Here is a 71,725-nt window from a genome sequence, read left to right on the forward strand (position 1 = left end):
AATTGATGATATTTTTCCTGCGTATTAAATTTTATTTACTTGATTATGGATTATATTTAGAAAAAGTATTCAATTATTCTTTAGATTCCAAAGTTTAAATTTTTGGACAACCTGAATTGTTTGAATTGAGGTTTTAATTCTTCTTTATTCTTCTATGCTTACCAGAAATGATTTTTTTTTTCTTACTCAAGTTGATTTCATTATAGTTTAAAATTTATTTTATACTTTTATAAGGGATGTTTGATAATTTAAAACCAATAATTATTCCATGAGTTAATTAATCTATCTATCTATCTATCTATCTATCTATCTATCTTTTCAATTATAATTTAAGATTTGAATGGTTTTATTAAATATTAATTAGATCTGTTAGAAATATAAATGCTATTTTATAAAGATTTAACTGTTATTATATTTAAAAAAGTAAATATTTCAAAAATTAATTCATTTTTTATGTTTTTTTTATTTTTAAAATATTATTGAAATTTAAAGGTTCTCCAATATCTATATGTATTATAGTAATTTAAATAGCTATTTTTATATTATAAAACTCAAATCATTGAGATTCTAAAAATATAGGTGTGAAAACTTATTTATTTTTTTAAAAGAAAATATGATTACATCATATACATAAAAAAATTTGTATAGAATAACTCAAGATTTAAAAAACTCTTAAATTTTATCAAATTTTCATAAAATAAAAACTGTATTAAATTTACTTATATCTTTCATATTTTTATTAGGATAATTAAATAAACTGTATTTTATTATATATCATTTAATCTTTTTTGAAATATATAATTGAGAATATACTATTTTTTTACAAATAACTTTTAATTAAAACCAAATTTTAACAGACTAATTTTACTCACAATTATGAAATATTAATAAATAGTAGCAAAGATTATTAGTAAAATTAATTTATAAAATAAAAAAATTCTAATTTTTCCTATTTTTGTAAAAAGTATGTTTTTAAAAATAAAAAACTAATTAAAAAATGTTTACTTCTTATTTTTATTAATTTATCAAGCTCTAAATATAATTTTTCATTGTTTTTTAATTCAATTAAAATAATTGATTTAATTTATCTTATTTAGAACTTGGTAAAAAAAAGAAAAGCATAAAATTTAATTTGAAATACTTAAAAACTTTCAAATTATGAATGAATAGAGAATTTTATTATCTAAATATCTTTTAGGTTTAAAATAGTCAAAAATATCTTCATTTTATTATTAACAATAATTTTAAATCCATTTTATTTACTCGACCAAGAAATGATGGTTGAATCTTAGTATGCAATTATTTTTATTTTCATTCTAATAATAGATAAATAAGTATTTAGTTATTTGTATTTTTTCCCTTTCTTTCCTTTTCTTTGTTTATAATTAGTTTTTCTTCATCTATGGTGAGTAAGTAGTAATTTGTAAAAATTTAAATTAAAGATCTTTCATCAATATAAATATAATCAAGCAATTAAAGAAATATATTGTAGCAATTATTTAGATTCTAATTATTCAAATCACTAATTTTCATATAATGATATTATTATTAAATTAATTATGAAGAATGTGTAAACTAATTAGATGTTGTCACATAATAGTATTTATAGTTTTCATGGTAAATAAATGGTTAAAAATAAAAAATTCTATACTTGATAACAGATTATGAAAATCTACTTCAACCTTATAAATTACTATGATAAAAATTTTTCATTAAAAGAAAATCTTTAAAGCATCATAATATTTTTCTTAATAATCAGTATTTTGTTTCTAACTGAACAAATAGCCAATAAAGGAATATCTTGAATCATTTACATTTAATACATTATTTTGTATTGAAATTATTGTAGGAGACTGATTATATTAATTAAATTAAAATTTATGATCACTTTTTGATATTTAATAAGTAAGTATTAGCCTTACATTTTATTTTGGATGAACTAATTTCTAATTAAAAATCAAATTTTTTGTCTATTAATTCTGATAGATATTTTCAAATATTGGTGTAATTAATATTTGATAAATTTTGATTAGTATTTTAAAATATAAGCTTGAACTTAATGACTTTAAAAGCTGCTAGTCTTAATTAAGTTGATTATATTTTTATATAATAAAAAATACAAAGATTTAAAATAATATGAAATAAACCTGCTATCAAAACTTAGTTTTAGGCCTTTTACTTATTGCCTCAGTTGCTACTGCTGAGTCTCTTTTCCCTCACGACTAACAAGTAAAAATTATAGATGGAGAAGAATATGTGCATACTCCTTTTGGCTTGATGTTAAGAGAATGTGTTCAAAATGTTCCATCAGGTTCTTATATTTAAGAAACTGAAGACGGTGTACTCATTACTCATGGCTAAAGAAATTTTTCTAAAAGACTCGAAAGAAATGAAAAATGTATAAAAAATGACCTAACAAGAAAACAAAGAGAATCAGTAAAATATGATGGTTGGATAGATTCTGCTAGTTGGGATATTCCTGAAAATACTAAATTAAGTAAGTTTGAATCTTTTTATTCTGTGCCTAGTACTCCTCTTGGTAAGAATGATTAATATATATACTATTTTATTGGAGCTTAAAATAACGATAATAGTGGTTCAGGTCTCTCGATTATTTAACCTGTTTTGAGCTATACATTAGATGGGTGGTATTTTTAATCATGGAATTGCTGTCCTAGTGGATAGGCTATTAACACTGAAGCCGTTAAAAACATTACTCCTCGTGACCAAGTTTATGGTTCTGTTGAAGTAAATAACTCCTAAATTACTATTATCTCTTAAAATAAGTATGGAGATTAATCACTACTTACTGTTGATACTAATGGAAGGAATTTTGATTGGGTAACTGCTGCTTTGGAAGTTTATCACACAATCGAATGCAATGATTATCCTTTTGGAAAAATGACTTATTCTTAAATGAATATTACCCTTTCTGATGGAACTTAAGCCATACCAGAATGGGAAAAAACTGGATTTACAGAATGCGCTGGATAAACTAAAGTCCTTAATCCAAAAACTGTTACCATTTAACATAATTTCCGTGATTGAAATCCATAGAATAAATTTATATAATTAATTATTGATTAGTAACCAAAATTTATCATAAAAATAAATTGTTTTTTCTATATATTAATATTTTTTTAAAAAGAAATTGATTAAATTTGATAAATTAAATTGGCAATTAAATGTTAAATAATATTAATTGATTGATTTATTTATTTCCAAATATTTATTCTTTCTCAAAGTAATTTATTCATTTAAAACTAGCTTTAAACCATAAAACAAATTAAAAAAGGATTTGATATTTTTTAAATATGTCTACATATATATTTTGTGAAACTTAATTGGAATAAGTTTTTTTTAAAATTCAAAATTGTATGTTAGATATATTATATATTTGAAATGTGAACCCACTTTGAAAATTATTTTCTAAATTATCAAATTTAAAAAAAATAAAAATGTAAAATATTTTCATTTTTGAGTGTTACTATAATATGACCTATTAATGAGAAATTATCTAATATTAAAAAATAAAAATTGATTAAACACTACCATATCAAATTACAAATTAATAAATAAAAATTCTTCAAGAGCTATTTCTTCATTATGACTATGGTTTATAAAATAATTTATTTTATTTTTAAAAAATATTCAGAGGAATTGGTTTTATAATAAATAATACAAATTTCTCAATATGCAATTTAATTCAATAAAAAAATGAGATAATAGTGTAATTATAATATTATTAAAAAATTTATATCAAAGGTAATATTTTAATGAAGATTTATTTGGAGTGAATATTATTAAAATTAATAATTTCATTAAATGTAAAAATAAAAATAAGACAAATGAATTTACATAAAATTAATTACTTAATTATAATTTAGTTATTTTTAACAAAATCTCATTGAAGTAAATAAAAATTTTAATAAAAAAATTACAAAAAAATTGAAGACAAAATAAAAAAATCAATCAATTAAAAGAATACTGAGAATATCTTCAACTATTTAATATATTATATTAATAATTAAAGATATTTAAAATCTATCAAATTATGTTTTATTGATCATCTTGTTATTATTCTTGAGATTAGTTTAAATCTTTTTGAATATTCTCTTAATTATGCATTACGTCGCTTACGACTTATTAGTCTTATTAATTACTTTCAATAGAACCGTTTCCATTCTACTTTTATTAAGCTTCACTTTATTATTTTTTAATGAGGGATAATATAAAAAGAGATTTTGTAAAAATGCTTAAATATTATCCACTATTAAATATAATACCCTTTAAAATGTTGTTATTTCTTTCTATCTCTTACTAGAGGTCAAGGTACTCACTAGGATCTTTGAATTTGTAATATAGTGCCAAAAGTAAAAAAGTTGTCTTAAAATTACAAAAATCTTTTGGATTGTCGCCTTCTCTTTTCTTCCAGATGTCATATGCTTGCTTTAGTCTTTTTTCTTAATTTTCAAAATCATAAATTTTAAGCTTTTCCATTTCTGTTTCTATGTATTGAGGTATCATTTATGCTATGTATTTATCATGGAAGTCTGTTTTTAAATGAGGATCTACATTTTCAAGTATAGAAATAGATAGTTTATGATCTTCTACATATTCTTTGTGTTACTATCTATTTTCATATATTTTAGTTCTTTAGCGAATCAATCCACTAGTTTGTAAACCATTTTTATCAAGTCCTTTTGCTTTAATATAAGCAAGAGCTTCCTCAATCACAAATTAAGCAGTATCACTATTTCCTAAAATCATTTCTGCAGTACATATAAATGAATATAAGTTTGCATTATCCTCAGCATCATCAGGTGAAATTTAAGCCTTAATTTCATAGAAAGCTTCTAATCCTAATTTAGTGAATTCTTTTCTCTCTAAGTTCATTGTGTAACTCAAAATACAATTAAATTCATTCAAGCAATTTAATTTGAGTTTCTTTTTTAATAAAATAATCTCTTTGAGCAACTCAATTGCCTTAGCTGTTTACGATTTATCCAAATTATTATATGTAGCTACTAAAGTTTACAGAGCAAAAAGAAGAATTTTTTCTTCAAACATATCTTTAAATAGTTAAATATTCTCATCTTTTTACATATCGACCTTCGCTTATTTTTCAGTATCATTTTCTACAGCAGTCTCTTCAGTTGTTTCTTCTTAATTCTATACTTCTTCTTATTCCATTTTTTGACCAATTATTTAACTGTCAGAATTTTCGATTAATTCAGTCTCTTTAATGGTAGCTTGACTCATATCTTAAGATTGTTCTGATTTATTTAATTCGTTAACAAAATTTTAGTTTTCCATATTGTTTCAATTGAAGCCTTTTTTAATTTTTTGTTATAATTTATTAATTTATAAATAAATATCAAAGAATTTTGTATTTTAAGAGCATTAAATTAAAATAGAAACTTTTTTAAATATCTTAGGGTACATTCACTTGACGTGTCTATTATATAATAGTACCACTCCTCGTCCATACAATTAAAACAGCTTAAATTGATTTCTAGTCATTAAAATTGATATATTATAAGCAGTATTTAGATTACTTATTTTTGAGTTGAAGTTTCAAAGGATAAGCTTTGGTGTGGCTATTATGATAAATATCAAATATTTTTATTATCCTAAATAAATAAGGCGCAATATTTGTATTGATATTCTTATAAAATATATCTATCCAATTTTCTATATAAAAAAAAATTTGCTAAAGCTTCCAATTAATATTCTAATTATAAATTCAATAATTTTGATTTAAACAAAAAAATTTTGAATACAAAAGTTTAATGAGTGATTAAAATTAATTGCTGTTAAGACAAAAAATTAAGTTATTTTATAGAGAAATATTTTAAAGTGAAATCAATGTTGATTAATCTATAAGAAAAATGAAACAAATACAAGAATGGATAAACATAGACTTTTTAATAGATTTAAATTTTTTAACATTGATTGAAACTTATTTTGATTGAATATATATTATTGATTAATAGATAGATTAGATTTTTTTAATTTAACTTTCTAATTTTTTTCTTGCTTATTATTTTATTTTTAAACATTTTAATGTTTCTTTTAATTTTTTACAAGCTGATACACTCACTATCTTAATAATTTTTTTTTCACTTGTCTTTCTTATTTTTATCTAAAGTCAATAAAATGATATATGAAACGATGCAAACAAAAGCCCCTGAAAAATAAGCTACTATGAGTACTAAATTTTTTTAACCAAAAGGAGAAGATGTTGTTAACAGTACATACTTGTAACCATTAAAATCGCTTGAGTTATATTCTAATTTTGATAAAGAAAATGTTGAGGTTTTATAATTTAGAAAAAAAATATTTTTACAATTATTAACTACTATTTTATAATCTCCGCTTGGAAGATCTTATTTTATTCTGCCCCATAGCTTTTTAAACTTTCCCATTCCAGAAGTTCTCATCCAAACCATGAAATGCTCTTTTTAAATAAATCATATTTTTAATATTAATTAATACAATTTAAAATGCTTAATATTTATACCATCTGTTACATCATGCCATGCTTGAGTTTGTGCATTACTTGTAGGCTTATAATTATATTCTATATCTACATCCCAAGCTATATCATTTTCAAATATTTGAATACTCTAAGTTTCCTGGTACATCTTGAAAGTATCTTCATTATTTTTTATGTAAAAAAAATAATTCATTATTTGTTTTTATGATTTAATAATTATTTTAGCAGATTTATGAATAATTAATAGTTGCTTTTTATAGTAAAAACTAATTAAATAATTACCATTAAAAAAAGTTTTAGCAATTAAACCGCAAGGGATAGCAGGATCATTTGGATTCAAAGGAGTTCCACCTATACTTAGTACTTTACCCATATCAGCATTTGTTACAAAAGGAGCACATGATACTAAATCTGATAGAGACCTATCTTATCCCCTTAATTGTTAAATATCCTAAATGTGATATTAGTTGAACTTAAATATATTTTATTTTTTTTAATATATCAAAAAAATACTTTTGATTAGTAGAATTTTCTATGGGTTTAAAAGAAGTTGTCAAGTTAGTAGTAAAAAAAGATGGGCTGTGACATATATGAAGGTATATTTATGTTAAAAGTGCAAGTTGTACCAAGAACGCATTAATTATCATAGCGCACAGTTACCTAAACAATCTAAGTGTAATAGTAGGTAAAAAGAGATCCAAACAATATGAAAAACAAAGCTATTTATTAAATAAATGATTAATATCCTCATAACAAAATCATTTTTGCAAAATCTTAAGGATCTTTATTAAATTGATGTTTCTGCAATCAAATATCTAGTCCTAATTAATGCATCAAAAATGAAAATTTTACTGAGTAAAATAAATAAAAGTTTGTTTCTTTTATATTTAGAATTAAACTTCCACTTTCTTAAAGCTGTATTTAGAAAATCGTCGCCATCATCTTTAAGCGCCTTATTCATTGTACCAAATGTATTATTTTCTGTCATTTTTATTAATCTTTATAATTTTTTGTTCCTAACAAATGGAAAATAAATAACCTATAGAGAATTATTAACCTTAATAATTAATTTATTTTTCTTGAATAGAAGTCTATTAATATAAATTTAAAAAACAATTAGAAATTAGGTTATCTACTATCTAATAAATGCATAGCAAATCCCTTTGAACGTTAAATTAAATTAAAACAATAATGTGAGCAAACACAAATAATATAATTATGATAATTAATATATAACATATAACTTTTAAATTAGTTCTAAATTCTATTAAAATAAATATATTCCCAATTTATTAAAATCATTTAGTGTTACGAGAGAGAGACATTTATTTAACTTAGATAAAATTTATATTATTTAATCAATTATAAGTAATATGAATAAGAGATATTGAGTTAAGTTTATTTAATAATTTAGTTTTTATTTAAATTTAAAGATATAATTAATCAAATACATTTAAATCATTTATCTTTCTTTGCCTTGTTGAAAAAATACAAAGAAACTACTGAAATGATGCAAATAAGAGCTCCTGAAAAATAAGCAACAATTAGAACAATATTTTTTTAACCAAAGGGAGAAGAAGTAGTTATTATAAAGAATTTCTATCCGTTATATTCAGATGTATTATATTCTTAATTTAAAAAAAATGTTAATATTTATTTTTTAAATTAATTAATTTTATTTTACAGTTGTTTATTGTTAACTTATATACTCCAGCTGGCAAGTCCTATTTTATTCTTCCCCATAATTTCTTAAATGTTCCCATTCCTGATGTTCTCATCCATACCATAAAATGCTCTGATGTTTAAAAATTTTTAAATATGTTAAGAAAGCCATGGTGAATAAATAAATAATAAATATGATTACCATCTGTCACATCTACCCAGGCCTTTTGTGGAGCATCACTTGTTTATTTATAGTTATAATCAATATCAACAGTCCAAGCTATTTATGATTGATCGATTTAAATAAGAGTCCCATTTTAACTTTAAAGTTAATATGTATCTTTTGATATAAAAAAGTTAAAGAATTAATTTAATTTAGCTCAATAAAATAAATTGTATTATTTATTTTTTTGCAATTTCTTTTTTGTTTATGAAAATATTATTTTTTTAAATTTATTTATATTTTATAATCATTAGAACGCTCTTTAAATTTATTTTAAAATTAAAATCTAATCCTTTTTTCTAATTATTTACACTTAATTTTAATCTATTGCGAAAATATAAATTCATTTTTTATTTAAATATTAAAAAATAAATTAAAAAATATGATTTTTAAAAGTAGAACAAATAAAAAAGGTTTTATAATTATTTTTGATTTACCATTAAAATAAAGCTTTGATAATAATCCACAAGGAATAGCAGGATCTTAGGGATTCAAAGTTTATCCTGTAAAGCTTAATGTTTTCCCCATATCTTGATTTGTAACATATGGAGCACATGAAGATAGCTGTGAAATAGTTCTATCTTCACCTTTTAGCTGAAGAGTATCCTTTTTAATGGTTTTATTAAAATATTGTTTCGTTAATCATTTCAAGTATAAAATATTTAATTACTTTTGATTAGTAGAACTTTCTGTTTGTTTGATAGAAATTATCAATCTCATAATAGAAAAAAATAGGCTAAGTCATTTTTTATGTAATATCTATTTAAATCTAACAGCGGGTATTTAGTGAGCATTGATTGTCATACTATTCTTTTATTTACTGTATTTATGTATAGTAATATGTAAATACTGATCCAAACGTTAAGAAGAATACAACTAAAAGTTATTTGTTAAAAAATATTTAATTTATATTAATGGTTAATTCATCTTTAAAAAATTTAAACAAATGATTTCCTTATTATCTATTGTTGAAAATAATGTTTGCTTTCTAAATTTATTGGTACATATATACATTTTAAGTAAATCAAAAATAAATTTACGCAAACAAATAAATATTATTTGGTTTCTTTTATACTTTGAGTTGAATTTCCATTTTTTTAACGCCATATTTAAAAAATCATCCCCATCATCCTTTAGTGCTTTGTTCATAGTAGCACCAAATGTATTATTATGATCAGTCATTAATCTAATAAAATATTTTAAATTTAATTATTCTACTTTTCTTCTATCTATTTTATTTTTAACAAATAAAACTAAATCAATTTAACTAGAAAGAATGTTTAGTATTTCTTTATTAATTAATCAAATAATTTCTAACTAATTTAATTTTTTTACATCTTCACACAAAGACAATGCGAACTCTATTAAAATAGTATAATTGTTATGGAAATTTTAATGAGCACCAAACTTTATTAAGTCAGATATTTTGATAGCATATTAATTGTCTTAATTCTTAAAAATTATGTTTTGGGAAATTGATTAGCAGAAAACTCTATTTTGAAGTTATTAAATTATTTAAAATTGTTTTCAAGAGTAATTATTATTTTTGAGGAAATTGCATATGTTCATTAAAATTAATTAAATAAATTCTTTAATGTTTTTTAATTATAGTCAGTATAAAAAACTTAACAAAAATATCATCATTTATTATTTACAACATAGTAATTCATTTTTTTTTTTAATTAAGTAAAGATATTAAAACAAAAATAAATTAGAAAGGAAATTTAAATTTGAAAAATAATATTTTTTCTAAAACAGTATTAAAATAAAATATTTTTATTGTTGAAATTCTATAAAATTAATTTAATTAATTATTGGAAATTAGTTAAGAGTTTATTAATATACATATTGTATAAGTATTTATTAACCCAAAGAGATAAACCTAAAGAATTATGTATAGAAGAAGCAAATAAAATATGATATTTTTTTAATTTTCCTAATCTATTTACAAATAAAATAAAACTAAATATAGCTGAATTTAAAATTATTTTATTTTGATAAATAGATACAATTTTTATTTAATTAATGATGCATTTAATAGAATTTTTATTGGATGAAATAAATATGTTAAGATATATCATATTATTCTTCGTAGGGTAAATTTCTCATATTTTTGTAAAAAAATTTGATAAAAGCAAAACAAAAATTTAGTAAGAAACAAATATTATATATTAATTAAATTTCTTTTTCTTAGATTTTAATAACTTCTTAGAATATATGATTAAATAAGATAACTTTTAGAACGATAAAAATATCTACACAATTTGTTTAACATTTAAAAATGTTGACGAAAACTTATTTAAAGATTTTCATTCAATAGCTAGCAAAATTTAAGAAGATAAGATATTTTAAGGAAAGAAACATTATGAAAAAGTCATGATAATCAGCTTAATAGATGAATTCAATGATCTTTAGGATAAATACTAAATAGGACAACATACTTAAGGAAGTATAAATAAATAACTAGATAATCTAATGTAAGCAAATAATCACAATGTTTAGTTCGGATAAATGAAAAAGAAGATTACTAAGATATAAGTTTTTTAAAAGAAAAGTGATAATAATCCTGATAAAATTAATATCCATATGCTTCTGTAATATAGTTAGAAAAAATGTGACCAAAATTTAATATAAAAAATAAAAAGAATGCTAAAGGCAGATTCTTATGAGGAAAGATAGTATATCAGAAGTTCTATCTATAAGAATTTTTACAGACCACACACAGACATATTTTAGTATCCTACTTAAAACAAAATTGTCTTAAATAACTTTTCATACGGTATGTAAAAGAATCCTTCAAGTGAGTTCATAAAAATTTGGGATTTAAAAGAATTAAAAGATTTGTATGAAGAAGAAAAAGAAGGATGCTAAGGAGTTTGTTTTGTTGAATTTATACACAAAAAAAACTTTAAAGATGAAAATTAATTCTTTATTTTCTTTACATTAAAAGTGTTGGATTATTACATTCCATTCAAACTTTAAGTGCAAGTGGAGAGCATTTATACTAGAAATCTATTCTCAAATAATAAAGATGACTTTACTCTCTTTTTAAAGATAGCAGGTTTTCCTAAAATAAGCAAAAGCTTAGAAGTTAACAATAAATTTTACTATCATTATGATTTTTTGAACTGGGAGAGATATAATAATTTTTTATTGGGTAAAATATAAGAATAGAGTAATTTAATAAAAATGTAAATACTTCAGCATCATGTCATTTAAATAAATGCAAGCAGAGAGTATATTTTAGAAAACAAAGAAGCCTTTGCTAATATAATTTCATACTTTAAAGAATAAAATAAAGTTTAATTTCATGAACAATTATCACCAAAATCTTAGCCTCAAGATTTGCTATACTAAAACTATTTTACCAAAGTTATAGAATTTCTAGAAGATCTCAAAAATAAAAAATGCAAACAGTATGTATCTATGTTTAAAAAATCTTTAGCTAAGCTAGTTATGTCTAAAATACTGGATCTCCGTATGCTCAATGATTATAATATACAATAAATTATTAACAAAAATTTTCAAAAAGTCACACTTTTGTTTAGACTAATGCACTTGAATCCTTCCATTTATTAAGTAAAAAAGTAATTAAAATTTATTTATATTTAAAAATTAATTAAAAATAGATTTAAAATCGTGATTTCAAAGCCTTTTTAGATGAAAAACTAAAATAATTTAGCGATTTAAAAGATCTTAAAAACGAAATCAATAAATCTTTATGGATTCCTGAAAATTTTTGTTTAGTAAACAAAATAATTATTACTCCTTCAGTTGTTATCTATGGAAACGAAGAACTTGTTCCTTTATCATCAAGTTTTTAAATTAAGAAGTTTTATGAAAAGAATTCTATAATTTATTTGCTGGATGAAGATTTGAACTTATTTGACTTCGAAGAGACAAGTGATAAATTTTTTAAAAGTACTTTTGAACAGTACATTAAGGATGATTCTTTTCGAATAGAAGATTTTGCTGGATATAAGATCGATGCGATAACAAGTAGGTGTATGAAAAGAAATTGCTTTTTTGCAACTTAATCTGAGAATCATGATGACCTGGAAAAAACCTTTCTTGATTATATCTAAAATAGTAATGTCAATTGTACTCAACCAATTTACACTTTTGAAATAGATAACATTGAAATTCAAGGTCAACATTAAGAAATTGGGTATCTTAACTTTAAATTACTAGACAAAATTCTTACAGGTGCTGATTTTGATTATAAAAATATGAAATTCTCATCTATTTTTGTAAACTATAAGCTCAATAATGGTGTGAATAAATTGTGCACACTCTTTTATCATGAGATAATGTAAAATGAAGGCTATCAAATAAAATTTACATTTAATCAAGAAGAAAAAAATCAAATATATGAAAAAGCTACATTATAAATATTTAGTATAAATAAATGCAAAAATAAAGGTTTTATCAACAAGACAAATTTAGGTGATTTTCTTCAAAGTAAAGATTTAATACTCTAAAAACTTAATGAGCCAATCTAATAAGATAAATTTGAAGGTCTTGAGCTTTCATTATAACTAAATGAGGTTAAAATATTGCAAAAAATAAATCAACTAGAATCTTATCTTTGTTAAAATATATACCCAATCTAAGACAGTTTTATTATTACAGGTAGAAAAGCAATAAAAATAAAGGACATATTTGAGACCATATATGATTAAACTAAAAAAGAACTTACTAAAAACTTCACAATAGAATAAATTTAGTTAAAGGTTGTTTTTTTTTTTTTAATTTTGTAGAGATTTCTTTCTTCTAAATTTTTTCCTATTACTAATTTAAACTTTCCTTTCAGATATTCATACTAATTTACGACTAAATTACTTTGTCTTTATTTTCAAACGATTTATAATTTATTTAAATTAAATAGCTTCCTCAACATTAAAAATTAGAAGTAAAGAGGGTTTTAGTAGCAAAAAAAAGAGGAACTTTTGTTGGCAAATTTTATGTATTTGATGTGTTACAAGGTGAATATAATTATTAAAGTAACGAAATTAAAATAGATTAAAGTATCATTTTATTCCATACAGATTTTTAAGAATATTATTTTTGGCCTGAATTATATTCTTAAAGAGAAGATGTTTTTGAAAATAATTAAAGAGAATATATTGTAATTATTAATCCTAATCTTATAACAAACGAAATAAACGAAATGGAGGAGTTTACAAAATCAAAAATAAAGGAAATTTAAAATAGAAGTAACGATAAAAATTTTTAGGGGAATATTAATTGGTTAAATCAAAGTATGAGTGAAAATGAAGGCAGTAAGCAAAGTAAAAGTAAAGGAAAGATTGAAACTAGAGGATAATAATTTCTAAATGGAATAATAAAAAATAATATTAAATCTTAAGCTATGCTTCTTTTTTATGGTGAATAAATACAATAACAACAGCAATAAATAAATAATTAAAGCAATTAGTAAGACTAATATTAATATAATAAAGAAAGTTATTTACATGAATTGTTTGACGAATTAAATTTAAATGAACCTCCATTTAATTTAGATAAATTTAAGAAAGAAAAGAAATACTATGATTTCTACTTTCTCTTAAAATCTTAGCTTAATCACATCGTCTATTCCTTAAATTTATAATATAAAATCAAAAACAAGTAATCAAAATAATAAAATGAGAACCTAGAAAAGAATAACTAAACATTAAATTTAATTTATGAACTCTATGAAGAAATTCAAAAATAGCTTTCTGATTTAAAAAATTAAATAAAAACAACACAAAACAGCTTTTTCTAATTGCACTAGTTTAGAAATATTTTTGTAGAAAAAGAACTATCTCTCCCTTAAGAACTCATAGAGAAATGTATTAAAGTAATTCATTATTTTTGATAAATTCCTTCATATTTATTTAATCTCGTGGTTTTTTTTATCCAGATTTACAATACAAAATAAATAATATATACCTTATATTATCATTACTTAAGGTTTTTATAAAAAACCATTTTCCTAGTTTTAATCTATTAAATTTTTCTAAAATTTGAATTTTATTCCTTCATTAGGCTTACCTTAATTAATGAGAATTTAAGGTGCTTTCAAATCTTATCATTTAATTTAGGTTTTTTTCCATATTAAAATTGTTTATTTCAAAAAGTAAATGATTTCTAATTTACTATTTAAGAAATAGTTTTTAAAAAAATTTAATAATTGAAAAATAAAAAAATTTGCATTACATTTTTATAAATTTAACTTTGATATGAAAAGTTTTTATAATTTAAATCTTAAAAATGATAAAACTTTAAATCGTTTTACTTAACTAAAAAATAGAATATGATGATTTTCTATAAAAATTTAAACTAATTATCAATAAACTACATTCTATAAAGGACTGATGTCAATCAAAGGAATGATCTATTTAATAACGACCATAAAATGTAAAATTCTTAGGCTATTTCTAGCGGTTATTACCTTAGTCTTCATGAATTAATAAAATTGTATAAAAATAATTTGATAAAAGATATTTCCTAAGATTTTGTGGATTACTTTAATAATTATTTTAAAGAAGAGTTATAATAAGAAAAATGCATGTATTTATATAATGAAGCTATGAACCCTGTTATTTATGTAAAGAACAAAGTTAAAATCTAATAATAGTAATAAAAAAAAATGAAAGATAAAGCTATCTATTTACTCAATGAGGCTATGTACTTAGTTAATTTTTACTTCATTACCAAAAATAAGAAACTGGATCAACATGATTTAAGTTAATTTGAAAGTGACTTAAAAGATTTATATGAGTTATCTAAGGATTCTTTAAAAAATCAAAATTTCTACTATTGTGTTCTTCCTAAAATAATTGAGTTGATAGGCTACAATCCAAGATTTTCATAATATTTCGTAATGAAAAATATAAAAAATCAAATATAAAAAGATATAAAATAAGAAGAAGAAGACGAAGAAGAATTAGAATAAGAAGAGTAAGATGACAAAAAATACAAAGAAGAATAACAAAAAGAATACTTTCCTATAAATATAAATGATATAAGTGCCATTAATTCCCTCAACTAAAGTGATGCAAATATTTCTCTAATGAGTATCTTAGATTTATCTATAATACAAAACCAAAAATGATTGTGAATAAATTTATAATAAATAATACATCAAACAAACTTAACAGATTTAAAAAAATTGTTGATCATTTTATTTTATTAATATTTTTTTCATTCAAAAACTATTTTTCCAAAAAATAAATTAATTTTTATGCTATTCATTCATTATTAATTTTTTAAAAATAAAACTTAATTAGGAATTTCATAAAATTTGTAATTTAATACTTATAAAAATATATCAAATGATCAATTTTGAGTAAATATTTTATTTTATTTCTTTGTTTTTTTCTATTCAAATAAAGAATTAAGAATGAATACTCAAATATAAAAACATAAATAAGCTTTTAAAAGACCATTTATACTTTTTTTAATTTGACCCTACTCACTTATTAACATAGAATAAAATTAATTAATTATTTATTTATTGCTCAGAAGCATTCTGTTATTGAGTAGCTTACTTTTCCATTGTCAGGTAAAGAAGCAAAAACTTTAACAGTTAGGGTGCTTTCGCTATAGTGATCTGTTTTAAATACTATTTTATAATTAGTACCAGCAACAATTTAATATGAGGCTTTAATCACATTTTGTAACTAAACTGATGAATTTAGATTTTCTAGTTTACAATCAGATACAAAATTTTCTTTAGAAAACTAAATTGCTTATTAAAACTATTGTTAAGGGTTACTTAAATCTACTTCATGCCATCCTCCAGGAAGACCAGCTTGGCTAAGATTAATGTAAAGAAATATAAATAATAAGATAGAATATTTCATCATTTTGTATTACTTTTTATTTATAATAAATCAATAATCAATTTTAAAGTAAAATTAATATTTATATTTTGATTTGTTATCAAACAATATAAAAATCTTATCCTTCTCTTTTACTCTATTTATAACTCAAAAATCTTTTTGCTTTTCAAAAATAAAATAGAAATATTTATTTTATTCCTTGTTATAAGTGCATTAATAATGTAAATTTTGATTATTAATTTATACAATGTAACTTAAAAATTATTTTTTTAGTGTTTTAAATTAATTTTAAAAGGTAAAGATTGTAAAATTTAGAGATTTACAATAATTATCATATATGTTGTTGCTACTTTAATAAAATAGATATTTTAATTATTCCAACATAAGATTATCAATATTTTCTTTCTATAGCTTGAATTATATTTGATAATTAAAAAAACAAATTATTAAAAAATTTAAATTTTGCTTTTTGGGGATTTACATTTCTTTTTTTTTATATTTATTCATCTATTTATCTTTTATTTTGATTATTTTATGATTTTTATTTTTAAATTTTATTTCTTTCTTTTTGGCTAATTTAATTTTTATATTTATTTTCAAATATTTCTTTTTTAAGTTTTTATAATAATTTAAAATTAAATGGATATTTAAGCTACTATATTTTAGGTTTGTCTTAGAAAACGAGATATCATATTGCAAAATTATTTATTTTTTATTATTATTTTTGTCATCTTTACTAAAATTTTTTGGAAAAAAATATCATTTGGAGAGAATTAATAATTTGTTTTGATTTTTCCATCGTCATTCTTAGAATGGAGTATGATAATTAATGAAATTAAGAACTATTCTTTATCTCTTTATAAGCGGATGAAAAACTTTCGGTATTTGGATGTGTGATTGCAGCTCTATATTTATTTTATAGATGGAGATTGAAAAACTTTGAGATATTTGTTCATAATTTCATTTTTATCATTAATTATTTGAGGGGATTTTGATTTTTCCTCTTTTTTTTTAATTTCTTAATTTTTTTGAATTTAATAAATTATTAAAAATTGATAGATAAATAAATTTTGAAATGATCGATCTAATTTATGAATTAGATTCGAGCCAAAATCATAAAATAAATAAGAAACAGCATATTTACAATAGAAAAGTTTTAAAAGATTCAAAACAAACAAAATAGGAGTCATAGTATTTAGAGGCAATTTTTATATCTTTCATTTAATTACAAATTAGTTTGGAATTTATACAATTTGCTTTGTCTATCATTTCTTTAGCTTTCCAATTTAAAATTTCTAGATCTTCTTCAATATAGTTTTGGTTTTTTCTAAGTTTTCCTTATGTGTTGAATTACTTTATTATTTTATTATTTCTCTGACAAATATCCTCAATATTGACTGTTAATTCTTCTAAATTCAGATCCTCGATTGCGATTTTATTTGGTTGCTTGGCTTGGATACTTAAAACTTTTTCCTTAAAGATTTAATCTAATTTTTTTATTACATCTTCTTCATCTAGCTTATTAGTTTTTTATTAAATTTACATTATGTTTTTTTACTCCTAACATTCAAAAAGAAGTTTTTATTGGTATTCTCTTATTATATCACTTTTTGATTTATATATGTAGGATTCATATATTTCCTGCTTCAAATTTAGTAATCCCCACATTGTTCTGTTTTTTTACAAGTAATTCTTTTATGATCCTTCATGCATAAACTCAATGCAAATTTCTGTTAGTATCTTGCAGTTAGTCCCAGCTCCATATTTGTTATTCCTATCTTTATTATACATACTTGGGAGAAGGACTAGACAAAGGCACTCTTTATTGACGTTAATATTTGGGAATTTACCAATAAAAAGTTTCCCGTAATCGGAATTGTCAATTAGAAGCTATTTGAGCATAGGAAAATTTTAAATATTATTATTAATTAGTGGTATTGCTTGCATTTACTCTGTTTTTCCGAAGTAAAAAGTTGCTTAAAAAGAAGATTACATAGAAGCATCATCTTCACTTTAACTTACTACAGTATCCTATGCGTTATTTTTATTATATTAATATTAATTAATCAATGGAAAAATGCTACTATTATTATTTTATTGAATTTCTTCATTATTCTAAAAGTTTTAATTATTATGATAGCTTTGCTAATCTTTTTAATATTTTTAATCATAATATTTAAATTTCATTTCATCCTCCATTTGCTTTTTTTCGTTTTATAAATTTTATTGCTATTATTCTTTTAGCATTTAAAAAGGAGTTTTTATTGTAAAGAATGTCTCGTCATAATGAAGATCTAAAGAGTTAAAAATTAAAATCTTTTTAGGATTTCTGATATCAAACTCATTTAATACAATATTGTAATCCACCAAAAGTTTAGTCCTTTCATTTTACGTAGATTATCCCTTTTCATTAATTAAAATAATATTAAAAGTTTAATTTATTTTCTAAAACTTTATTTTACCTAAATTAAAGGTTGTTTAAACTAAGTTTTGTAATTCTAAGAGGAAATTCTCTCAAAAAATTAGTTTTCATTACTTTATTGGTCCGATGGGTTTTGCATATAGTAAATACCATCAATATTATATTTGTTGTGCATAAAAAAGTTAAATACATAATCCCAAACTTCATTTTTTTCAGGAAAAATAATAACAACTTAATAAAACTAAGAAATTGACTTGAACATGATCTTGAGATTTTCTCTTTACCAAAAATATCTTAACATTAATTCATGAATGCTCATATCCTTAGACATTTGAACATTATAGCATTATTATTCTTCATCATAATAATTCTCCCCTTTCTAAAAAAATGGTCTGTCGTATCTCCCTAGCACTCCATCAAAATGAAATATAGCCAAGTACTATTTAGGTTATCCTAAACCATTTCTGTGAGAAAGGTAGTAATTTTTTAATTTAATACATTAAAATCTGTCGTTTTGAATTTAATTCTTTTTTTTTAATGATTTTCTTTATGATAATAATGACTCTATGTCATTCTTCATAAATGTATTTTTCTTAAGAAGCTTATTATTCATGTTTATATTAAGATAAAAATTTTTATTTTCTTATTTATTTTAATTTTATAAAATAGAAATTTTTTCTAAACTCTATTAGCTCTTGAGTATCTAGCAAGGGCTTTACAATCTAGAACTTTTAGGAGATGACAATCTTTAAGCATAAAAAAGAATCTTGTTTTGCTAGTTACTCTAATTACTAGCTTAAAATGAAGGAGATATTTATTTGTTCTCTTCTAAACTTTATTCTTTTTAGCTCTTTTAAGTTTGATCCTGCTTTTATATGTTTATTGAAGGTAATTTTTCTATGTAAATTTATTTTGTTTGAGAATCTTAAGATTTTATCAAATCTTTTTCATTTTCAGCAGTAATTTATGTTATCCCTTATTTAAATGGATCATTATTCACACTTTAATTAGATTACTTGTTATTTAGTTGCTCTTCACTCTAGCTTTCCTCCTCTTATTCATCATCTTCTTCATCATCATCGTCATCTGCATCAACATCCTCCTCTTAATCTTGATTATCAGCATTATCTTAGTCTTGATTACCCTAATTTTATTTTTCAGAATCGCTTTGAATGTTTTTTTAAGATATTCTCATTTAAAATTTAGAAAGTTTTTATTCATAACGAGAGCCTCTTTCTTTTAAAATTTAAGTTTATTAAGACTGCTGATTGTTTAGAGAAATAAAAAACTCTTATTAGTTTATATTTTCACTTTGTAACATCTTCTTTTCTTTTTGGGTATTATCAGATGGTTTTTAGATTTAAGAAGTATCTAATTAATTTTATTATTTCTATTTCTGATCATTTTATGAATCTAAAGGTGTTGTTGGAATATCTTTTGTATTTATTTGCATTGAATTTTTTTTTGTTTTTTAAGTGTTAGATTCATTAAATTTATCAGTTTTTTTAATGAGTTTTCTAAGTTTCTTAACATTTTCTTATTTTTTAATTTAAACTTTTTTTTGCATTGACTCATGGTCAAAAAAAAATTTGGGATTATTTTTTAAGAAGTTGTCAATATTAAAGTATCTCAATTTAATAACTGGAGGTTATTATTGTTATTATTATTGCTATTGTTATTATTGTTATTAAAGTTAACTTTAGTTTGTTGTATTAACATTTTACTAATTTTAATTCTATTCAACTTGCTATTATTAATGAATACTCAAATTATTTTATTTTTTTAAAGTATTTTAATGACTAAATGAGGATGAATTTTAAATAACTTAGTTAACATAGTTAGTGTTATTCTACTAGAACCTATCGTTAGTACTGATAAATAAATTTCCACTTTAAGATGTGATAGAGTGAACATGCTTTTTAATATATAAAAAAAAATAACTGTAAATACTATAATTTATATTTTTTATATTTAATTTACTTCATGCTTTACAGTTTTATTGTGATGGTGATTGTGGTGTTATAACTACTTTTAATCAGATTGCTAAAGCTTTGGTGATTCACTTTCTTTTTAGATCTAATTAGCTTAAATAACTTTCATCTGCCCTTAACTTAATTGATTACTAATAAAGCTCTTTTTATCTGGTGAGGATGAAAAGTCTTTAACTACAAGTAATGAATGTTTGCTGGGTTGCTAAACTTTTTATATTTAATTGCTTTGATTTAAATTAATTTAAATTTTTTGTTTATATTAAAGAGGGCTTTGGCTCTTTTCGTGGCTATTGATCTAAGGCATTGCTGGAGTTTTATCATTCACAAGATTAGTAGATTTATTAGGTTGTTAAACATTTTCTTGTAATTAATTATCCTATATAACTTTCTTCTTTTTTAATTACTTATCTTTTCTTTTACTAGAATCTCCATCTTCATCATCTAAACCAAATTATTGATTTAAATCAGGTAACTCTTATGATCGTTATCTTTATGCTTTGACTTCAATTCCAATTTTTCTTAATACTTTTTTAGCTGGACTCTTTGATTATGCTACTACTTTTTTGGGGATTTTTTTCACAACGAATATTGCTGCATTTTTTTAGATTTTAAATTACTAACCACTAATAATATTTATTGCGTTATCTCTTTTATCTTATAGCATTATCTAATTAGTGTATAAAACTTATATTTAAATTATATATAACAATAAAAACCAATTGAATTACAAATAATATATAAAATAAAAAAATGATGTAAGAAAACTTGATCTGTTTGTTTTTTTATTGTAGTAGTATTTAATAATTAAAACAATAATTCTTTTACTTTAATTTTCATTTTTATTATTTAAAATAAACAAAATGTGAATATAAATTTTAAATACTTAAGAATTAATTTATTTTTAAATTTGTTAAAACATATTTAATTTTTTTGAATAAAATGACATCTTTTTTGCAATAATTTTATTTGGAATATCTTTAAAAAGTAAATTATGAGATTTATCCAAAATTAAAAGTATAATTAAAATAATAAAATTGGCATATCCAATTTTTTGGTAAAAAATTAATATAAAAAAATGACTAATTTGATACATAAAAAGTAGAATATATAAATAAAATTCAGAATATAATTTAATTTTCATTTGCTTATTTTACTTTCTTTGACTGCATTTACTTAAAAAGAAATTGCTGCTAATCATTTATTATATGGAGATTAGGCGTACGATTTGCTACTAGAAATAGAACGAGACTTATTATGATTATGAGACTTATTATCTTTTTAGTATTTCTTCTAATTGTAGTTTTTATATTGATTATCTCTACTTCTGCTTCTTGATTCATTTCTGTTTTATTTAATTAATTAGATTTTAATGAATAAATTTACATATCAACTCTTTGAAGTAACCAACTTATTTTAATTAATAGATTCTAACAAGTTTAAATATAAATAAAATAATAATCAAATAGCCTTACAAATTAATTAGCTTTATTTAAAATCTTTTTATAATATTTAACTTTAACATCTAACTTATTTATTTAAAACAGTTAATTAATTGACCAACAATTTCTTTAAAAAATTTTGATTATCCTAAAGTAGCAATAACTTATGTAAAGTAGAGAAATAAACGAAGAAGCTTAACTGTTTTCGAAACAATAAAACCAATAGATTTTTACAGATATAACTTAACTTACCTTTATTTAATATTAACTAATTTAGAGTATGTATACTTACTTTACTATAGAAAGCTAACTTAAGAAGAATATAAATAATAATAGAACCTACTAATTTTTATCAAAAATAAAATAAAATCTTTATACTATATTCAGCACTCTATAATAAAACTAAGCTCGCTATTTAAATAATCCTATTCTAAATCTAGCTTATAAAGAATGATTTCACATATTAAAACATTTAAGAATGTGGTTTTAATTATTTAAATAAATTACTTAAAGTATGTAAAATAATTTTTGGATTGATTGATTGATAAGTTAAATTTTGAAGAACTAAAAAAAGCATGTCAATATGTTTTAAAAAGAAATTTATTTGCTGCAAAAGAGTGCTAGCTTTTTAATTTTAAGGCTATTTTGATTAATTTTACCAAGCTATGAAAATTAAATAATGCATTGAGTAATAATTTAAAGAGGTTTATTTGCTTAGTGTAGTAGTGTTGGTTAGGCATAAAATAAAATAAAAATTAAATTATCAATTGGTTTAGTGATGAGAGAATTACTTGTTGTTGTTATAATGATTGGAATAGTTATCATAGTTTCTGCCTTTATTATAGCCATTGTTATTCTTAGAGTAATTTTAACGATCATAATTTTATTTATTGTTTGAGCTTCCATTATCATAGTTATTGTTGTATGCATTATTTGAATATCTTCTATCTCTATTTTTTATAAATAATTTACTTTACTTTACCTTTGTATCATTATCATAAAATTGATAGATAGTCAGTCCTAAACTAAAATGATTTAAAATATTTAAAATTTAAAGATTCAATTTAAGATGAAGGAACAAACTATTATTAGATGTTTAAGTAAGTATGTATTGAATAAATTATTATGTTAAGTAAAGCATTAAAGTATGTGATAGTTTAAAACAAATAAGACTAATTGAAAGTTTCTTTATACCTATCTTCGTTATTGCTACGATTATTATTTCTTCCATCATCATTGTAATTATTCATTTGGTTATAATTGCCATTGTTGTTGTTGTTATAATCTCTTTAATATCTTTAGTTATAGGGTGAATTTGCTCTATTTCTATTAGTATCATATCTATTATTATCATAATTGGAGTTTTATCTATAACCTTAAGAATTATCTCTATTATTCTTTTAATCATAATACTTATCATTTTTATCATAACTTCTATTATCATCAGATCTATATTCAAATTATTTAAAATATTTAAAATAATTACCATAATCGATCGTTTTTTTCATCTATCTATGTTGTTTTATTCAGCATTATTAAATTCTCATACAAATTAATTAATTAATTTATTATCTTCAAATTAAAAAATTTTTAAAACAAACAAGATTGATTGATTGATAGATAGATAGAAAGAAAGATATCTTTTCTTATTCACTTTCTATTTATTTTTTATTAATATACTCATTAACTTAATTTTTCTAATTAATATCCTTATCTATATTTAACTTTATCAACATTAATTTAACTAAATTTTAGAGAAAAATTTCTAGTTATTTAAGCTTTTATTTTACCTTCTATCAGGATGAGATTAATAGTAGTAGTTGTCTTTGTCGTTTCTCTTAGAAGAATAGTCTTTACTATCTCTCCTTTAAATAATAAAGAAATATTCTTACTTATTCTAACATGAGCTTAAAATTTAAGCATTCATTTAAACCAATCAATATCTTATTTCTAAAATCTCAAAGAATGTTTGATTTTCATTAAGATCTTTGGTTGGATATTTAGGCATTAAACGACTTAAAAATATAAAAATAAGAATAATTGAAAGTTTAAATATACTTTTCATCATAATCATAGTTATTGTAGCCTCTATCGTTATAGCTAAAATAAATTTAAAAAGCGATTAGAAACAAATTTAGTTCTTTTGTAATTATAAATTATCAATGAATTACTTATCCTATTTGTAGCGATCATTTTGATTATCGTATTATTAGTTATAGTTCTGTTACTTTTATTATTAGTAATTCTTGTGTTACTCTTTATCTAATTGGTTAATCTTATCATAATCTTCTGATACAAATTCAATAGTTATTTTCTATCCATCTATATATGAGTGGTTTAAGTGACAGTACGCTTGTTCCATTCCTTACCATCTGTCAAATTACACATACATAATTTAATCTTTCATTCCAGTTTCTGGCTTAATAACTCTCTTTACTGCAACTACTGTTCCAAATTAACTAAAAATTTCTTTCATGTGTTCTTCCTCTAAATTTTTAGTGCATTTGTATACTTTTAAAGATAAATAATCATTTTCTATAGGTTATTTGCTAGTCATTTCCTCCTTTTATTTATTTTGAGATAATAAGCTTATTATAATTACTTTTTTTAATTATTTTATGATAAACAAATATCTAATTTCTAGATGGTAGTAATTTTTTTATTATAAAAATCAAAGAAAGACAACACTCACTTTTCTTTCTAATCACTAATAATCTTTCTAATTTATTTAAATATATTTAAATTTTATAGAAGAAACTAAAATAAAAATTCCTTTCCTACAAATTCAGTAGTAAATTTCAAAACAAGCATTATTAATATATTTTTGTTTTTTTTATCTTTTCCATAATTATAAGAAATTAAAAATAGAATGGATGATGATGAAAATTTTAAGCAAAAACTACTCTAATGGCTTACCATCATGACAAATAATATTTTGCTTTAAAAATATAATAATAACAATAACTATATCAATACAGTATGATAATATATCATTTTCTTATTTACTAATTGGAAGAAACAAAGGCTGCAAATAAAAATTAAAAATATAAAATTATTTATAAGAAAAATAATTTATTTTAATATGCTTTGCATATAAATAATATTAACATTTATCAAATATCAATTGGTAAATTAGCTTGAAGAATTTAAAAAATTTAACTTATTTTAATCACTAAATACAATTTTAATAATTTATCGTTTTACTATTTACTAATTTTATAATATTAAAATTTTTGAGTAATTTATAAAGACAAATTGTTTATAAGAAAAATTTATTTTAATATGTTTTAGACATAAAATATAAGCTTACATATTATTTATAGATATTTTTAATAAATATTGACATTTATAAAATAATTATTGGTAAATAAGTTTAAAGAATGTTAAAAACTAAACTTATTTTTATCTATTTAGACTAATTATCATATTCACTAGAGAAAGTAGCTTTTATTCAAATTATAACTAACTTTTATTTAGTTTTCGTTATTATAGATAAAAATATATATTTATTTCTTTTTTTTTTGATTAATTAAAATATTCTTGCTTGAATGAATATTCTTTCAATATATTTATTTCTTCATTAATTATTTTATCTGTATCTAATTAATTAGCTTGCCTTAGAGGCTCCTCTTTGGGAAGAGGCGTTTCTTGAAGAGTTACTTATTTGTTAAGATAAATTTTGAGCAGTATTAGATTATGTGGAAGATGGAATGAAGTTTTGAGGTACTTAATAATTTAATTAAAGTGCTCCTGTTGAACCTGAATTAATCATCTATGGAGATATGCTTCCTGTCATTTAATTTTATTGTATATTTAATTCCCCGATTGGTTTTTGTTTTGAAGGAGAATTATTTCTACTAAGAGAACCAGTGTGGCTAATAATTGAAGAATTTTTTGCATTTAAATTAATTCTTGCACTTGGAGGATAATTTTAAATGTTAACTTAATTAGATTGAGTTGTATAGTTTGAGTTATTTGCAACCTAATTATTATTTAAGGTAGTATTAATATTATGATTTAGGTTGTTGCTGTTATTTGCTAATTGTTGCTAAGTTTATGGTATTTAATTAGTATTAAAATTACTCAAAGTACTGTTTATATTATTTACTCCTCCACTGTTGTTGTGGAGATTAGTCAATACATGTTAACTATTTTATTAGTTAGGATCAAAAATGTTTATCATATTGCTCACTCTAGCTGCAAAAGTATCTATCCTGTTCATTTTCTTTAAGTTATTTTGATTATTATTATTTGCATTCCCATTATTATTGTTACTATTCATAATATTTTTACGAATAGAGACTGGGCTATTTGTCATGTTTTAATTATAGTATTTAGAAGAATTGTTAGTAAGATTTTAATTACTTTAGATTTAACTTTTTTATTTTGAAGAAATGAATTACTGAGCAGATATCATTGAACCTGTCCTGTTAGTAGTTGTTGAAGAACTTGAAATTGTATTCTATTCTATCAATCTTTTAATTGAGTCACTAAAATGTGTAGAAGTTGTTCTTTCAGCTTTATTTCGTACTGATTAAGGCTAGTTATAGTGATATTTGTGCTCATAAACTTAGTTAATCTAAGAGACACCTCCAGGTAAATTATTCATTATTTGTTATTAATTTGCGTTCAGATTATCATTATTACGAGCAGTACTAGATCCTATAATATTCATTTAGTTAGTAATTAACTCTTGACTTCTCGTCCTTGAGTGCTTTTGCATTCCTTAATTACTTTGCTAATAAACAGGAGTACCTATTGTTAAGGTGTTTGTAATGTCATTTGAGTTTTAATTATTTGAATTTATAATATTTGTGCTTCCTGTGTTATAATTTTTAATTAATTACAAATTAATTTATGTAAAATTATTATTTGAGTTGATACCGTTGCCTGTATTTGCTTAATTACTTATCGAATTACTGTTTGGAATTTTTGTACTTGCTGGTTATGTATTTATTCCATTAAGTACATTCATATTCTAAGGTAATTAGTTTAAAAGGGAAGATGAAAGCAAGTTTGGCTAACTGCTTGTCTAAGAATGATTAGAATTAAAATTTGTGTGGCTGCTTACTGAACTTTATTTATAAATATTATTATTGCCAGGCTAAATGGCAATAGAATTACTTTTTTAATGCTTTCCCTATTAAACTTACTATAATTATTACTATTGTTGCTATTGTTGTTATTGTAATTAAATTACTTACTATTACTATTAGTAGTTAGCTAATTACTGCTATTGTTGGCTAGAATGTTATTGAATAGAAGATTGCAAAGCTGCAGAATTAGGTGTGTTAGTGTCGTATTATAATATGAAATTTTAATTTTTAGGAATTTAGACATTACCAGAATTTATAAAATTGCTATTGTAATTATTTGCATTGAGAGGAAATTTCAACTGCTTTGGATTGCTTGAAGAACGATTTTTTTAGTTTTAGTTATTTCCAAAAGTGGATTAAGTCTTGTAGACTTACGTTTTAATCAAGTCAGGATTTAATTATTAAATTTAAGAGTTACGCTTAGAGTTAAAGAAATTTGTTTAACTGATCGAAGGAGCTTGCTAAGAGGAAGAGTTTTGGGACAATAAATTATTATTGCTATTCATTTACACTTGTATCTATTATTATATATCTAATTGTGGTGCTTGATGTTAAGAATGTTTAATTTTCTTTTATGATGAATTTTATGATTTGAGGTGATTACGAGAAGATTATTATGGTTATTACTATTGTTGCTGAACTTATTATGAAATTTAACTAATATTTGGTTAATTTATCTGACTAAGCTAGCTAAAGTTCATATTGCTGCTACTTCCAACCAATCCACTCACTCCTGTAATAGAACTTCCCTTAACATTTAAACTTGTTTAGCCTTCTTTGCGTTTTTTGATTCTAAGATCACCGTTGTTATTGTGTAATTTATCAGGATTGTTATTGGTGTTTGGAGAAGAATAGTGATAATGCGATTAAAGATCATTTAAAAGTAATTAAGGCTACTAATTTTAGTAAAATAATTGCTAAGGAGAAGAAGATCCATCAGATATTACTTATAGTTGAGAAAATTAAAGATTATTTTAAGAATTTTATGATGTCAAGAATTAAAGAGTGCTACTTAGTTAAGAATGTTGTTAGTTTTGAATTGTTTGATTATTCAAAGCACTTGAAGAGGGCATACTTTCACATTTCATGTTATTTATTTAAGAGTTAACATTAGAACTTATGTTAGATATTGTTTATTATATATTTTACTAACGAAGAGTTTGAAAAAGAGGATTTATTTATACTTATTGAGCTTTGTTTGTGGAATGCTTAGGGTTTGAAGATTAAGAAGCAGAATTTTAATGAAGGCTAGAGCGAGGTCTACTTGTATTAGAAGTAGTGGCAGGAGTATTGTTATTATTTACATTTTGCTTAAGCTAATACTGTTCGAATTACTGCTACTTTTATGTGTAAATTTATTCTTTGGATTACCTTTGAGACATGATTTATAAAATTTAATTTTAAGAAGATTGCTATTAAGATGATAATAGATTTTATTATTATATCTTAATTGTAGGAGATTGCTTTTCAGATTATTTAAGTTGATTGATTGTGTTGGTAATTGAAAATTTATCATTTAATTCTTTTCTTTCACTGAATATTCTTTCCCTTTCAGCAGTTTGATATCTTCTTTCAATTTACTGTTACTTATTTGAGTCAATTTCATTTTTCTTCATGTTATTATTACTGATGTTCGTACTGTTATTGCTATTTTAATTATTATTGGCTTAAAATGGCATTTAATTGATTGCATTGATATTTTAAGAATTTTTTTAAGTTGAAGGAATTCTCGTAGAGCATTAAAGCAGAGGATTAACACTGGCTGAAGAATAAATATTATCACTTGCTCTTTTTTATAAAATCTTTTAGCTTATACTTTGGTTACTTTTGTTCCTTGTTAATGCCTAGTTATTATTTGTATTTTGATTATTACCTACTTAGTTATTTACTTTCAGTTAGTCAATTATCTATGCTTACTAACTTTACTGGGAATTTGCTTACTTGGAGTCCTTTTCTATCAAAGAAGTTTGAGGAGAATTAGTAGCAGTGACTGGTTAATTGCTATTAGAAAATCCTGCGTTTTTATTATTTGAGCTATTTTGGTTTTGCGTCAAAACTTTCATTATTTGTTTTGCATTTATTGTTTATTTTTATTAGTTAGTAGTTGATTATGACTATGAGGCTAACTTATCAATAGATAATCCTCCTTCCTTACCTCCAAGGTTGTTATTAGAGCTTGAGGAAGGTTATTTAATAAATAAATTAGAGTTAATGTTATTTTACTTAACTAAAGAATTAGAGGAAGACTAAGAAGAAGAAATATTTTATTATATTTTTTATTAAGAGGGAAGCTAATTAGTAGACTGTTTTTATATACCGTCTATATTGTTAGAGCTTAATTGCATTCCATTGTTAAGGAGAGCTTTTTGCATTTTAATTTACTGCTCTTAAATTATATTAGAAAGCTTCTAATTAGGCAAGTTAGAATGAATTTCTTAGAAAGGATTTAGCATTTGTTGAGAATTGCTTGTATAGTTGTTGGACGATCCTGATGAAGAAGATTATTGCTATTATTTTATTTAATTTTAACTTAATATGCTTTGATATTTTTGGTTTAGAATTGCATTTTCTGCCATTTATTTGTTTTTAGAATGGATTTAGGATTAAACATCTTCGTTTAAAGTAGGTTGCATGTTATTTTAAGTATTTTTATTGTTTTTAGAGAAGTTTAAAGTTGGTACAATTTTATTATTAATACTATTTTAAGGATATTATATACGAGATGGTTAAGTCTGCTGTTAGAATTAGATATTTTGATTTGAGAGAAAACTCAAATCGTCAGTCTGTGTGTTTAGAATATTGTTCATATTCGACATTGATGTCTCTATAGAGTAAAAGTACTTATCATCTGCATTATGCTGAAAACTTTGTAAAATTCTTGAAAGCTAATAACTGCTTTCATTTTCATTACCAAATTCTCCAGCTTTGTAATAGTTAAATTAAATTTAATTCTAGAGAGCAATTTTGCTATTACCATTGTATGAAGCGGCTTGGGCAGGAAAGAAATTTTTGTTACTCGCTTTTTACATCATAGAGCTCATATCAAATATATTTGATTAGGGGCGATTTTATTGTTATAAGTAAACCTTGTTAGGTTGCTGATTCATATAAAATGCATTCATTCCATTATAATTAGCGGAAATGTGCTGATTATTGCTAGTACCATCAATATTTATATGCTTTATTTTGTTTTCCATCCTTTGATGAAAGCTGAGAGTTACATCTAATTCTTGTAGCATATTTGAGCATTCTTTAGGAATTTCTTTCTTTTTAGAAGCCTTGTTACCATTTGAATCTTCTTCCTCTGTGTTTAACTGACTATCTTCAGAATTGTTGTTGTTAGAAGTTTCGAAGTTTAATTATTTTTTAATGCGCTAGTATTCTATTCTACGACGCTTGTCGTGATAACGATTCATTACATTACCTATACTAACCATAAATAATCTTGGAATGTCTTTGTGGTATTTATAATATTCAGTCAAATCACGCATCTTAACAGGTTGTTAATTTTTATGGTAAAATCTCTTTAAAAATTCCTCTTCTTCATCGTAAGTTTCAAGATCTCGAAATCTAATGACTACTTTTGTTGAAACATTTCCCAAAATATCATTTATATCTTTAGAGTAGAAATAATTCTATGATGAAGAATATTTGGAATAAAGAGCTTTATTTAGAAGAGGCCCAAAACTGCGATAAGCTGTAAATTTTTGGCAAAAAATACACTACTCACGTATTAAGGCTATCTCCTATTATGCTGCTAACATTTACTGCTAACTTTAAGATTAGCTTTAATGTTAATTTTATGATCCTCTTTTTCTTGAAGATTAAGTTGTATTTTGACTTGAAAAATTAGTTGCAGAACTACCACCTGCAACACCTAATTTTTAGTAAGTTTTAATCACTTTATAGTTGTTACCGTTAATTGTGCTCGGCTGCTAATTTGAGTTTTGAGAATTGTTATAATTATCTTAATTTTAAAAAACCTAATTATTTTAATTACTCAAAGAGTTACTACTACCACCATTAGGAGTTGTATTATTGAACCTTTAAATTTATTAACCAGTAGACTATCCAATTAATTGCTGTTAACTGTTCTTATTCAACTAAAAATTGCTATTTATGTTCTCGTTAAGTAACATTTAATTTTGCCCCTCTTTTATTTACAGTTAATTGCTACTAATAACTAGTTATCCATTCTGTTTATGGCTTGAGTAATCACCTATTTACTATAAATTTAAAAGTTAATTTATTCAAACTGCTCATCTACTTATTTTATTTAATGAATTAATCACTTTATCTTAAGAGATCATGTTGAGTTGATGCGCCGACATCTAATACTTTCCTTATTGGCTATCTATAAGCTAACCTATCTTTCCAGGAGACTTTTTAGTTTTGTAACTACTTTATCCTTTGGCGATTATGGCTTTACAATATTTTATTTAAAAAGAGGAGTTCTCTGTCAGATAGTTCTTATGACTCTTCTTCTTTCACTACTTATATTTATTTATTTCTTTTTATAATTTTCTCTTTGTTTTGTAATTTAATTTCTTTGATTGGTGTTTTGTAAAGTTATCCAATATATTTCTTGTTAATTGAATTATAACAACTTGAATTATGAGTAAAGATGAAAAAAATTAAATTAATTAATTAACTAATCAATTAATTCATCAATCAAAGAAAATTTTATCAATAATAAGAAATCATACAAAAATAAATAAATTGTAAATAAATACAGAATTAAATGTTAACTTCGAATTATCTCTCTTAATTATTTTTAATTTGATATACCATTAGATAGATAGATACAAGATAGAAGATTTGATTTTTTTTTTTAGTTAGTAAAAAAGTAGGTTTTCTTTTATATCCCTATTATTTCTAAAACATTTGATATCTGCATTATAAAATATCTATAATCCAGAAGCTGATTTCTTAATATTGGCTAAAGGAGTTTTTAAAATGAGGGCTTGATTACTCCAATAAAATATTAAAAGCTCAAGGACATATGTCTTTTATATCTTTTATCCTTGCTGTTAAAACCAAACAAACCAAATTAGATTATATTAGTCTTTAATTACTTTTTCTAACTTTTTCTTATTTTAACCAATAATTGATTTACTCAATCAACTACCTTAAAATGCATCTTAATTTATTGGTGACTTTACTTATACAAATTTTAAAATTAAGATATTTGTTATTATTTTTAGAAATTAAAAGTTTTTCTTATACCAATGAATATTTGTTTCGTTATCTGTTCTACTTCAATTAATTCCCTTTAAAGTAATTTTTTAAAACAAATGTTACAAATTTACTATAAAATGGAAATAAAATCTATGAATTTAATTGTTAATTTATTATTTTTATACAATATTATTTAACTTACTAAATTTGAAAAATGTGTATTTGTGTATAATTTGTTATCACAAAGTCTAAAAATTGAATTAAATATATCTCTAGCTTATGGTCAATATTCAATTACTTTTATCGCAAATTTGTACATTGAATAAATCCTTAACAAATTTCAAATTCTTTTGTAATAAATAATCAAACAATCTTCACAAATTTTTTATTATAAGCCCTATTTACACTTAATTAAATTAGACAATCAGAATTTAAATGAAGGAAACAATATTTAATTAGAAAAAAAAGAGTAGTAACTAGTGTTTTTATTTAGAAATATTTTACAAAATATAATATCAATTATAAAAACAAATTTTAAAAAATGTATTTTTAAGATAAACAAACAGTATTTTATTTTTCAAAGATTTAAATATTTTAAAATTTCAACAAATATAAATTGTTAAAAAAATTAGAATATATTTATCTATTCATATTTTATTTTAAGCCGTTAAAAATAAATTCTTTGTTTATAAAATAAATATAATCTATATATTAATAACTATAATGAAGAAGAGCTTTTCTTAAAAGCTAGTCTACAAAATAGAAATTATAAATCAAACATCAAAAATAAATTTACAATAAAGAAAAACACAAAGAAATGAATGAAAGTGAAAGAATTCTCTAGTTAATTAAATATTTAAAATTAGGAATATAATAGAAAAAGAGATTATTATTAAAATAGTTAATAAAAGATAAAGATAAAATTGAATATTATATCAATTAATCTACTATAAAAGTAATATAAAATTAAATTCTACTTTGTTTTAAATGATTTTTTATAAGAGGGGTATTATTTTTGAATATGTTTTATTAAAATAAATATATAATATTATAAAATATATTATGTGTTATTTATTGTATTTTTATTATATTTTATATACCCTCAAGCAATAAATCAACTTAGAATATATATTATACCAAAGATCTTTAATTACTTAGTTGGTTTTCAAAATATTTTCTAAATTTTTATGATATTTCAAATTTCAATGTTACTTTTTTATTAAAAATATTACAAAGTTATTTTAGGTAAGATGGCAAACCTCTTATACTTAAAAAATACTATTAAGTCATTACTAAAATGAAAATATTTTTTGTTTAGTATTTTTGAAGGCTTCTGTTTTAAGCTATCAAATAAAAAAGTGATAATCAAAATTTCATCAAATCATCTATTTATTTAAATAAATTAAAATGTTAGTTTTAACTGAAAAAAAATATTAAATTAAATTTTAAATGAATTTAATATATTATAATTAATGTCTCCCTATTAATATTTTATTTATAAGATTCTAAATATAAAATGATCATAACCTAATGCTAATCTCCTGACTAAAATAATTATACATAAATAGTGCTATTAATTTTTTTTTTAAAAGATATTTTATAAAATTAAATATTTTCTAGTATTAATAAAAAATGATTAATAACTATAAAATTAGTTTAGATTATTATCAATAATATTTGACTCTAATTAAAACTTAGAAATCCAAATAAAAATTTTGTGAAGTTGATATACTGATAAATTTTACTTATAGATATTTATAATTTTAACTTGGTGTTTATGAATTATCCATTTTTTATCAGAAATAAATAAAAAGATAAATTTGATTTTTTTTTTAATTAGGTAAAAAAGTTATTAATAAATTTATTGATTGTTTTAGAAATGATACAAAATATTCAAACAAACTCATTTGAAAATGATCCAAGAAATGATTAAACAATTTAGTAATAAGCAGAAGTTGTTTAATATATTTGCGATAGAAATAAAGAAGTATTTTAAAATTATATAAAGAAAGAATTAGATATTCTAGAATCTAAGTTACAGTCAGAAAACTTTTAAAAGTAATAATCTGAAGTTAAAAGAGTTAAGTTTGAAGATGGAAGATTTATTGATTACAGAGACAACTTAGATAATTTAGGACGCTTTGAGTTGAAAAAAAAAACAATTATATTTATTTCAGGCATCCCTTCAGGTATAAGATACTTTGGTAAAATAGAAAAGACGATAGGCTACGAGTTTTGTCGTATGATTAATTTATACATTCCTGGCTTTGATAAAAAAGATGAAAGAAGAGGAGCTTACTAAGGAAAATTTGATTAACTTGTTTAATTAATTGATGACTTTATGACTGTGTTAAATATTTAATAAGCTATCTTTGTTGTACATTCGTATGGGGGACTGATTGTGAAATATTTTACTTATTTTAAGCCTTAAAGAGTAGAAGGTTTAGTTTAGCTAGCATCTATCCCACTTACATTATGGTAAGGAATTAAACAATATTACATCTTAGAAAAAACAAGATATTTTATTGATTCGAATAATCTAACATTTGAATAATTTCAAGATGAATAGTTTAGAGATCATTTAAACTAAGTAATATCTGTTAATAGAAAATAACTTTTGAGTCTATCAAAAGTTGAATTAGACCAAATTGGGCCTGCATCTCTCTTTACTTTCCATGAAATTATTCCATTGCTTAAACTAAAATTAAGCGTTCCTGGAAAGTATGGAGAAATTTTTTCTAGATTTAGGAATTTAGACAAAAAAATACCTAGGTTAATTGCCTATTCTCCTAATGACAATGTAGTGTTAGCTTCAACAATAGAAGAAGAAATATATGAATTTGTTTTAGGTGAAAATACAATTAAAAGAAGAATACTACATCCTATAACAAAAAATATTTAACTAGATAATAATGATTTTGGTTCAAACTATATTTTTAGGTTTGATGACGCTAGTCATAGCATTCATCATGAAAAGGGAAATGAATTAGGAATACTCATAAAACATTTTATTAGATAGTTAGATTATACAGAAATATTAAATTAATTACCAAAATTTTGAAATTGTTTGCTTGTTAAATTTTTTTGTTTAATTATTGGCTGAAATATATTTTTTTTATCAAATAAAATATGTGGTCTTGCATTTTTAGAAATTAATTTAGAGTTTTTTATTAAATAAGCATATAAGTCAAGAGCAAATAATTAACAAAAAAAGAAATTTTTTGAATTTTGTTATTTTTATTATTAATTACCTTTTCATTTTTTTTATGAGAAAATATTTTTATAAAAGGAATATTTTTGCACTTCATCAAATGCAAATTAGTTACAAAAAATTATTACAAGCTTCAATTAAATCACCATAGTTTATAATTATTACTCCTATGTTTCAGAAAATAAAAAAGAGATCTTGAAAATAAAAATATACCTGTCCTTTTAATAATTAACAGTTAGCTGAACATAAGAATTAAGATAACTAAAAAAACAAATTAATTTTCTAGCCAATAACTGATTGTTTATTTCATTCTATTTCACAATAAATAATGGTTTTATTAAGTTTAAAAAGTTAAAATCTTTTATTCAATCAACATAAAAATTATAAAATTTGAGCTCTTATAATTGAAGTATTTTCAAATATAATTCAAATTATTATCAAAATGTTAAATATTGTTCAGTTGATTCTAATATAATTTTTGTTTACATTTACTATATGTTAAAATCTTGACAAATAATTTTTAAAGTTCTTCCAAAATAAACTAAAAAAATGAATGATTTCTTTTGAAATATTCATAAATTAGCCATTATCTAAAAGATTTATTAATCCAATAAAATAATTGTCTGCTACAAACTCTTACCCTTGATTAAAATTACTATTTAGTGCTTGCTAGGTTATTATATTCGTTCATAAGCCTTTAATGATTTTGATGTTTGTATATAACATTTTTAATTGGAAAAAAAATAGTAAATCCTATTTTTTTTGCAACTAAAACCTTATTTATTTGTGGAAATTGTTATTTTTTTTTACATAGACTATTATGTTTAAAGGTTAAAATATTATAAAAACTGTATTTTTAATACAATGAAATACAAAATAAAATATATATGCAATCTAATAAATAAATACTACTAGAAGAAGAGCTTTTTTATTTAATTTTAGTTATTGGAAGCGATCTTAAGAGTTAAAAGCTATCTATTCTGTATTGTAATTCATAAATGGAGTTACAATTTAATGAAAAAATATTTAAAATTAGTAAAAATAAAATTGATATTTTGCATGTTTAGAACTCAAATTATGATTAAAAGTTAAAATAACTCTCATCTTTACTAAAAAATGAAATTTTTCAATTAATAAAATTACTAAAAGAATTATTAAAGGATTAGTAATTTTAAATAAATTACGATTTAAATCTTTTAAAATTTATATTTAATATTTAAACTTATTTAAACCTTCTTTTAATAGAAATATTTAGCATTTTCTATGATATTTTTTATCAAATTTGAAAATTGTATTTGTAATTTGAGCACAGTTATTATTTAATTACATATTTACTATATTTAAAAGAATTCAGTTAATAAATTTGAAATATTATTGGCTTTTATTGGAGCAATAATAAATTAAATTGCTTTTGTTTTCAGTAAACTAAAATTTATCAAAGGTTCCTTTTTTTCTTTTCTTTTTTTTTGTTTTTCATATGATTAATATATATTTATTTACTATTTTATTACGTATTAGAAAATTTAGTAAAATAGTTTTATAAAGAAAACTTAGCTTAAATATATTGTTAAATTGACTTGATAATTTAAATGCACTGATTTAAAAAAATAAAATTTGTAAAAATAAGTAACTTTTTTTCAAATGATCTGCTTGAATTTATTAAAATACATTTAAATAAATTCCCAATCAAAACAGTTTACCTTCTATTATAAAAAATTAAAAAATTGGTTTGTTTTCTTCCTAAAATTTAAAAAAATTATTTATTATTCCTATTATTTATTCTGGAAAGAAATCGTTTATAATAATTATCTAAATTGTATAAGCATGAGTCATCAAACCTTAATTTTTTATCTTGTTTCCTAAAAATATGATCTGTTAGCTCTAAAATGAAATTAAAAAATGGTAAATGTTTTTCAAAAGATAAATTTTCGATGAAAAACATTTATATATTTTTGATTTCTAAAAATAACTAAGAATCATTATTTCTATTATTTTCAATGAAGTCTCTCTATTCTAGTTTACGATCTAGTGGTCACTGTTCATCTAAAAAATTGACTAGTTTAGTTTTTCTTTTGAAATTCTTTTTCGAAATTTATAAAACAAAGTTTTTATGCTTACAAAAACATTAGGCTGAACCGCCCTTATAATTCTACAACATTTTATTATTTATACATATATATTTATATATATATATATTGGCTCACATATTTAAATTTTTAGCTGAAATTTATTTATTAGTGTAATATATATTAGCTTTTGGAAAGAATAAAAACACATTTTTCTGGTTCATATCATACTTATACGTTTATTCTTAAAAACACCTATAAATGATAGTAAAAATTTTTTAGAAATTTATTATGTCTCATACATAATTGAGTTAATATTTGTATGATTATATGAAAATAATACATGTAAATAAATATTTTATGAATTTACTCATGTTAATATCTATTCAATCATTTAATAAAATACATTTGTTAAACAAATAAAATATAAATATTGTTAATATTTTTATAAGATTTTGATTTATTATTATAAATTCTCATAGTATATATATTTTATATAAATATTAGCTATGCTGCTTACATGTTTTTAGATATAAAATCTTTACAAAAACAAATATTTCTTAGTGTAAAAGTTAACAAAAATAAAATATGCATTGGAAATAAAAATTATTTAAATGTTTTCTTTTAAAGGAAATTTGTTAATAACTTATGTTATTTTTGGTATAATAATAATAATTTATTTATTTAAAAATACAAATTGTGTTAGAAAATAATAGATAATTATTTAAAAATAGCTAGTATAACACAAAATTTTTAATATACAAAAAGTAATATAAATTTAATTTATAAAAATTGTACGTGTTTATTTTTATTTTTTTGGGGAAAATGATCTTTGTTTTTTAATTTAATGTAAAACTGTGAATAAGTTAAAAAAAACTGATTAGGGGGAAGTCTAATCTATTATTGTAAGTCATAATTTTTCCCCTCTATTGTATTTGTGCAAATAAGTGGAAATAGGAATTAGAAGAACTAACTTATATATTTAAAAATAATAATTTATAATTGTTTTTATTTGATTATACTTAACATCAACAAATATATATGGTTGGTCAAGTCTGTCTGACAAATAATTTGTATTGGTAAATTTGTATGCGAATTCCTTAATTTACTTACATGGCAAATATTTCTAGATTTTAGATATACTTATTACAAAAAATATGAATGAAATCCAAAGCGCTCCAGTGTAAGTTAATATTCATTTAGTAAATCAAAAGGAATATCATATTCAGATTTATTAAGGATTAGGCCTGGGGAATATGACGAATAAAAAAAGTAAAAGCAAAATTAATTTTTTCGTCTTGTAGTACACAATAATCAAGCTAATTATTAGAATTTAGATATTTTTTCACTTTCTATTTTTTTTAATGTTTTTCCTTTTTTTTCGATTAATTTGTCTATACCTAATAAAAGTTGAAACAAAGACTAAAAAGTTCAGAAATTCCTAAAGAGATAAAATAACTGAAATAATAAAAATTTTAAATAATATACATAATTCATAGAAAACTTCAATAAAAGTGTTAAAACGAAGGAGTATTAGAATTTTAATTAATGATTTTTTTAATTTTCTTGAATTTGACTGAGATTGCTGAATTAAAGATTAAAATCCTGCTTCTGTAGAATAATTATGGCGGAAAACCTAACGCTAGTAATCCTAGATTTAAAAAAAATTTAAGGTAAATTAAATAGAATTTGTTTTAACATGGAAAAAATTAATTTAGCTGCAATAAATGCAAAGCGAATAGCGAACGTTTATAATAATTTATTTAACTGGCTGATACGGATTTATTAATTCAGCAAATATGCATGGACTATTTTTTTATTTACATTTAAATGAAATAAAGTGGTTTAAAAGTTTTCTAAACATATAATACTAATTATATTAGAAGAAATTTAATCAGTTAATGAAATTAGAATTTTGAATCTATTTATTAAATCATGCTTTTATTATCAAGCGCGTACAAAAATAAGACCGATTGACTGTTTCGGTGTTCTCACTTAAAAATTAAATTTCAAAAAAATATTTAAGGAAAAGTCATTTTAAAAAAAGAGTAAATTAATTTTGAATTAATTAATTTTATTCATGTTGTTAGACAATTCAGATCTTTACTTACTTTTAAAAATTTGGATTTTCAAAAATAAATATGTAAATATGTAGTGAATTGATATTTGATATTATCAATAAGTTTTTGGTTGTAATATAAACAGGGAGAGAGAGAAAAATAATTAAATAAATAAATAAAGAAGAAAGCAACTTAATTAAAAAGTGAATGAAATTCGGGTGCAAACAGAATTTAAGAAAGTCTATTTTTTTGCTGTATTAATTTATTCTGTGATTTGCCTATCAAGCAATAATTAATAATGATCTTCAATTTTTTAACTTTGGTTGCAATCTATTAGCATAATTTAAAGGTAAAGGAAAATCAATAATGTGAGGACTCATAAAATTAATATTTTCCTTTTTGATAAAAAATATCAAGTTATTAGTTTTAAAAAAGTGGAAAGAAATAATCATAATCCTAAATTAAAAAAAAAAAGAAAAAACAAATTAATTGATAAAAAAAGAAAAAAAAGTAAGATAATCAAAGTAGTATATACTTGAGTTATAAAGAATAACCTAAAATTCATTCTGATTAAAGCATTTTCCGAAATACAAAATCATAATATTATTCTAAGTACAAAGATTCCTTTACACTATCTGGAATTCTCTGATCATTTACCTACCGTTGACCCTTTATAAATTTATTTCCTAATACAAAAAGAGCTCTCCAATTATTATTTCCAAGTTGTAACTTTCACAAGAAACATACTCCACATCATCTCTACATACAAATTCATATTAACAATTTATTTGAATCATTTATCTATTTGATCTTCACAAACAAATGATTTCTAATACAGACTCTAGTTCAGCTATTTCTGAGAAAATTATTTAGACCTTACCCTTACCTCAATGCCGCAAACATATGATGCAATTAGATTAAGTGTGCGCAAATGATCAATGCCCTTTATAATGGCGTCTTATCTGCTAGGAATGCATTAAAGAAAATCACTTATCTCATCACACTGATATTTTAGAGTTAAAAAAATTTTTAATTGCTCTTTAAAATAAAATTACCTAAGTAAACACTGAAAACAAATTACTTCAAGATAATTTAGAATCCCTATTTATTCAAAACAGTGAGCACTTATCTAAATTGAAAGAAAAGATATAATTCTACACAGATGCATAAAACACTATGTAGAATGCTTTCAAAATCATTAAAGAGTAGGGAAACAATAAGATTAGATAAGTCGAAAACTAGTTAAACGAGTTTGTTAAACAAACTAGCTACACAGGAAAGAATGGTGAAGAAGAAATTAACAATCGCATTAAAGGTATAAAGAATAGTACTTCTATTATAAAAGACCTTAAATTCTACGAACTCCAACGTATTTAAGAACAAAATAGAAGTGTGTAAAATAATTTCCGCCACATTCTCACAGTACTTGACGGTGCTATCAATGACTCAAATGTTATATAAAATACTTTTGAAAATACTTCCATTTCCACATCCGATATGATTAAGATAAAACAAAAAAATTAAGAGGAAAAAAATATTGCTAAAATTTCTGAAATATTCCCTACTGTAAAGGGTAAAGCCAAAAAGAGAGATATAATCAACTTCGTCAATTGGGATTCTGAAAGCAAGGAACTTAAATATCGTAAATATTATTCTTATTTATTAATTTATTAACTCGTCATCTTCTTTCTTTCTTTCGAATAGATAAATCATTTAATTGAAAATCTTCATTTTTCATTTTGAAAAAAGCTTACATCTAAATTGTTAAGCATTTTCTTATTATTTTTGAAATAGTAAATGAAAATAATTAAATTTCAAAAATAAGCAACTAATTCATTCATCACCATGATTAACAATTAATAAATAAATAAATTAATTAATTAATCTAACAAATCAAGGCTAGTTAGATATCTCAAAATAGTTTCTGATTATGGCAAATTTAAAGCCAATAAAAGGAAATTGATTTACTTTTTTTATCAAATGTCCAATAAATTAATTAATTAATTAAAAAAGATTTTCAATAAGTCTCCATAGATGATATTTTATTCCTTACATTTAAAAATTTTTAAATACAATTTTCAATAAAGTTTTAATTACTGCTATTATTAAATTAGATACAATAACTAATTATCTTATCTATTTTATAAATTTTCAGTACAAAAATTAGTATTCTTGAAAGAAAATTCATTAATACATTAAAAATTTACACATCAGTTCATAAAAATTTTCTTGAATTTCAAAAAAAGTAATTTGAATAAAATCTTTCAAAATCAGCATCCTGATTGTACGGCAAAAATTTGATTCGAAATAAATAGACAATCTTAATGATTTAACTTATAATCAATATTTTTAAGATCCCCAAATTCATAGGATAGATAAATTGACTAATTTACTGTCTCTTTTTCTAAAATTTTTGTGAACTTTTTAATGCAGTAATATATGGAAATGTTCTAAATAGTTAACATAAATCTACTACCTTTCTGCCTATTTGTATTTAAGTAAAAAGGAATTTACTATTTATTATAATTAATTTCAATTTTCCTAACCTAAAGTCAAGCTAATATAGAGTTTTATAGGCATTGTAATGGAAAATTGTTATAATAAATAAATTTTTATCATCTAATTACTTGCTTGCTTTTGCTCTTACATAAAAAAGTTTTCTTGAAATATAAATTGATAAGTAATAAATAAATAAATCCTAATACTAGATTTCCAATTTATTTATTTCATTTGCAGTACGCTTTTATAGCCTTTCCCTTTTTGCAATGCCCCCAATAATATATTTATTCAATTTAATAAATTTCCCTTTTTACTTTAATCAATCTATTCCACTATTTCAAAAAAATGCAAATCCACATAATTAGATAGATAGATAGATTCACTCAAAATAGAACTATAACAAATTAAAATAAAAATTCATCAATCAATTAAAATTTTTTAGTCGCAGTAAGACAGAAAGTCTAACAAACCATTTCGCACTTTCGTTAAACAAAGAATCCCCCAATTAGATTTTATTTTAACTCAAATTAGGAATGTTTATAGCTCGACTAGCATATCTAATTTTTAATAAGCCAATCAAATATTCTTCACCCATGTTCCTAAATACTCACGACCTTAAAACGAAAAATTAATTTTGATTTGTAATTTGGAACCTAAAAGCAATCATTCATTCATTCATTTATTTTTTATTTCATTGCTTTTTAAATTTAAAAAATTTTGTTACTTTGTTTAACACACATGAATATTTTTACAATACACAAATAATAACTAGTTTTAACTCTTTTTTACAAATTTAAGATAATAAACTCATAATTCAGGTTTTAAGTAAAAAAAATACCACTGAATCCAAATAGCAGCATAAAATTTTTAGTAATTTAAAAATGGCAAGCAGAATTTTCCTTGATTAAAATACTCACTTCTGTTGAAGTAATAAGGTGGATTTTTTTTGTTTTATTAACCTGAATCAGAAAAATAATTGGAACATTTAATTTCTTTTAGGTAGTAATAGATACCATAGAACCATTATTGCTTGTAAATTTTAATATAGCATACAGTCTTCGTTCTACAATTTTTTAATTTTTTTTCTATTTTGATTATGATTTTTCTTTAACTAAATAATAATTTTAACTTTTATACCGATTTTGCAAATTAATGCGTTATTAAAATTGATTCGCAATAATAACTAATTCAAAATTATATTACCTTCCTCTCCCCTAATATATTTTTATTAATTCGCATTCCTGCTTTTCCAGCTTAGCTGGCTTGTTTTATTGATTTAATTATTTCTAACGAACAAGGAAACTTATTTTTTTTAATTTCTTTGGTATTATCCAACCATTGTGAAAATATTACAGATCTTTTTCTTAATACTCTGATTTAAAAGAATATTTTATCATTCATTAAAAGAAGTTTTTTTCATATTTTTATTTATCTAATTTACAAAAGCTTTCTCTTTTTTTCCATTTTAAATAAAATCCTCTTTATCTATTTGAAAGAAGAATATCTATTTTTTATTTCTATTATTAACTTACTAGCAAAAAACTAATAAATTGTTTTTAATATAGAAAAGGATAATAAGGACAAAGGTGGTGAACATTTCTATGTTTCCTTTTCTTTGAGCTTACTTAATATAGATTAACTCTAAGAAAAAGACTTTTCTGAAGAATTTATCCTCAATCTAGTTGAAAAGATCAAAACTGAAGCCCCATAAATCCACGAAAGAAAGAATATGGAAAGAAGAAAAATGGAATCTTTAGGTAAAAAGAGAAAGTACTGCAGATTCCATCCTAAAATAGATGTTGACCTTCTTTAGATTTCAAAGAAAATTAAGAGTGAAGACCTTTCTTCTGCAAGCAATCAGAACTCTACTAATTTGATCAGTGGATTGCTTTCTCTTCCTACTATTTAATAGCAACCCATTTAGTTACTAGATTCCAAAATCCTTGAAACACCCTTATCATCAACCAATCCATAGTCTCTTAACATCAATTTAGACTTGTCTGCCAAAAACTTTTAGCAATAAGCTACTTCTGCCTTAAATGGATTTAGCTCAATTCACACAGATGCACTCTTACTCTTACAATAACAACAACAATAATAATAATAGTAGCAATCTTAACAATAAAACCTCCTTTAATAATAGCAATTCCTCTAGGTTGCTTAACCTAATCAACAAATGACTCTATCTCAGTTAACAAATCCTCTTTAAAATGTCTTTATGAATGGATAGAATTTCAATATGAACAACCACTTGTTAAATGGAAACTACTTGTAACAATAGTAATTATAATCTGCTACTTAAAATCAACTTATGAATTTCAATCCACAATAACAACAGCTGCTAATGATGCTTTAACAATAATAAAAACTTTAATAAAATTAATTCACTTAACCAATACAATTCAAAACTGAATCTTGAGAAAAAAAGCCAAAAATATGAAAAGCAGTTTGCTTGCTAACTTAATAATAAAACAAACATGATAAATTTACATATAAATACTAATATTGATCTCATAAAATAAATAAAAAATATTTCTTATTTTTCACAACCATAACTAAAAAAGTCTTGATTTTCATTCTCATCCTAATAATTATTCACAATTACTATAATATAAAATTCAAACCAAAAAATTAAATAAATAAATATATATTATTAGCTCTAATTAAATAAGAGTTTATTTACTTATATAAAGTATATTAACTTTAACAGACTGAAATAAACAATAAATAAATTATAATTGATTATCTGTCAAAGTATATAATTTCATTCAGTAAATTAAAATAAATACCAATCTCATCATTTGTAATTAGAAAAAATTCAATTTGTTGATTTTTCTTCTTTAATATGCGAATGCTAATACAATTTCTAAATAATAAATAGAACTAAGTTAATTTCTAAAATTGTATTTTTATTATTAGATATCATAAATTGAGTGTGTCTGTTTGTCTTTTCATAAAATTTTAATTTATCCAAAATGTTTATTTTTTTTTTCGCTTTCCTTAAAGTCATTACATTTGTTGTAAAGTTCAAAATGAAGTAACAAGCGTTTTAGGTATAGATAAATTTTTTTATTTAATTAAAAAAATCTTTCTTTGAATCTATATAAATTGATGTAAACCATCTACAAAATTGTTTCTTAATAAATAATATAATTCATAAAGTAAAGGTTTTTAATTACTTAATTTTTAATCTGAATTTTAAATTGACAAAATTTTAGTATTTATTTTTCAAATTGATTACAATTATTATAATAATACGAAAAATGGACTAAATTTGATTAAGTTGATTTTCGATAAATTTAGTTTACTTATTTTATGCAAAACAAAACAAATTGTATAAAAGAAAAAAAATATTATCCGATATATTAAAAAGAATAAATTAAAGTTATTACGTCTTAATCTCTTTAGTCAAATCTTAATGAACTTTAAAATTTTAAGTAAATTAATAAATTTCACCACTTAATTTACTCAATTATTGATTGCTTTAAGCTTTAAATGGTAGTTTTATATCAAAATTATTTGAAAATCCACAAAGTGATAATGTCTATTATTAAATAGTTAATATCTTTTAAATCATTTAATTAATTTTCTTTTATATGATTTCGTATATCAATTAATTACCTCTAGAATTTTTCATATACTTTTTTATCACCATCAAATTTATTCTTTTTAAGATTCACACCATTAAATTTTAGAATATTACAGTATATTCAAGCATATTCTTAAAATTATCCATAGGATTTTTTTCAATTTTATCTAATTATTTTGGTATTTTAAATCTTTATAAATAAAAACAAACATTTTTATATTATGTTTAAAATTTGAATTTTTTTGGAATCTGTCTAGATCTGGATTATTATTTTTCTTGTTTGATTAATTAGATTAGTGCTTACAAAATTTATGCATATTGATTTGCCAAATTTGATTACATTTCAAAAGAAAGAAAAATCATTATATGAAAAAAAAGCTTGAAAATCAAATAATTGAATATATTTAATTAAAGAAATTATCATACAAAAATATATGTGTTTCTCAAATATTTAAAAAAATGAAAGAAACCAAAAACAAGATAAAACTCCTACCAAATCAAACAAATTCAAGAGAGAAAAAATTGTTTTTACAAAAAACTATTCATAAATTTATTTATAATAATTTCTTTAAGAAATGAACAAAACATTTCTTTTAAAATATTTCTTAACGTATCTTTCATATTTTATTTAATATATTGGTTTTTTTTATTTAATTTCAAACATTAATTTTCAGATAAAAATACTTAAAATTGCAATCTACTAAAAATAATATAAAAATCTATTTCTTTAATATATAAGCTCAATTTAAAAATTATTTTAATTTTTAGATGCGCATTAAAATTATTTTAAGACTTTTATGTTGTTAAAATTTACCTCTTGATCCCAAAAAAATATTTAATCAAATTAAACAAAATAAATTTATCTAAATAATTTAGTGTTTGAAAATTTTATTTAAAATATTACTTAACATTTTATTATTTTTTCTTAATATTAAATTTTTTCAATCGAATATTATTTTTATACCACATTTTAAAAAAAAAAAGAGAAAAGTTTATTTAAAAAAATGAATAAATTAATGAAAAATCAATTCTTTTATTTTAGCCAAAAATAAATAAATTAAGTAAATCCTAATCAAAATAGTTGGATTAAAAAACAAAAATTAAGATTCTTGAAAATAATAAATTAAATATATAAAATATTATAAAAAAGTATGTAATTATGGATGTATTATATATAATACAAAAATTATTTATGGTTTAAATTTTTTATTTAAAATAAAATTTTGTAAAGTATAAAAAAAAGAAGAATATGCTTTCATTTTATTCCAACAGTTTTTAACTAGGTAATAGGGTTTTGCTTACTTAAATTTACCTAATGATATTTTATTTTTAAGTAGAGAATTTATATAATTTTTATTATTTATGATTTACCAATGTTTTTAAACTATTTGCATAGAAAATTAAAAAAAATAAGTAAAAAATACTATTTTTTTTTAATATCTGATCATCTATTCAAACAAAATATTTAAGATTTACTTATTACTTTATATATATTAGGTTGTTTAGTTTCTTAACTTTATAACGATCATCAAAATTGGTCTAAAAACTTCGAAAAGTTATGATAGGTAAATAAATGTTAAAAGTAGTTATAAATTAAAAATAATGTGTTTAGATTATTAAATAAATGGTGGTTTATTTTTTCTATATATTTAAATTACATATTATTAAATTATATAATAAACTGAATTAATATTTTTATAAATTGTTTGAAGTTATTTATGTATTTTTCTTTAATCTTTAAAGAAAAAATAAAAAAACATCAAATATTAATTAAATTTTCTTTTAATTTAAGTTATATATAGAAAAATAAATCTTACCAAGTTGATTATTTCTACTAGAAATTCAATATGAATAAGAGCTAGGATGAAGTAAAAGAAGATTATTTTTCTATTAAAAAAAAGAAATACAATTCTTTGGATTGTGTTTTATCTCCAATAGTAACAAGAAAAAAGTAAGAGAGTATAAATTCATTTTAAGCAGGATTATAAGAAGATTAAAATTCAACCGCAGTTCCAGAATCTCCATTTATACGAAATTGTAGTGAAACTTTGAATAGATCACAACATAAAATACTTGACCATTATTTTGAATATGATTACTCTTTAAAAAAAAAGATTGAAAAAATAAAAATTTCATTATAAAATAAAACGGGAACTGATTCTAGCTAAAGTTTAGTTTAGAAACGCTTGGATGATTTAAGAAAAAAGACTCTCATCTATAAATAGTTTAATATATAGAAAAATAATAACAACATTAATAATACAGGGTAATTTTTTATAGAAAAAGACAAATAAAACAATTTAAATTTATCACAACCTCATCAAATAATAAAATCTAAACAAGGTCATAAAAGAAGTTTCACAAATACTCTATATTGCTCTAGCAATGATAAGAAAATATTTAATATTTCAAGCTAGAAGTAGAATATAAAAACTGTAAAATAATCTAATAATTCAAGTATGTACGAAGAACAAATTAAAAATGATCAAAATAAAAAGTAAAATTTTAATAAGCAAGCAAAATCGGAAAGGAAGTAAGCAGAATTTTGTGATTTATTTTATGAAAGCATGCAGAAAGATGCAGAGAGATAGTTTAAAAGCAATGTAATAAATATTTAAAGTCATATTAACAAATAATTTAATTTATTTTTAAAACAAGAGCGATAAGTCTAAGTCTATTACATAAATATTAGAAAATAACTGCGAAAATGCTATTGTCTTGCTCAATCATCTTATTTAAATCTTGACAGATTCCATCCCAATTTCAAAAAATAGTATCTTGCTTGATGAAAAATTATCACAGTGTGTTAACTTGTCAAATAATTCAAAGATATCTTAGCTTATGCTTGTAATATAAAAACTTCAAGGAAAGATAAGTTATTATTATAATGACTTCTTAAAATGTATCAGAATGATGAAAATTTGCAAGAATTTTTGTTAACTTTTTGGTACCCTCAAATTCAAAATAAGTTGCTACAAGTATATTGGATTAGGATTTTAAAGGCTTAACAAACCTAAAGTTGCACTTGTATACTTTGTTAAGTAACTAATATTTATTGCAGCAAATAAACATTTAAAATAAGCATATAATTTTTATTTATTTAATTATAATAATTTTAATAAAAATTGTTTGTATTTTAATAAATATTTATATTAAAAGGATGCTTAGGTAATCGTGGTTTCTAAAGTAGGAAGACTAAGAAATTAATTCATATGATTTTATAGGAATGAGCTATTTTTATTTAGGTAGTATAGATAAAGCATATCAATATCATTAGATGATGATCGATGGTATCAAAGCAGACGAAGAAGTAAAAAAAATATCTAATATAATGCTAAAAAATAGGAAATACTCAAACTACCCTACTCTATAAAACATTAGAATTATATAAGAAACAAGTGATGGTTAGCCGCTATAGAAAACAATTAGAAAGTCTAAGATTATTAATCCTTAATTTTAACTTACTCAATAGGAATGGGGCGAAAATATCAGCTCAAGTGAAGACGAATTTGAGTTACCCTAAATGCAAATAGCTGTCAAAAATGCAGAAGAATAGACCTTTTAAAAAAAGTTTTTAAGTACTCCTTGGAATGACAGATTTATATAGGCTCAAATCCACAAATTAGAAATAGCTTAAGAATTAAATTACAATAAATTTCCTATTGGGTTAGTTTTTAAAAATCAGTCTGTTCTAAACTTTCCAAATTCAAGTAATTAACCTTAGCTAGTTGTAGGACCATATGCAAATAAAATATACAATTAAGAATTAAGCTCAACATACTCTTCTAGATAAAGGATTAGTCACTAAACTCCAAATAGAGAATTTTTTAATTACCATTCTTAATTACAGTAGGTCAAAGAATAAACACAATTAAATTAAATGAAATAGCAGTATAATTAAATAGTTGACTCAATAGAGCTGGCAAACCACTTAATCGTTTTAAAAAATCTAAAAAAAGTGAAAGATTTATTTTAAAATTTAATACCATACTTGAATGAGAAATACTATAATATTAAACAGTAAAATACCAAATCACTTAAATAACAGTAAAACAGTTTTGATGCCTAGAATAGTAATTAGTCTTTTCTAGGCTTACAAAATTATTCTATTTAGATAAATGGAATTCTTAATATAAATAATTAAACTGATGAATATGTCAATAATTAATCTGATAGGAGTTATTAATAGTAATCAGATAAGCTTAAATTGCTAATCAAAAGTAAAAGTAGAAATCACTCCAAAGAGATTAATATGACATAAAATTATTTTAAGAGTCCGTCTAATGAGAGTAAGCAAATTAAAAATTTAAGAGTTATCGTAGATAATAGTAACAAAAAAAAAGCTTAATAAAAATTAAATCAAGAATTTAGTATGAATTTCTGTGAAAGCCCAAAATATGACAACTCAATTTTATCACTTTTTAGTAAATTTAAAAATAGAGAAAAATAATTTTAAAACTTTTTATAGTCACCTTTGTAAAAGAATGCTAATTTAGACCTTATAAAACCTAATTAATCTATCAACCAGTCATAAAAAAACACTTAGTTTATTTGAATAAAAATAACTATTTCTCATGAATCATTAGATTAATTAAAGTTTTAAACATAAAAATATTTATAAATATATCAAAAAAATAAGAATCACATTTTATATCTCTATTCATAACATATTTCAATTTAATAAGCATAAAGCTTTAATTTAGAGAGGTTGTTTAGATTTAGAATTGTTTGTCAAGCAATTTACTTTGAAATAAAATCAGTCAATATATATAAAAATAAAAAGAAAATCATTATTCAATATTTTAAAAAATATAATGATTAAATAAATAAAAAAACACTAAAATAATTTATAAATAAAAAAAAAGATATACATACATACATACCTACCTACCTATCAATTAATCATCTTAAAATAAATTGTAACTATGAGTAGAAGGATATTTATTTATATATTTACTTCTCAATAGTATCTTTTTTATTTGTTTAAATGTTTATTTGTTTTATTGTATGTCCTTCTTTGCTTGGCCTTCATACTAAAAAATAAATAAATAAGCGCAATTAAATCTTTGTTAAATGTTTTGTTTGGTTATCTATCTTGAAAAATAAATGCAAGCAAATATTTATCTAAGCAAATGCATAAAAAAATGATGAAAATAAATAATGAAATAAATAAATATTTTGTTTGAAAATAGTTAATAAATTATCATAGGAATCTGCATTGAGATTAGAAATAAGGCAAATAGGATCTGCTTCTAGATATTAAAGAAAAAAGCAATAAAAGGGAAAACAAAGAAAAGAAAAATATTAAAAGAAATAAGAAGAAAATAAATTAAATATAAAATAATATAAAAAGGAAAGATATAATATGGCTCTCTTTTTCATGGCTAACACAGCCATTTCAGTACCTTCAGTACTTGATACTTCCCCTTGTAATAGAATTATTTGAGGAATTTAGAATAAAAATATTAAAGCACAATAAATTATAAAAAAGGTATGAAATAGATGTTGGCTTACGAAGATTGCGTTCTCGAGTATATTTTTAATTATTTTTAACAATTGCACATTCCATTTCGAATTGCTTAATCTAAAAAATGAATATTTTTCATAAGCTTCGAATTCTCTTAATAATTATTGAAAAATGTAATCTTAAAGCAATTTAAACTTCATTTTAATTAAAAAGTGCCAATGTTCCTCAATAAGAAGTCATCCATCCTTAATGGCCCACAATCTGGCCTCGTCTTCTTACCGACGGTAAATTACTCGTAACCTAAATATTTTTAATTTGATTTAGAATTAATATTTTCAAAAGATATGGCGCTTAACTTTATATTAATTATAATTTAACTATAGGAATTTGATAAGGTTCCCTTCCACCCTGAGAATATTTACAACTACACATAGTAAAGCATTTATTTAATTGAAAAATTACAACAAAATCAAATTCCATCTCTGCTAAAAATGAATGTAGATTTATAGATATTGATAATCTTGTTTATCCTTAAAACCAATAAGCATTTAAAAGTGATAAAAAGCAAAAGTTATTTTGAAGGTCTAGATATAAACAGTTTTAAAAGAAGCATATTTTTATCAGAGATATCGGAATTTGCTTGTTTGCATTTCAACGTTTACAAATAACTTTATTCATAAATATTTTACAAAATCTAAATAGTATGAGACCTCTTACTAAAAAGAATAAGCAATATTTGTATGAATGCGAAGAAGAAAGATTCGTTTTTAAAGCTTGCCTTAGAAAGGTTATTTCTTTGAAGAAGACTGATAAGCATACTTCTTGGGATACTGCTGAAGTTGCTAACTTACAACTCACATGATTTTAAACAATTTTATAATTTACATCCATCATCTCAAATGCTTGGAAAATAGAAATTCAAGAAAGACTTTTATTCTTTATTGAAATATCATTATTGTAGCAATAAACAAACTAATGTAATATAAAGAAGAGTATACTTTCATGTTTCTACCTAGCATTGTGTCTTATTGGATATTATTGACAATACTAAAATACTCCATACATCAAAATTAATTTAATATCTCCATCTATTTAAATTATCAAACAATTAATCAGTCAATATCAATAATTAATTGGTTTAACAGTTTTCAAAAAGGATATAAAAAGAATATTATATTCAACAAATACTTTTCAAATCAAGTCTTATTTAAATAAATTATTTGAAAATAACTATTTTAAATTAAAATATTTTTATAAAATGAATAGTTTTAAATTAAAACAAAATCTCTTAAATCAAATATAAAATTAATTTAATTTTTCTAAAACATAAATTGAGAATTTATTTCTAATTATCACCGAATGATAATTTAACTGTTTTTAAATTCAATTATTTTTATAAACTTTTAAATTTTTTATTCAAATATTTCATTTTTTTGAGTATTACTTGTGTAAATTAATTATTCATCCATTCATTCATTTTGAATTTAAAACTTTATTTTTATTATATATTTTAATTATGTGTAAATCTTCTTAAATGCTTTTTAACCTGGCCTTTTAAGATTGTTACGGGTTAGTTTCTTAATAAAGATGTAAATATCCTGCCAACAATACTTTTAAAGCATAAGCATACCTGCTAATTTTATTTAATTACTCATCTGCTATTTGTTAATTATGCTAGAATATTATTTTCATTCTCAATATAATGTCTTTTGGTATTTCAGATACTTAGACTTCCTTACATTCTTGTATAATTTCAATATAATATTGTGGAGAGTATTTTTTAATTTCTTTATTCTTTTCAATTACATTTTTACCAATTATTTGATGGGTTATACTTCTAATTTCTTTAATATACTCAGATTTATCTTTTAGTAAGTAAAATTTTTCAGCATCGTTTTAATTTAAGCAGAATATCAAATCATGTCCCAAACTCACTTTCTTATAAGCTCTCACATATCTTGTGTGGGATGACTCAGACTCCATTTAATTTTTGACAGAAACTTCTAGTTAATTTCTTTCACTGACTAAGAGTGGAATTTAGTTTGAAATATAATTATCAATCAATAACCACCATGACTTACAAGTCAATCTTAAAGAAATCAAATGTTTAAATGAGCAATATTTAAAAATTATATTCATTTAATTTTTCCCTAAATAGTTGTTTATATTTTCTTTTTGGTTACTTGATTTAGCAAGCAGATCTTCCTGATTTTTAACTTCAACTTATTATTTAGAGTTTCCTATTATATCAGGGATTATTTGAACTTTTTCTGTAGGTTTTTGTTAAGCTGAGTCTGTTTTTTAACTTGAAACACCTTGCTTTTTAGATATTGGCTCAACTACTTTATTTGAAGTACTAATGCTCTTTTTATGCAAAAATATATTTTCAGTTTGTGATGTTGTACTTTTATTTATCAATCTTTTGTTATAATTGATACTCATGGTATGCAATATCTACTGAAGAATAGTATTAAAATTTTTATAATTTAAAATTTGCTTGCGTAATCAACAATCAAACAAATTATTAAAATCTTAAATGCTAACTCAAATTAATATTTGTGCAAATGACATTTTATTCTAAAATTCTTAATTACATTAATTTATTAATCAATCATTTCTTACTGTTTTGCTTTAATTTTCAAAGCAGCATGCTTCTAAGTCAACACTGTGTAAATATTTCATAATCTACATTTAAAAAAAAATCAACTTTTATATATCGACAGAATAATTTTTGCAATATTTTACTGATTTTTTTTATTTTATTAAGAAAAGCAAAATAGGCTAAAAAAATGACTCAAATAAAATTTTTAAAGAAATAAATTATTTTATTTAAAAAAAAAATATATTAATAGATTTATTCTTTAAAGTTAATAATAATTTTTTATTTTTTCATATTTTTAGTCAATTAAAAAAATTTTGACTAGAAAAAAAAAAATTAACACATCCATAGACATTAATCCATAAAAATAAAAACTGATGATCTAAACAATATATTAATGTAAATGATTTAATTCAATAATTAGATTTTATTTAATCAACATTTAAAAAAAATATTTTATGTGATTAATAAAAAACAAATAATGATAAAAAAATCTAGTTAATTTTACTATTACAAATTTAAAATATATTTTTGATTCTACTTTACAATATTTATAATAAATTATAAACTCTCAACATTAAGATCATTAGATTTTTTTTAAAAAAGGATGCTGTGATAAAGAATAATCTAATTAAAAAATACATTTTAAATTTAAAATTGAAATGTTATAAAATCATTCAAAAAAAATCAAATTATTTATTAAAATGAGTGTTTTTGAATATTCATTATTTTTATTTATTATAATAAAGATAACAGATTACTTATCGTTTCTAAATATTATTAATATTATAATATTTTAATTATATTTAATTATTGTTTACAATATTTAAAAAACCTTTTCTTTATTATTTGAAAATATTTTGTAAAAAAATAGTTATTATTAAAAAAGCTTAGAATAAACTTAAATTATTATTTGCTGTAATTGCATTTATTTCTTTTTCATTCTTTTTAGTCCATAAAGTTATAGATGTAAATAATTCATCTACTAAATAATAATATTATTTGTTTGGCTGTTGTTCCTTTTGTCTAGGTTATTAAATTTTACATTGAGATACCACCTTAAAAATTTCAGTTAAGTGGATTTTAGAAATCTGAGAACTATAAATATATATATTAATTGCTTTTGCTCTTCTTAATTATAAAAGTAATATGTAAAACTAGCCATATTGAAAATAAAAAATTTTATTACAATTTTCATTTAAATTTTCAGAACAGGAACAATTATGTTTATAGAAGAAATTTATTTAAAATTTAATTTTTCCAAAAAAAATTATATGTATTATAGAAATAGTAATTTGATTTTTATAATGGAACCTCAATTACTTTAGAATCTTTATTTTCCAAAAAAAATTATTGTTTTGAAACTAAAATAATCTATAACGAAACATTAAAGCTTAGATGGTTTTAATAGAAAATGAAATATCTTAAAATGTTAACTACTTGCTTATTTAAATAATTTATTCTAGAGCAAATTGTTGAAAAACAAACTAAACAATGATAGAGATTTTTATCGAAATCAGATAACTTATGTTTATTTTATATATTATATGACATCATATATTGGAGTTTTTAAATTTGCTTAAATGAATTCTGCACTCAATCTTTTATGTTAGATAATTCTTAATACTAAAATTTAAAAAGATGAAAAATTATTTAAGCCAATATTCTTTTGTTAAAATGAAAATACTGTAAACAAAAATGATTGGATTTTATTTTATATATTTAAAAATATTTTTATGAATAACATCTAATAAGAGTAAATTAAAATGAAAATAATAAGAATAACAACAACTTTATTAAATTTCTTTCAAAATCTAGAATTAAGAAAACTTGAAAATGCTTCTGAATATCAATTAATATTTTATGGGGAAGTAAGTAAATTTTCTTTCTATTTTTTTAGATGAAAATAAAAATGATTGGCAAAGAGTGACAAAGAGAGAAAGACAGATTGATAAATCATTCATTTAAATATAAAAATGTGAGACGTGTGTGTTTTACATAATATTGAATTTATTAACTTTTATTTATTAAAAACTAATTTCAAAAACCAAAAGATATAAAATAAATAATTAAATCATTAATCAAAATTTTCGATTGAAGATTGATTGAATTATTAATTTATTAAAAAAACAAACAAAAACTAAGTAAATTAAATATAAATGGTACAAAGAGATGATTTATTTTAACATTAATCATAATAATAAACTTAGATTTTATAAATAAATAAATTTACACTTTGATATTGAGAAGATAATTGAAAAAATATATATTTATTACAATCAAAAGATATTTTGATATAAAGCTAATTTTATATATGCTTGTTTATGTGTATGTTCATTTAAATATACTGTTAACTACCATGTTGAAAATTGTTGTTGCCTTATTTATCTATTTTTAAGTATGGTTATTTCGATTTAAAATTATGAATAAAATAAGGTAGTTTAATATAAGAATTTCACTTTGAATGAATGATATAAAAAGATAAGGTAAGTATTAAACGATTCCTGCATGTTAGTTTTATATAAATATACTGATATAATTATTAGACTATTTATCGCAATTATAATTATAATTAATTAATTGATTGATGATTTAGGGATTCAATCTATTTTAGTTTTGAATCTTGTTTATTTCACTTTGATTGCTTTAGTTATCTGTTTGTTTGATTGATTGATTGATTGTTTCTCTATACCTTTTTCAGACAGACTGAGAAGTAATTTAATTTATTTTTTCAATGGGTTAATCTCTAAATTTTAAAAATAAATTTCAATTAATTAAGTCTTGATGCAATTTTACCTCCACTTAAATTTTACCCTAAACACCTTTTTTTGTAATAGTCTATTACTATCAAATGAGTGCTTGATATATTTAATTGATTACGCTAATTAGTTAGTTATTGTATAAATTTTTTCAAAAATACTTGCATAAGAATATAAATAATATTTCTGTAATAGTTAATTATAGGATTTATAATGTTTTATAATTGAATTATAATTTATAAAATTTTGAATTTAGATTTTTAGATTATATTTTTTTAGATTGTTTGTTTCATTATTTTCTTTGTTTATTTTTTTTTTTGGGTTATTATTTATGAGTAAATAAATGAATGAATTGCTATAGGAATTCTTTGTAAATTGAATAATTAATTAAAGGAATGAATTAAAGATTATCAAATATCTAAGACTTTATTTTTCTGTCTCTCTTCTTTGTCTATTCTCAAGCAGAAGAAGATTAATTTACAGAAATTGAGTAGTATTTAGATAATAAGTAATTAGGAAGTATATTTTTTGTGTAGAAATAAGGAATTCCAGCTTTTTCCATTGACTTTCTTTCGTTTTCGATTTGTTTAATTTAATCATATGGAATGTCTAGCTCATGCACGATGAGATATTCTTTTGATATACTTGATCCAAAATCTGGAAACATTTAAATAAAGTCTTCACTTAAATTGATTACGCGATGATTAATTGCAATATTTATTGAAAGATTATCCAGTGTATTTAAGGTATATTATGACTGGCTAAGAGATTAAAGGTATTAACACATTAATTTCCCTTAATCTTCTTTCTTTTTATCATAGAAGCCGATGCGCTCATATAAATCTATAACTCCGTTTTTAAACAAATAAGCTTCTAACAAAGCCGAATCTTTAGGATCTTTGTTAGGTAATCCCATAATTGAGAGAAATTCTTTGGAATAGTATATCTTGTTTATGCAAGAAGTTCCTTCCTCATCCATTTCAATTTCAACAGCAAATATATATTTGCGCTCGAAATCGATTTTGTTTAATGACTACTGTCTTTTAATGTTTACATGATTTTTTAAATTTTCCAAAATTGTTGGAGATGAATGCTTGATTTATGAGAAGAACTCTTTTTTTTACTCTATTTCCTCTTGATAGTCCTTTATTTAAGACTAAATGATAGATTGGTTGTTTTATTTCATTTATTCATTTTATTCATCTTCATTCTTAATTGCAAATAATTCTTAGCAGACTTTTACATCTGTTATCAGCTAGACTTCAATTTTACCTTCATGATATTTTCTTATGCTATTGATGCGCTTAAAAGCAGACAAAGGCAAATAACTGCATTATTAATTATTACAATTATTTTCATTAATTTCAAAGCACAAATCCCCTTACAATAAAACAAAATTAAATTTACTTTCTTAACGATACTTTGTTTGGTATCTCGTTTGTATTTAATTTGCTCTTTTCCAGATAATAGTTTCAGATGGAGGCTAATTCTGAATTAAGAATTTATTTTGATCTAAATTTTTTTTATTTAATTTTTCATTAGCCTCATCATTAATACAAGAGATTCCTTACTTGATCAATTAATTAATTTACTTAGATGAGTTATTATTGTTTATTTTTTGTGATTACTTCTATTTATTTTCACTGCTTTAGTTTATTGAGAAATCGTTAAACCTATCGCTCTCATCATTTTGTTCAAACATTTAAAACTATTCCATTTCTTCTTATTAAATCAAAGAAGTCTTTGATTGCATAAAATACTTGTTATCGACATTGAAGTTTTGATAGCAGTAACTGGAGATATCATCTAATTCCATTTTAGAATCACTTTATTAGTAGCTCTTTTCTTCCTTTTTTTGGAAATAAGTATCATGTATTATCATAGAATTGAATTGGGAATTCTATGCGTAGCTTACATTATTTGCCATGCTCTAGCTTGCTGACTCAGATATAGTCTGTTCTTCTTATTTAAGATTACTTGCAGTTTATTGCTCCTATCCCTTTCTCTTTTTTGTTAAAGCCTTAGCATTTGCTTCTTCTTTAGCCTTCGAGATAGGCTTTTTCTTTCCAGCAGCCACGTTATTTTTATTTTAAAATAGATAGGAAAAGTGGTTGGGAAGTTGGCTTAGCATCAAAAAGAAAAATTTTAAGTTTTTTTGCTAATATTTTTGAGAATATTTCTGAATATTTTCCGATTTTTTTATTATTATTATTGCGTTAATGTTTTTATTTTGTTTAAAGTAATTTAATTTTTCACTTTTTTTGGCAATAAACCTTTGTTTGTTTGTTTTTCCTTTTTCTTTTCTTTTTTTTTCAATATCAATATTTTGTAAGTTTGTTTGTATAATTTATGAACATGAATTTTCTTTTTTGATACTTACTTTACTTCCCCTACTTTTTTTTCATTATAATATCTAATATTATTATTCAGATTTTTTATCTGCTCGATCAAAATTCTTTTCATTTGTCAATAATAATCTTTTTTTGATTTCAATCAATATTTTTCAGTTCTTTTTAACTATTTGATTCTTCATATTACATGCATATTCATTCTTATTATTATATTAAAAAGTTCATCGAATAATTAGATACTCCTATTAACTATTGTTATGGATCATTTTTACTATTACTTTTTGTCCTCTAAAAATAAAATTGCAGTACTTTGTTTTATATTCATTAATTTATTTTATATTCAATTAAATCTTCAAATTATGATGCTTAAACCTTAAAGTTTATTAATTATCCTCAGTAAATAATTCTAAAATAATACAATATATTTTTTAATTAATATCTGAGTAATTATGACACATCAATCATATAAAAATATCTCTATTTCTCGAATGCATTCATAAGAAATACATTTTTATAAAATCGATTAAATGTTTTAATCTAAATTAAAAATCATCAATAAACTTTTTTTAATTTTTATCAAAGCAAACAATTTTTTTCTTCTCAACTAGCATAAACTAACTTCAACAAATTTATTATTTTTCAAATAAAAGATAATTATCTTCACCTTTACCTAGTAAATAATTAAATCTCATTAAATAATAAGCAATACTATATTAAGAAATTTGAAGACAGATATTTATTTTTGTTAAAAATTTAAAGGTTATGTACTTTAGTTCCTCAAACACCTTTTTAAAATTTTAAGAGTTAAAGAAATTATTTATCTCGCATATATCTCATTGAAAATTTTATTTTGATACAATAATCTATCTTTTAATAATCGAGATTTTACATTATTATAATTTAAATTTTCATTTGAAGGATTTAAAAATATAATTTTGAATGTATTAAACCTTTGTTAAACCAAATAAATTTGAGAAATTATGATCTCTTTTATTAATTGGTTTGGTTTATTTCATAATAAATTTAAGATTTGAAGCTCTAATGCAGATTTCATTACATTTTCATAAATAGAAAAGGTAAACTTTTAATATTAATTAAGGTAAAAAATCAAAATTAAACTTTTTAAATTTTGGAAAAAGGAAATTTAATCATTTTTTGTTTTTAATTTTATTATGGTTATCCTTAATTTACTAGAACATTAAGTCAATTAACAAATATACATGAAGTTAATTAATTATTTACAAACATTTATTCATATTTTGTTTAAACATTAAATTATATTTTTATAAATTTTTTAAGTTTAAATTTATCAGCACTACTTTGCAAAATAAATTTCTGTAGATTTCTTGATCCAATGTTCTTCGCTCATGTAGCTTTTGAAAAAGAAGAAAAATTTCAGATTAATTTCTTTTTAGAGCTCTTTAGATAATGGGTTTATAACAGGTATTTTAACAAAATGCAGTAAACCATCTTAAAATTAGATACTGTTTTGAACTACATTCTTTTTAAATTCATTATTTTAAGCCATCTTTACTTGAGAAGATTCTCTCTTTGTATTACCTGTCTACTCTTCTTTTACAGAATATTATTTTAAAAGAGAATTATAGTCAACCTAGTGAGGATGCAAGCATTGTTACACATACTTTAATTCTATATCATCATGTACTTAATCAACAAACTCAATTGCTATATATGGGTCTAAATTCTATAAAATAATTTCATCAAACGAATTCAAAAAAAAAAATAAATTTACTTAAAGCATTTCTGGTTTACTCCTAAGTGCTATTTTAAATTATAGATAAGGTATTTAAGATTAATATTAATATTAGTTTTCGTTTATTAAATAGTTATTATCCAAATTAATATCTCCGTTCTGTATAAAAATTCCACTTGCAATAATTCCTTCTTTGAAATCTTATCTAAGCGTTGGAGGTGTCTTAATTAAACTGGCTTTTATTTTAAGATGGCTCATAGGTATCTATTAAAAGGAAAAATTTTAATTATTTAGTTTTTATAGAAATTAATATGCTTACTTTATTTTATCTACTATATTAAAAGAGAACATTTAAGAGTAATCCATATGGATCAAAGGTTTAATAAAAAGGAATTGATGGGAACAGCTAGTACTCTCTTTCTTTAATAACTTGTAATAGATGATCAGATTTTATAATTAGCTTCTTGAAATATGACTTTAGGCTCAGATTAAATGTGAGGAAACCCAATTTTATCCACTGATAAGGAGTTTTATTTTGTTTTATTTAATTAATAATTGACAAAGCTTTTTCTTGATTCAAAGGAGCTAAATCAATTTATTTGGCTAAATAGCCTTCAATGAGGCTAAAATCTTTTAAGATCTAAGAAATAATATCATTCATAATGAAAACTTCATTTTAGAAAAACAAATATTAAATATGATTTGTATTAGCCAATTATGTAATCTGATCTTGTAATTATCTCTAATTCTGGTCTTTAAGCACAACTTAGATTTCTAAATTTTTCTTTTATTTTTTTTCGTTGTGCATATTTTTAAACATCTTCAATGCGTCCTTCTGAGTGTAATTATTTTTTTCCTTTTACTAAAATAGTAAAATTTGATTTAAATTTGGCTTAATAAATTATTGGTTTTACTTATTTTCTTAAAATTGTGTGAGGTAGATAATCTTTTATTCTGGAAAAGACAGTTTTTTTGCCATCATCTTACTATTCATTTTAAAGATCCTAAGTAAATTACTCTATGATGGATTGTCTATTTTGCTCTTTATTTTCCTATTTCTTCTTAAGACTCTGCTTATTATTAAATTCGTAGTATTGAATTCCTCCTCTACGAATAGGGTTTTATTAATTTCTTAAATTTAAGCTGTTTGAATGGCTTAATATGTGAGATTCTCTTTTTTATAATATCTATTCAAATTAAGGTTTTATTATAGTTTGTTATGGAATTGAAAAAAAATAAATTTTACCTCTTGAAGTATACTTTTTTCATCAACCACTCGATCCTAAATCATTTTCCTTAATTGACAAACTATTTAAATAAATAATAATGAATGAATGTGAAATGCTATTTTCTTTAAAAGTAATTTTTTACTTAAGTTTAAAATGTCTTCATCTTGATTATGTGTGTCTTTAATAAGATTTTGTTCAAAATTAATCATATTCTCAAAGCTATTGAGCTTTTTCTATTAGGGATTCAAATTTTATAGTTTAGTTAATTGTTTGAAGAGCAACTTGCTTGATTTGTTAATAGAACAAACTTATCTGCTATTTTGATTTTCATATTTATTAAAAAATTGAAGCAATTTTTCAGATTAATTGTGCTTCATTTAGATGATATTATTTTAGCTAATACCAATTATCTAGTCTACATCTTCACTTGGAATAGAATTAATTTGAATGCAAAGCTACTCTTCTTTACAAATTTTCTATTCTTCCTCAATTTCAGTACTGTGCATTAAATATTCGATGCCATCAAATGAATATTTTAATTACTTTTCATATTAAGAGTTAACAAAGGAATTTAGTAATGACTAAATAGCCTATCCATAATCTGTCGTTATTTGTGAACCATTTTTATTGAATAATAAATTTAAGTACTTACTAAAGAAAATATATGGATTTTATGGGAAAGACTAAACTAATCTGATCATATCTTCCACAGTATCTTAAATCTAATTAGAATCAATAGAATTAATGGTTTCTGGCTAGTAATACTTTCTTTAATATTGCAGTATATTTTGTCTCTAACTTAAGCAAGAAAACATGAAAAATAAGTTATATTTATTTTTAAGCTAACCTTAATTAAGAATTTTAATAAGCTATTGATTGGTATAATCTTTAGAAGGTAAGATTAAAGAATGTATGTTTATGCTTGAATGGACCTCTTTTTACTTTTTTAGAATTAATTCTTTGGTTTAGAAATGAATTGTTTTGTTTATTTCTTGAAGAAGACTATTATTTGAAGGATTATCAAATTAAGTTTTTAAAAGCTAAGATGTCCTCAAAGGATCTAAGAATGTACCTCCTAAGACATTAATTTTAGCCTGATTTGTATAAGTTAAGTCTTCCATGACAGAAATAAATCTGAGTATTTAATCTGCAAAAAGAGATGACATGCTCTCTTATATAGTCGAATCCTAATTCAAATAAATCTTGTATGATTGGTTCATCAAGTATATAATTTCCTTTGAATAATTCTTATTTGAGAACGAAAATTACTCATATCTATCAAAGTCTGATTTTATTTCTATAAATATTTTTAAAAATTAATTCGTATCAGTAGCCTTTTACGCCTTTTCTTTCGCTTCCATTATTGTCCTTGTTAACAGCAATATGTTTTGAGAATTTAAATATTAAATATTTTCAATGTAAACCCAAGCACCTTTAGATAAGTATACCTACATTTCTTAAATTTAGCTTTTAAATTAAAAGTTACACAAAATCATTCTATGTAATGGAAATATATTAGAGCGCTATGAATTTTTACGAGCTCTAAGCTTTAGATTAGCAAGCTCATTATAAAATGATTTGTTGTTTTTGTGATCTGATATAATTATGAATGGATTATGCTATCCAATTTGCAGTTTCAGGATATGCTCATAATTTTTTTAATAAGCAAGCTAGAATTTGTCTAGAAAAACTTAAAAAAAGAAATCTTTTGCATAACTTTCTAGCTCATGAGGCTTTAGGCATTTTATTAGTAAAAGTGTATCAACTGGATTTAAAAGATTAAACTCGTTAAGCCTAGGGATCTTAAATAGCTTATTGTATGTCTTAATAGTTGAGTTCTATCTGCTGACAAATTCATAAGCTAGCTATTTCTAATCAGACAACAATTTATTTAATGTAGCTACTAACTTCGTTTCTTATTAAAATATATTGCTTAAGTTGACCAAGCAATTGACCATTTTAATTGGTAAAATAGTTTCTTTCTACTCCTATTAATTTTAAAGATTAATTATAATGTATTTGAACTTAAAATATATTACCTAGGTAAGTTATTAATTTTCATGGATTCTTTTTTACAAAACACTGACTACCCTGTTCAAAGGTTTTCTTTCTTAGAATTCTTCACTGCCTTTACAAATCTTGAATTTACTGTGTGGAGTAATATTTTTAAAGTCTCTCTAGTCTATATATATGCTAGATTTCAAATGAGTATTAGATTTGTTTAATTGGAGCTTCAGAAAGCTACTAAAAACTTTATCAAAAAGAGCAATTTTTTGATCCTCGTGGAGATGGAAGCTTGAATTATTTGATTTTTTTAGTTTATTATCTTGAGCATAAAATATTTTTGTCTCAATGTTTATCAATCCTCCTAAATTAAAGATACAGAAATCTACAGTTCTTTCAAACATATTCTATTGCTAATAATAATTAAGAATTATTAACAAAAAAATTAATTCGAGCGAGAATCAAGATTTATAAAATTAAATAGATATTTAAAAAAATAATTTACAATTTGTTCTTCATTTTATATAGGTTTGGCTACTTTTATTATCTTGGTTGCTTAAACTTAATTTTTTTGTTAAGCCATTGAGTGATTGTTAATTGATGAAGAAAATATGCTCTTTCTTTCTACTCCTAACTAGTTTTACTTGGAAATAGAAAGTCTAACTAACTGTTATTGATCTTTATTCTATGGACTTTTGCTTTTACTTGTCTCCAAACTCTAATTTCTTTGAACTATTGGCTTATCATCTACTTCATCTTTTTCAGATAAATTGCTTTCACTGCTGCTGTTGCTACTACTACTATTACTACTTTGATTTAAATTACTACTGGAGCTACTACTGCTTTCACTAAATGATTGGCTAGCTCGTCTGCTACTTACAGGAGTTTAATCACTTTACTCTTCAGTTTCTTAAATTACTTTGCTTTTTTTCACTTCTTATATTGTTTTTTTAGCTTCTTAATCAACATCTTCTATTATTTCTTTAAGAGAATTTCCTTCTTAAATCTCTTAAAAAGTACTCTCCTTAATTTCTTAGCTTGAACTAATTTTATTGCCTTCGTTTTAAATAATTTAATCTATTGATTCATTACTTTCATTTTCTATTTATTTATTTGAATCATCATCTATCTTACTAATAGAAACAATATTTTTATAACCTGATTATTCTGTCTGTCCTTACTTATCTATTTCTGGGTTACTTAGATCTTACATTATTGAAGTTATTTATTTGTTGTCTATTTGTTGATCTGAGTTTTGTAATAATAATAGATTACTAACTAATTCATTTTATTGGCTTAATCTCTAAGACTCTCCAATATTAATAGATAGTTTATGCAAAGAATTTTATTCATCATCTTATTTGAATAAATTAGCAGCTTAAAGAAAAGGAGAAAATATTGAAATTTACTCTTATTTTAACTACAATATCTTTTAAGAGCACTGCAATAATTATTTTTTCTGCTTCTATTACTTTTAATAGTTATTCTACTTTTTTTAAACTTATTTTTTAGTGTTTAAATACTTAAGGTTGTTTAAACTCAAATCCTTGTAGTTTTATTCTTATTTGTACAGATTAAGTGATGATATTTTAAAAATAGATTTTTGTAAATCTAAAAAGTCAAACCACTTTGACAGATCGGTAGATCTTATATATAATTCTTCTTCGTCATTTTCATACAAACTATCTCTTAATATCATTTCCCACTTCATTTACGGAGCCTTATTCTGTATTTAGTTAATTATCAAACCTAATTACAGCTGCATAGCAGTTTTATGATCATCTCTCAAAACTTAATTTATTGATTATAGCATAAAGAAACTTATATTCTAAGATGTTAAAAATAAATTTTATATTCAATCTACATATAATTAATATGAATTATATATATAATTTTATATTAAATTATTGAAAAATACTTTAAAGAAGTTTGAGAAACTCGATCTAGGCTTTAATTCTGGAGAAAGCCTTTATGTAAATTGGATAGAAAGTTCAACAAGGTTCATAAAATTGAAATCAGAGAATCCATAATAAACACCAATTTAGGGATTAAACTTATCTAAAACTTACTTAATTAAAAAAAGAAATCCTGATATTTCATTATATTCGTAAGATAGCTATTCTAAACCTCCAATTAAGTAAGCATAGTTATTTATGTTTTGTAATTAAATTTAATTTTTTCTAACGAATATATTTTTAAATAGATTTTCATAATCTATGATTGGAGATGAGTTTACAGTTGCTAAAGATAAATTACTTAAATTTTTTGTTTAGCTTCTAAAAGCGTTCCACTTATTAAAATAATAAAATATAAATAATTAATTTTTTTTAACAATGAAAAATAATGTTTTACTGGGATCTTCATTTTTTCTTATTTTTACTTATTTAAATTATAAGATTTCGTCTCAAATTTTAAATGCTTATAAAAAGTTATGTTATTGACTTCTTCAGGATTAGTACGAGAAAATATTTAGCTCAAAGTAAACATGTACTGCTATAGATTTATACTTAAAACTTCTTGTAAGGTTTCCTCAGATGATATTTTAAATCTTTGTAATATCTACTTAATAGATGAATAAGAGTTCTCTATGCTTTTTTGCCTATCCAAAACTTTATTTTGATGAGACTAAATTAACGCTAATTTGGTTTCGTACTCGAAATTGTTTAAGAAAGTATCTTTTAAATGCTAAATCCATTCATTTTCTCCTTCCAAACAACAATTTAAACAAACCATTTAATCACATATTTGGCTATCTAACACTGAATTCTATTTTTTTAAATTTATTATGTAAGTTTAAAAATTTTAAAATAAAATAAATTTACCTTATCAGTTAAAATTATAATTATTTAGAAATTAGGATGAACTTCCAACTCTTAATTATTAAAATTCAATGTAATTTTTTTCATTTTTTGTTAGTTTTTTATTTAAGACATCAATAAATCACTTTCTTTTTATTCTTTTGGGCTAAAATGTTGTTAAGCTGCTTTTTCAAAACACTAGAAAAACTTTTGCTATATTAAAGGTTTTATTGAATCAATTAAATTTTAGTTAGGATCTACAATAGTTAAAATATAACCCTATTAGACTGCATTGATAATTGAACTCATTTCATCAGATTTATTAGTATCAGTAGTATAATATTCTTTTTAAATAGTAACTCCCTTTATGGAGTCTAGATAATTTAGCACCACTTAAGAATTGTCAAGTACAACGACTGAGGGTAAATACTAACTTTCATATATAAATGTTTCTAAAAGGGCTAGCTAAGTGATCAAGAAATTAGACATATGAACCTTTGTAGAGTAGCATTTAGAATAAAACAAATTACCTCTCAAAGTAGTTGTCAAGTACTTTGATAAGAATTAAAATATGATCCAATCATTGTAGTACAAATAATCAAGGCATTTAATTCTTAAAGAACTAGGATATTAAGAAATAAAAACTAGGTAATTTACAATTCCTAAAATCTATATTATTTAAATTAATAAGAAAATTAAATAATATTTTTAGAAAATAAATTAAAAGAATATTTTTACTTATTTGTTTTTTACTGATTAATCTGTATCTAAGTAATTCTGTGTTATTAAGTAGCTTTTTAAAACCCTTGTTCTAACTGTAGTTAAAAATGCTTTTATTTTATTAACTTGCTCATTAAAAGAGTTTTCTTCTTCTATAGCTTGGTTCAGTTCTTTCATTTTTACTTTTTCAAAATCTAATGCTTGGTTAACTTACCTTTCTGTTTATCTAATTTCTTCAGAAAGGGAATTCAGCTTATATTAATTCTATTGAATTTTTTCTCTTAATTATTACATTTTTGGCTTGTACTAAGTTTCTAAATGAAGCTATTCATGGATTGAATTTATTAAAACTATTAAATAAAGAAGAGTTAAACTGTAATCGTTATACATTTGTTTGTGAGCAGAATTTGAATTTTATGCTAAATTTCTTTACTAAATCACCTCTTGCACTACATCTGTTTTTTCATGGTCATATTTCTCGAATACATTAAACAAAAATTCTTTTTATTAATTTTCATTATCTTTTTTTATGAAATCCTGTATTTTATCTAGCAAATATGGAAGCTCTTTTGAATTTAAAACTTTGCTTCTAATAATAAAGTAAAATAAATTAACTTAATTAGGTTTTTAGAAAAAATAAAATGTTACTTTAAATCTAAAAGATTATGAGCTGATATAACCTTTGGTTCCTCTTCTAAGTATTTAGCAGGATAGAATTCTACATCAAGGAATAACGCAAGAATATATAAATATGATTATGATTTTTTGTGAATGAGTACTTCTATATCTTTTTTATACTGAGGAGGTTGAATTGGTTAAAGGTAATTTATACAATTTTTAATTGTCAACTTTAAAGCTTTACACTCTAGAGTTTCATAAAGAACACTATATTCACTAGATAGTTGAGTTTTTTCTTTCTACTTTTAAGCTAATGCATTTTTATTTTCTTAAAGATTAAGCTTATCCTTCTCTTTTTACTCATTTATTAATTAGTATTACTTTTATATCTAGCTAATAGTTACTCCTAGTATCTAGCTGTGCTAATTTATTTGCTATTCATTTCTCTGAGCTAAATCATTTATATCTTTATACATCCCAGATTAGCATATTTATTACTCATTTGCACTTAAAATTCTTTCAAATCCATTCATCAATAAAAAGATCATGCACTACAAGTTTTAGTTTGAGGAAGAAAACTGGAGCCCTTAATTTTTTGTAATCTAATATTTTTACATAAAGCTATTTAATTCCAAAAATCTTTAGCATTCTTATTAAGTTTCAGCAGAGAGGAGTTCGCCAGCTTCCATTTATTCATTTGAAGTACCTTACTTGATTTCTTATCCATTTATTAATATTTAAGAACTCTATTTTTCATTATTTGCTAAAGAATCTCTTTGGTTTTTTTAAGGTTGATTAGATTTTAGAAGTTTTTTAAAGTTATAGTATTCAACCAAAGACTGATACAAGTATGCGCTATTATCTTTCTCCTTAAGGTTTAGATTTTTTGGGAATTATATTCTAACAAATCCATTATACAAACCTTAGTATGTTTCATAAAAAGGAAGAAATATTTTGCTGCCTTACTAATAATTCACAAGAACAATTTTTAAATTCATTTTCATTTCATTTAATATTAATGCTGATATTTAGCTGTGAGTAAAATTTTCAATTGAGAAGACGAGTCTTTTTTTCACTATCTGATGCATTTCAGCAATAACTTTTCTATCAAATAAGCAATAAAACTCACTACTTTTGAGAATTATTACTAAATAGCTTAAAATATACTATGCTAATTTACTTTAAATATTATTTTCATCTTAAGCCAAATTATTAGCCTATATTTAATAAGGTAGTTCAATAATTACAATAGACTTCTTGCCTTCTTGCTATAGCATCGATTCTATTTAAAAATAAACAATTTAATTCTTTCTAAATTTAATAAAATTAATTTACTTATTGCATTTGAGAAGATTGATGAGAGCTTTTCTTAGACTTATTTTTGTAAATCATCAGATTTTAAAGGTATTTCAGATATTTGAATAGATGTTTTGAAGTATTCAACTAAATTGCATGCATATTAAATAAAAAACTGTGTCTACTACTGGGTTAATTGAGATTCAAATATTATATTTGCTTCAGGCAATTCTAAGAAATAGTTTATTTTAGTCATTAAATCAAAAAAATAATCAGTTGTGATTGAAGTTATTGACAGTAAAGACGAGGTAATTGTAGTTTCGCTTTGAGTTATTAAAGTATTACTAGTTTAATTTTGATTGTCAGAAACATTAAACTAATTATAATAAAAGTCCGCCAGTTGAGCTATATAAATGTTTTTGAGCTTATTAGTATTATCTTTGTTGATTAGTACAAAATTATCTCCTTCCATTTCTAGTGAAGACTCAGAACTCAAAGATTACTCAGTTAATTATTGAAGTGTCTTTTTGTCTATCTAAAGCATAGAATCAGGTATATAAAATTAAGAATTTCCAAAGCTGCTTCTCATTTAGAATTAACTGCTATTTCTCTGCATGGAAACGAAATTCATTACAGATGTCCTACTAGCAGGATCGGCATTTCCTTAATTTCTATATTTAAAAATATTTTATGTTAAAATAAAAATGTTGTTTGTAAAATAAATTTTTACTATTGCCATGCAAATATACTTTTTCTTTGTATTGCCTAGCTTTTTTCATTTTATTTTTGTTTTTGAATTTCTATTTATTTATCTGCCTTTTCAAATTACTCTTTCTTTTTAGAACCATCGCTATTATAGCTTTCAAATAATTTTCTACAAACAAACCTTATTTGATTTCTTTCTTTGATACACTTTTCTATTTGTTCTTAGCTAAAATACTTTTGTAATATTTTGATCAAAAGCTAGCTTATTAAGTAATCAGGTATTTTATTATAATTTCTTTTTAGCTTAAAATATGGATCTTTGCTTTCTTTTACATTTTGGTTCTCTTTTTCTTCTATTAATTTCAAGCTATTGTTTTTTTCTACTGTAAATATTATACTTTCTAAAGCTGGATTGTTATTAATATTTAAACTAGATTAAATATTATTTCTAGAATTTATGCTATTATTTAATGAATTTTCTCTTGATCTCTCCTTTATTGCATCCGTTTCTGACTATTTTATACAAAATATTAATTCATCTGTGTATTAATTTTTTTTTTTAATTTCAAAGAATAAATTTAATAGCATTATCCTATGTTTATTATTGAATAAAATTAAAAAAACTTTTAAATTCTAAAAAACAAGCCAAACTTATTGATAATTAAAATTTTTGTATTTTAATTTATTTACTTTTAGAGAAATAGGATTGGTAGGATTGTTTAATAGATTGCTTTTCTTTCTAAAATTTATATTTTATAGCGAAACTTATTGGGCCACATTACTATCTTAAATTTAATCTATTTGGATATTAATATCTTATTAATCTTTTTAATTTAATTATGAATTATTTGCTTGTCTTTAATCCTAATTATCAACTTGGTAAGACGAGTCTGAATCATCAGAATCAGTTACTAAATCACTAAGCTCAAATAAAGTAGGCTGTTTTCCTTCTTCTATATCATCGATTGTGCTATCAGTTATAAAACTGAAATTTTTTTGTTGGATTTGGCTAAAATCAATTTTAGATGTAATTGCTAAAGTGTTAGAAGCAAAGCTATCACAAAAGAAACTATTAAATAAGAAGATGAAACCTTTTAAAAAATCTCCTAAATTAACTTCTCCATTATGCATAAACTCAAAATTATTAAAGTATTTAATTATACTCAAACCTTCTTAAAGTCCAATATTACTGTGATATGTTTTTCTTAGCTTATTTTTTCAAAAAAAAAAATGAACATAAATATTTAAATCAAAACCAAACAAATTTTATTTACTTTTTTTAGCAAATCCTGGTTTTTAAAAATAAGAAGAGAAAATTTGTTCCAGCATTCAATCATAACTTGATCATTTTTTGTAAGATTTATTTCTGTATTGAAAAGTGAATCAATCTGCTTACTAAATATGGTAGTGACATCTTGCTCATTTAAGCTATTTAAATAAAGTATGAGTGATCTTTAGATAATTTTTTAAGGCACTTGACACACACTTTGGTCTAACAGATTTACTAAGTTATTTGTGTCTATAGAAAGAGCAGATAGTAAAGAAAATTGTTTAAACCTCTTAAATGTTTTTCTTATTAAAATTATTTAAATTAATTTATCACTTCAATATTTCTAATAAAAATTTACGTGCTATAATTATACCATCCCTTAAACCTTATTAAACTCTTTATTTGGAGGAGGATATCATTATTTTCTTTCA

The 71,725-nt window shown here is 22.2% G+C and overlaps 18 protein-coding genes across 18 annotated transcripts in view; 6 read left to right on the forward strand and 12 right to left on the reverse strand. All coding sequences in view use genetic code 6, as the record gives it.

The window, feature by feature from the left end:
* Window positions 1-2,136: 2,136 nt before the first annotated feature.
* On the forward strand, window positions 2,137-3,048 carry TTHERM_01043150 (hypothetical protein; the record flags this gene model as incomplete). The annotated part of the gene is made up of 1 exon (XM_001030661.3): window positions 2,137-3,048. One exon carries the CDS (start codon window positions 2,137-2,139, stop codon window positions 3,046-3,048), a length of 912 nt encoding a protein of 303 aa, XP_001030661.1.
* A 999-nt stretch (window positions 3,049-4,047) lies between these two features.
* TTHERM_01043160 (hypothetical protein) lies at window positions 4,048-5,316 on the reverse strand (the record flags this gene model as incomplete). Its single annotated transcript, XM_001030662.3, has 1 exon — window positions 4,048-5,316. The coding sequence occupies one exon, from the start codon at window positions 5,314-5,316 to the stop codon at window positions 4,048-4,050; it is 1,269 nt and encodes a 422-aa protein (XP_001030662.1).
* An 806-nt stretch (window positions 5,317-6,122) lies between these two features.
* On the reverse strand, window positions 6,123-7,487 carry TTHERM_01043170 (ligand-effect modulator 3 LEM3 family protein; the record flags this gene model as incomplete). Its single annotated transcript, XM_001030663.3, has 6 exons — window positions 6,123-6,292; window positions 6,350-6,460; window positions 6,524-6,658; window positions 6,782-6,950; window positions 7,013-7,218; window positions 7,352-7,487. 6 exons carry the CDS (start codon window positions 7,485-7,487, stop codon window positions 6,123-6,125), a joined length of 927 nt encoding a protein of 308 aa, XP_001030663.2.
* Window positions 7,488-7,957: 470 nt separating this feature from the next.
* On the reverse strand, window positions 7,958-9,566 carry TTHERM_01043180 (ligand-effect modulator 3 LEM3 family protein; the record flags this gene model as incomplete). The annotated part of the gene is made up of 6 exons (XM_001030664.2): window positions 7,958-8,127; window positions 8,184-8,294; window positions 8,364-8,501; window positions 8,822-8,990; window positions 9,055-9,260; window positions 9,425-9,566. The coding sequence occupies 6 exons, from the start codon at window positions 9,564-9,566 to the stop codon at window positions 7,958-7,960; spliced, it is 936 nt and encodes a 311-aa protein (XP_001030664.2).
* Window positions 9,567-10,557: 991 nt separating this feature from the next.
* Window positions 10,558-17,249, forward strand: TTHERM_01043190 (hypothetical protein). The gene is made up of 4 exons (XM_001030665.2): window positions 10,558-11,963; window positions 12,014-13,117; window positions 13,273-14,226; window positions 14,680-17,249. Exons 1-4 carry the CDS (start codon window positions 10,602-10,604, stop codon window positions 15,481-15,483), a joined length of 4,224 nt encoding a protein of 1,407 aa, XP_001030665.2. The 5' UTR covers window positions 10,558-10,601; the 3' UTR covers window positions 15,484-17,249.
* TTHERM_01043200 (cystatin domain protein) lies at window positions 15,890-16,237 on the reverse strand (the record flags this gene model as incomplete). The annotated part of the gene is made up of 1 exon (XM_001030666.1): window positions 15,890-16,237. The coding sequence occupies one exon, from the start codon at window positions 16,235-16,237 to the stop codon at window positions 15,890-15,892; it is 348 nt and encodes a 115-aa protein (XP_001030666.1).
* A 77-nt stretch (window positions 17,250-17,326) lies between the features above and the next one.
* TTHERM_01043210 (hypothetical protein) lies at window positions 17,327-21,290 on the reverse strand (the record flags this gene model as incomplete). The annotated part of the gene is made up of 3 exons (XM_001030667.2): window positions 17,327-18,616; window positions 18,676-20,550; window positions 20,616-21,290. The coding sequence occupies 3 exons, from the start codon at window positions 21,288-21,290 to the stop codon at window positions 17,327-17,329; spliced, it is 3,840 nt and encodes a 1,279-aa protein (XP_001030667.2).
* A 530-nt stretch (window positions 21,291-21,820) lies between these two features.
* TTHERM_01043220 (RNA recognition motif protein) lies at window positions 21,821-24,622 on the reverse strand (the record flags this gene model as incomplete). Its single annotated transcript, XM_001030668.3, has 6 exons — window positions 21,821-21,968; window positions 22,857-23,015; window positions 23,260-23,514; window positions 23,856-23,930; window positions 24,124-24,165; window positions 24,237-24,622. The coding sequence occupies 6 exons, from the start codon at window positions 24,620-24,622 to the stop codon at window positions 21,821-21,823; spliced, it is 1,065 nt and encodes a 354-aa protein (XP_001030668.2).
* A 1,020-nt stretch (window positions 24,623-25,642) lies between these two features.
* TTHERM_01043230 (hypothetical protein) lies at window positions 25,643-31,492 on the reverse strand (the record flags this gene model as incomplete). Its single annotated transcript, XM_001030669.1, has 2 exons — window positions 25,643-31,387; window positions 31,454-31,492. 2 exons carry the CDS (start codon window positions 31,490-31,492, stop codon window positions 25,643-25,645), a joined length of 5,784 nt encoding a protein of 1,927 aa, XP_001030669.1.
* Window positions 31,493-34,218: 2,726 nt separating this feature from the next.
* On the forward strand, window positions 34,219-35,400 carry TTHERM_01043240 (alpha/beta hydrolase family protein; the record flags this gene model as incomplete). The annotated part of the gene is made up of 1 exon (XM_001030670.1): window positions 34,219-35,400. The coding sequence occupies one exon, from the start codon at window positions 34,219-34,221 to the stop codon at window positions 35,398-35,400; it is 1,182 nt and encodes a 393-aa protein (XP_001030670.1).
* Window positions 35,401-36,650: 1,250 nt separating this feature from the next.
* TTHERM_001043258 (hypothetical protein) lies at window positions 36,651-37,383 on the reverse strand (the record flags this gene model as incomplete). The annotated part of the gene is made up of 2 exons (XM_012799787.1): window positions 36,651-37,144; window positions 37,251-37,383. The coding sequence occupies 2 exons, from the start codon at window positions 37,381-37,383 to the stop codon at window positions 36,651-36,653; spliced, it is 627 nt and encodes a 208-aa protein (XP_012655241.1).
* Window positions 37,384-40,036: 2,653 nt separating this feature from the next.
* Window positions 40,037-40,473, reverse strand: TTHERM_001043259 (hypothetical protein; the record flags this gene model as incomplete). The annotated part of the gene is made up of 2 exons (XM_012799788.1): window positions 40,037-40,071; window positions 40,212-40,473. The coding sequence occupies 2 exons, from the start codon at window positions 40,471-40,473 to the stop codon at window positions 40,037-40,039; spliced, it is 297 nt and encodes a 98-aa protein (XP_012655242.1).
* A 25-nt stretch (window positions 40,474-40,498) lies between these two features.
* TTHERM_01043260 (hypothetical protein) lies at window positions 40,499-41,639 on the forward strand (the record flags this gene model as incomplete). The annotated part of the gene is made up of 2 exons (XM_001030672.2): window positions 40,499-41,318; window positions 41,575-41,639. The coding sequence occupies 2 exons, from the start codon at window positions 40,499-40,501 to the stop codon at window positions 41,637-41,639; spliced, it is 885 nt and encodes a 294-aa protein (XP_001030672.2).
* A 2,280-nt stretch (window positions 41,640-43,919) lies between these two features.
* Window positions 43,920-44,594, forward strand: TTHERM_01043270 (hypothetical protein; the record flags this gene model as incomplete). Its single annotated transcript, XM_001030673.2, has 1 exon — window positions 43,920-44,594. One exon carries the CDS (start codon window positions 43,920-43,922, stop codon window positions 44,592-44,594), a length of 675 nt encoding a protein of 224 aa, XP_001030673.2.
* A 3,017-nt stretch (window positions 44,595-47,611) lies between these two features.
* Window positions 47,612-52,093, forward strand: TTHERM_01043280 (hypothetical protein; the record flags this gene model as incomplete). Its single annotated transcript, XM_001030674.2, has 8 exons — window positions 47,612-48,367; window positions 48,423-48,805; window positions 48,924-50,188; window positions 50,957-51,193; window positions 51,256-51,295; window positions 51,445-51,526; window positions 51,615-51,664; window positions 51,934-52,093. 8 exons carry the CDS (start codon window positions 47,612-47,614, stop codon window positions 52,091-52,093), a joined length of 2,973 nt encoding a protein of 990 aa, XP_001030674.2.
* A 611-nt stretch (window positions 52,094-52,704) lies between these two features.
* On the reverse strand, window positions 52,705-53,673 carry TTHERM_01043300 (F-box protein; the record flags this gene model as incomplete). Its single annotated transcript, XM_001030676.2, has 1 exon — window positions 52,705-53,673. One exon carries the CDS (start codon window positions 53,671-53,673, stop codon window positions 52,705-52,707), a length of 969 nt encoding a protein of 322 aa, XP_001030676.2.
* A 3,373-nt stretch (window positions 53,674-57,046) lies between these two features.
* On the reverse strand, window positions 57,047-58,720 carry TTHERM_01043310 (hypothetical protein; the record flags this gene model as incomplete). Its single annotated transcript, XM_001030677.2, has 1 exon — window positions 57,047-58,720. The coding sequence occupies one exon, from the start codon at window positions 58,718-58,720 to the stop codon at window positions 57,047-57,049; it is 1,674 nt and encodes a 557-aa protein (XP_001030677.2).
* Window positions 58,721-60,249: 1,529 nt separating this feature from the next.
* Window positions 60,250-71,725, reverse strand: part of TTHERM_01043320 (hypothetical protein) — a gene marked incomplete at both ends in the record, with an annotated part of 21,986 nt that continues 10,510 nt past the window's right edge. Inside the window, 18 exons of the mRNA XM_001030678.2 lie at window positions 60,250-60,645; window positions 60,694-60,918; window positions 60,974-61,516; window positions 61,569-61,841; window positions 61,901-61,962; window positions 62,026-63,871; window positions 63,923-64,300; window positions 64,393-65,715; window positions 65,806-66,177; window positions 66,240-66,653; window positions 66,710-67,354; window positions 67,424-67,994; window positions 68,054-69,305; window positions 69,359-69,990; window positions 70,050-70,537; window positions 70,715-71,233; window positions 71,299-71,596; window positions 71,653-71,725. The exon at window positions 71,653-71,725 is cut by the window's right edge and continues 159 nt beyond it. Coding sequence (XP_001030678.2) covers window positions 60,250-60,645; window positions 60,694-60,918; window positions 60,974-61,516; window positions 61,569-61,841; window positions 61,901-61,962; window positions 62,026-63,871; window positions 63,923-64,300; window positions 64,393-65,715; window positions 65,806-66,177; window positions 66,240-66,653; window positions 66,710-67,354; window positions 67,424-67,994; window positions 68,054-69,305; window positions 69,359-69,990; window positions 70,050-70,537; window positions 70,715-71,233; window positions 71,299-71,596; window positions 71,653-71,725 — 10,310 coding nt within the window. The remainder of the gene's footprint in view (window positions 60,646-60,693; window positions 60,919-60,973; window positions 61,517-61,568; window positions 61,842-61,900; window positions 61,963-62,025; window positions 63,872-63,922; window positions 64,301-64,392; window positions 65,716-65,805; window positions 66,178-66,239; window positions 66,654-66,709; window positions 67,355-67,423; window positions 67,995-68,053; window positions 69,306-69,358; window positions 69,991-70,049; window positions 70,538-70,714; window positions 71,234-71,298; window positions 71,597-71,652) is intronic.

This window comes from Tetrahymena thermophila, assembly GCF_000189635.1.
Source record: "Tetrahymena thermophila SB210 genomic scaffold scf_8254429, whole genome shotgun sequence".
NCBI classification, from domain to species: domain Eukaryota; phylum Ciliophora; class Oligohymenophorea; order Hymenostomatida; family Tetrahymenidae; genus Tetrahymena; species Tetrahymena thermophila.